This window comes from Danio aesculapii, chromosome 25, assembly GCF_903798145.1.
Source record: "Danio aesculapii chromosome 25, fDanAes4.1, whole genome shotgun sequence".
In the NCBI taxonomy this organism is placed as follows: domain Eukaryota; kingdom Metazoa; phylum Chordata; class Actinopteri; order Cypriniformes; family Danionidae; genus Danio; species Danio aesculapii.
Window position 1 is genome coordinate 1,183,111 of NC_079459.1, and position 72,089 is coordinate 1,255,199.

The following is a 72,089-nucleotide window of genomic DNA, read 5'->3' on the forward strand; positions in this document are numbered from 1 at the left end:
ATGAATGAATGAATAAAATATCCTTATAAATAAACTGCATAGTTGTAATTTAAACAACTACAGTCTCGCCTAAAAAAGCCTCAGAAGTACATTATGTTGTCCAACAGCTGCAATTTTTGTCAAACTGTAGTCATTTGTTTAGTGGCTCTTTAGTCCTAGTGTGGGCGGAGTAATACACAAGGGTGAAGAGGCTGTATGAGTGCTGATATTGCTTTAATATCTCAATATCAGCCAATCAGATTCAAGAACCAGACAGAACTGTTGTATAAAGACAGATATATCAGGATTCAATGTCCACTTATTACGCAAACAGAGCTCGAGTGAAAAGCTAACGCCTTGCTATGGAGATCTGAGATGGAGCGGTAAGCGATGAGGTCTGATTGTGGGTTTTTCTTCATCCTCAAGTGACCTCGTAAATCAGTGAACGTGGAGTGACCCGGGCCCATGCAGACTGCAGATCGGCTCTAATGTGACAGACATATGAAAGCACGCGTCTGCGGCTCCCCGGAGACCAATTTAAGAGGCGCACGCGTTCGCTGCCTCCTCCTCCTCCGTTCCTCATGCAGACCTGTGCTTAATGTCAAGCGTTGCCACGGTGACGCTGATGCCACCATCTGTCACGCAGCCCCGCACCGCTTCTCTTTAATGAACAGGCGATGTGCATTTATTAATTAAACATTAGAGCTCAACTGCAATGGAAGCCTGTGTCCACTATAGGATATATATAGCTTATATACAGTTGAAGTCAGAGTTATTAGCCCCCCTGTGTATTTCTATTTAACAGAGAGAGGATTTTTTCAACACATTTCTAAACGTAATAGTTTAAGGGTAATAGTTATCTGTGGGTCGGTTCATTTGGTCCGGTCCAAGGGCAACAAATGACGCATTATAGCATTTTTCTGCAGTTTTTGGCTCCTTTTCACACCACACGGATCGCTTTGGTCTGAACCAGTTGAAAAGAGCCAAAACGCAGTCATGTGACAAAATCCACATCACTCATTGGCCAAATGTATTTCCTAAACTGCTTTTCGATTGGTCAGAATTAACGTGTGGGAAATGCCAATGGAACTCTCGCAAGTAAACAAAGTGGCAGACGCAACATGTCGCTTTGTACTACGGAGGGTCGACTGCGCTGGCTGATTGTATCCCTGCTCATAGTATACTATATAGTTTGGATACATAACTTTAGACAAACTTTTCATTTTGAAAACAGTGTTTTAATGCATTGCAAATGGCGAAGGTGCATCGCAGGTCACTTCAGGAGGAGGCGTGAATTAGTTTAGCTAAACTCATCTTCCGGAAATATTACCAACGATCCATCAGGTAATGTTTTTCCTTCTCTCTTTCTGTTTAAAATTGATGGTGAAGTGCTGTTAACATATATTTTTCCTTGGACATCGGCCTACGGCAGCTGGATTAGTCCAAAAAGGCGCTGTACTTTTTGTGATTGGGTCTGTTCTAGTTCGGATCATGTTCTCACCATAAATGCACCGCTCCAGGGTTCGTTTGAAAGAGTACTGTGACCACCTCTTTAGGTAGGTTCCGGTACGCTTTTTTTGGTCCGCTTTTGGTGCGCACTCGAGTGCGATAGCTACATTCACATCAGCCCAAACTAACCGCACCAAGAGGGAAAACTAACTCTAGTGCGATTCAACCCAACTAAATAAGGCAGGTGTGAAAACACTCTTAATAACTCATTTCTAATAACTGATTTCTTTATCTGTGCCATGATGACAGCACATAATATTAGACTAGATATTCTTCTAGACACTAGTATTCAGCTTAATGTGACATTTAAAGGCTTAACTAGGTTAATTAGGGTAAAGTTAGGGTAATTAGGCAAGCCATTGTATAACAGTGGTTTGTTCTGGAGACAATCCAAAACTAATATTGCTGAAGGGGGCTAATAATATTGACCTTAAAATGAGTTTAAATAAATTAAAAACTGCTTTTATTCTAGCCAAAATAAAACAAATGAGACTTTCTCCAGAAGAAAAAAAAAGAATGTGTGATAATATTAATTTTTAGTTTTATTTCAGCTAGAATAAAAGCAGTTTTTAATTTATTTAAAGCCATTTTAAGGTCAATATTATTAGCCCCTTTAAGATTTTTTTTTTTTTGACTGTCTACAGCAGTTTCCCAACCCTGTTCCTGAAGGCACACCAACAGTACACATTTTCCACCTCTCCCTAATCAAACACACCTGAATCAACTCATCATAACATCAGAAGAGACTCCAACACCTGAAGTTAATGGGTCAGATAACGGAGACATCCAAAATATGTACTGTTGGTGTGCCTCCAGGAACAGGGTTGGGAAACTCTGGTCTACAGAACCATCGGTATACATTAACTTGCCTACTTACCCTAACCTGCCTAGTTAACCTAATTAACCTAGTCAAGCCTTTAAATGCCACTTTAAGCTGTATAGAAGTGTCTTGAAGAATATCTAGTCTAATATTATTTACTGTCATCATGACAAAGAGAAAATAAATCAGTTATTAGAGATGAGTTATTAACACTATTATGATTAGAGATGTGTTGAAAATATCTGCTCTCCTAACTGAAATTAGGGAAAAGGTAATGTGATGATAGGGGGGCTAATAATTCTGACACAGATAGATGGATGGATGGATGGATGGATGGATAGATAGATAAAAACAGTTGATAGATAGATAGATAGATAGATAGATAGATAGATAGATAGATAGATAGATAGATAGATAGATAGATAGATAGATAGATAGATAGATAGATAGATAGATAGATAGATAGATAGATGCTACAGTATGTACACATGCATTATATATATATATTAGGATTCTTAAGATGGCGTCTTTGGTATTGTCCACCTCAAGAAGAGTTGAGGTACAGAAGCACATCTGATCAACTTGGAATAAACTGCTTTCTTAAAGAAATAAAGCAAGTAAAGCAGAGAAACTTAAAGCATAATAACAAACAACACTAACAAAATCCGTTTAAAAGCTTTATTATTCAGTCCGCTTATATAAAACATGAATATCATGTAAAGCAGGAGGGCGTTGGTGAAAAGAGCGCTGGCGCCTCCTGTCGGCTGGGTGATGACAGTATATGACTTTCTCAGAATAACAATAAAAATATCAACAGGACTCTAATAACTTATAGTTATTATTATTATTTTTAAATAATAATAATAATAATATAAAACCTATTGACCTGTGGATTGATGAAGAAATCCTCTTAATAATGAAATAAAATATAAAGCATATTTTAAACATAAATAAAATAATTTAATTAACACAATTAATTACTAGGCATCTAACTAAACAGAATTCTTCACTCTGCTAGATTCACAGCTTCAGCTGAAGGCTTAGATCAGTCCACACACTGACGCCTTTAACACTGAAGTCTCCATCCTGCAGTGTGAGCGCTTTAAGCGCAGTCTCAGTCTCCTCCTTTAGTGTCGCTCCTGAATTTATTAAATCCCTCAATCGATCAGCCAGCACATCAAAGCTCACCGCTCCCTCTGACGTCACCCACACGCTCTCAGTGACGTCATACACCAAACACGACGCCCACTGTTTCAAAGCACCCCAGTAGAGCTTCCTAAAGTCAGGAGACCGTCGGGAAACGACTGCACACACCTCGGAGGAAATAAACGCGCAGAATGTATCCAAACCCCCATCCTTCTCTTTCAGCCAAGAGAGAATCGAGCGCTGAGATTCGTCACTACTGGACAGCAGCGCTCCAGCGATGACGTCATAAAAACAGTCCACTTTTCCCGCGCTGTCACGACAAACCGAATCCAGCAGGGATTTCGCGCGCTCCTCATTACCGGGACGAGTTACCACCGAGTTTAAAAGTTTCCCGAGGAGTTTGCCTCTCACTTCCGGTTCAGTCTGTAACCCAGGGTAACTACTAGTCCTGTTGAGAGTGCAGCACAACAGACTGAACGCGGATTTATATGTAACGAGGCTGCTCTGAGGTGTCAGGAGCTCCTGTGAGGGAGTGTTTTGACCAGGAAAAAGCATGTCTATGATAAAATGCGGCGCAGAAGGGTTTCTGAGCAAATGAACGATCAGCTTGTGTTGACACTGCGCTAGCTCGGTGAACTCCACCGGACTGTACGACGGAAATGTGTCCCGCAGGCGCCGGTTGGTGTCGTTCAGCCCGGACTCCAGCACGGAGCGCACCGTAGGGTTGAACTGGTACCGGGAGTGCAGCTGCTCGCAGTATTCAGCCCACTTAAACGCCCGGTGTGTGGTGGGACGGTCCCATTCGCGCACGCAGTCAGTTTGGGACACGGCCAGCAGCTCCAAAATGTTGTTCAGGTGCCTCAAAACTGCCTCCATCAGACGCTGCGCTACTGCTGCTCAGTGTGTAAGCAAGAGCGCATGCGCAGTTTACTTCTCAACAGTATTTCAAAATAAGAGTAGCGTTTGCGCTTCAATCTATTCATAGTTTAAAATGTGTATATTATAGTTTTTACGCAACACAAAGCGTATTATGTTTTACAAATATTCATTTTCATTGAAAGCGTGTTTTTAAACATTGTATCTATAGAAATGTTATTTTGTCTTTTAAAGTTTTATTACATTTTAAATAACATTTCCCCCCTCAGCGGGTCTCGTCTATATAACCTTAGTCGTTCACACAGACTAGTCGCGTCTCTGATTCTTATTTACAAATAAATATACTTTCATTCAATTTATTTGGCTTTTTATCTCGTTTAGAATGTACATTTTGGTCTCTTTAAAGTTTAATCACCTCTTAAATAACATTTCCCCCCTCAGTGGGTCTCGTCGTCTATATAACGTTAGTCGTTCACACAGACTAGTCGCTTCTCTGATTCTTATTTTACAAATAAATATACTTTCATTCAATTTATTTGGCTTTTTATCTCGTCTAAGAATATATATTTTGGTCTCTTTAAAGTTTAATCACCTCTTAAATAACATTTCCCCCTCAGTGGGTCTCGTCGTCTATATAACGTTAGTCGTTCACACAGACTAGTCGCGTCTCTGATTCTTATTTTACAAATAAATATACTTTCATTCAATTTATTTGGCTTTTTATCTCGTCTAGAATATATATTTTGGTCTCTTTAAAGTTTAATCACTTCTTAAATAACGCTTCCCCCTGAGGCTCGTCCCATTGAGGGAGGCGGTGAGTCTGTTTTGAACGGAGAGCCGCAATGACTGTCAGATACTCGAGGCTCAGTGTCACTGTAAACAGTCTGTGCTTGGCAAAAGCATGAATTCACTGCACACGAGAGTCTCCTGCTGAAGAACCGACTGCTTTCTGGAGGGTAAGTGTATATTTTATACGTGACAATGTTCGTTTGTATTTATATAAGTACATACTTAATAGTAACATATACTTTTATTGTATATAACATAAAAAAATCTGCATAATACCAAGCTAAATAATAATATTTTTTAAATGAATAGTTTTGAGGGATGTTTTTGAGTTTTATGATCTGTCTGCACAGTGCAGTCTGTCCTGTGGTTTCTCTTTAAGCGTTAAAAATAGCTCATGAAAGCTTTGAAATATTACTACAGTCATAAAATCTCAAGCCTGCCCTCTTGAACGCAGAAAACACTCGTTTTTCTCTTAATTTCTTTGGTCATCAGACTGAAAGTACGCCCGTTTTCTTTCATATAAGCTCCTGTTAAATGTAATAATGCATTAAAAGTGTGTAACAGCCTTGTAAATGCAATTAAAGCCAGTCTGAATCATCGATAATTAAGCAACTGTACTGTGCAGACAGCTGGACTGAACATATAGTGTTAACATAGCTTGTATTTTGATTTAAGATACTGTGATTTACCCTTCAGGACAGAATACAATGCGTGCTTGTTGAATATGACAGCACTGAAGATAACTGCTACTGAATCAGAGATGTGCAAGAGAGAATTATCATACAGTGCTCAGCATAATTGACTACATCCCATTTTGAAAATGAGTATCTGCATCCATTTCTCAGTGAATTTAAGTAATGTATTTTGGTGCATTTAAACAAAACAGATGTATTAAACAGATATATTCATTAAAATATATTTAATTCACCAAACTGATTTGGAAATTGAAAGATAATACGATTAAATTCGAGCTAAATATTGCGAAAATGACTCAATATTTGCATTTTGTTTGCTTCCCTTGATTTTCACTCTTTTTTTTAAATGTAAAATTGTATTTAATATTTTTCTCTAACATATAAATTTGGCTGTACTAGTTTTTGGAGCATTATCGTAAGCTATTTAGTTAGATTAGCTCCATATTTGGCTTCAGTACTGACTAATCTAATGTACATGCACTAATATAATATTGTAGAGCTTCCTATTAAACATATATATTTAAAAGAGAGATTTGTGAGGGGTGTACTTATATATGCCGAGCACTGTAATTCTCCTTTAATCAACGCTAGTGTAATTTAGACAACATACAGTATATGAAACGAATATAACTTCTACACAACAACCTAAATTTACAATCCAATTGTTTGCTAGAAATATATTGACTGTGAAAGAATATTAAACAATATTATATTCCCAGCTGTGTCACACTGTACACTGACCTTTGGTTTCAGCCGTATGTGGCCAATATGTTGTGTGTGTGTGTTGATGTTTTATGTGTGATAGTAAATGTACGGTAAATATCCTCTCCATCTGTGTGTTTGCTTAACATGTGTCAGCAAATGATGAGTGCTATTAGAGAAAGGCTTCAGTGAGAGGGTTAACTTATTCTTATCGCCTTAACGTAATGCATTATATTTTAACTTTTTGTGATGATTTTCTGTTAATGCAAATTGAATAAACAGTTAATAATAAGAGTGACTTTTATTAGGACAATCTGAGGGGTAGCTTTATGATAATGGTCTCTTTAAAATAAATAAATAATGAGTAGGCATGGGACGAAAATCGGTTTTCAAGGTATACCACGGTTTGGAAGTCACGGTATTAAAACCTGACAAGATATCTCTTATACTGTTTCTAAGGTATACGTAAAGGGTTTTTTAATGTGTTTTTTTTTTTTCATGTATTGTAAAGAAATCTGTTTTTGAAACTAATAAAGACACAAGTCAATGATTTATTTAAATTACTTAGCCTGTTCCAAAATATTATACATGCTTCCTAAAATGAAATATATTGTGCTCAAAGGGAGAAAATGTTGTTGTTTTTTACTGAGACTTTTACAAAGATCTTATTTTAAAGCAGTAATCACAATACCGTGATACCATGAAACAATGATGTTTTTATTTAAGGTTATCATAGTGTCAGAAACTTATACCGCCCCATTCCTATAAGTACAAAATGAAAGCGATCACGATAAAATAAGGATGGAAAAAATGCAGTCCAAAACACATGCCGAGAATGTTTCTTTGCAATATTATTATTGAGCTAGGGGCTGCACCGCTAGCACTTTCGCCTCACAGCAAGAAGGTCGCCGGTTCGAGCCTCGGCTTGGTCAGTTAGCGTTTCTGAGTGGAGTTTGCATGTTCTCCTAGTGTTGGCCTGGGTTTCCTTCGGGTGCTCCGGTTTCCCCCACAGTCTAAACACATGCGCTATATTTGGTAAGCTAAATTGGCCGTAGTGTATGTGTGTGAATGAGTGTGTATGGGTGTGGCATTATGGAATGGCATCCGCTGTGTAAACCATGTGCTGGTTGGCGGTTCATTCCGCTGTGGCGACCCCAGATTAATAAAGGGACTAAGCCGAAAACAAAATGAATGACACACACATGCACCAACATAGATAAACACAGACAAGACATAAGCGTGTGTGTGTTTTGTGAATATCTTCTGGTAGTTCATGCAGCTTGTGTCTGCTCACTGATGAAGTCAAAATATGACCTACTTCCCTGTACGTCTGCAGGATTTTCTCATCCGCTTTATCGTCCGCCAGATCTGATCTCCAGAAAAGCAATAGTGATGCAAACTCTGCTAATAAGGTCAATCTCACATTCTCGTATATACTCACCGGCCACTTTATTAGGTACACCTTACTAGTACCGGGTTGGACCTCCTTTTGCCTTCAGAACTGCCTTAATTCTTCATGTCAGAGATTCAACAAGCTACTGGAAATATTCCTCAGAGATTTTGCTCCATATTGACGTGATAGTATCACACAGTTGCTGCAGATTTGTCGGCTGCACATCCATGATGCCAATCTCCCGTTCCACCACATCCCAAAGGTGCTCTATTGGATTGAGCTCTGGTGACTGTGGAGGCCATTTGAGTACAGTGAACTCATTGTCATGTTCAAGAAACCAGTCTGAGATGATTGGCGCTTTATGACATGGTGCGTTATCCTGCTGGAAGTAGCCATCAGAAGATGGAGACACTGTGGTCATAAAGGGATGGACATGGTCAGCAGCAATACTCAGGTAGGCTGTGGCGTGTGACACGATGCTCAATTGGTACTAATGGACCCAAAGTGTCCCAAGAAAATCTCCCCCACACCATTACACCACCACCTAGCAGCCTGAACCGCTGATACAAGGCAGGATGGATCCATGCTTTCATGTCGTTGAGGCCAAATTCTGAGCTGAGCATCCGAATGTGGCAGCAGAAATGGAGACTCATCAGACCAGGCAACGTTTCTCCAATCTTCTATTGTCCAGTTTTGGTGAGCCTGTGTGAATTGTAGCCTCAGTTTCCTGTTCTTAGCTGACAGGAGCGGCACCCGGTGTGGTCTTCTGCTGCTGTAGCCCATGCGCCTCAAGGTTGGACGTGTTGTGTGTTCAGAGATGCTCTTCTGCAGACCTCGGTTGTAACGAGTGCTTATTTGAGTTACTGTTGCCTTTCTATCAGCTGGAACCAGTCTGGCCATTCTCCTCTGTCATCAACAAGGCACTTGCACCCACAAAACTGCCGCTCACTGGATATTTCCTCTCTTTGTCAGACCATTCTCTGTAAACCCTAGAGATGGTTGTGCGTGAAAATCCCAGTAGATCAGCAGTTTCTGAGTTTTTTTACTCAGACCATAACCCTAACCATGCCACATTCAAAGACACTTAAATCACCTTTCTTCCACATTCTGATGCAACTGCAGCAGACCATGTCTACATGCCAAAATGCATTGAGTTGCAGCCATGTGATTGGCTGATTAGAAATTTGTGTTAACAAGCAGTTGGACAGGTGTACCTAATAAAGTGGCCAGCAAGTGTATATCCGCTTTATTATATTCATCACTGAATCTGTCTGGGAAACATGCATTGATATTAACTGAACATCTCTCTAAAGGCGTCCTGCTTTTGTCTATTAGGGACAGCGTGTCCTCTTTTTATTGTTTAGATGGCCAACAACACCTTTTTGTTTAGTTTCTCTCAAACTTTTCCAGCACAGGAGCTCTTTCAGAAATAACAAGAAAGAGATTTAGCTTTATCTGATCGGCGCTTGGCAGGTAAAGTGTACTCTGGCGTACCGTTTTTGTGGAGCAAGGAAAATATACAGATTGACTTTCAGTTCACCTCCGTCTGCCAGCCATTCGGATCCACTGTAACAATGCGAGGATTGTTGGAGCCGAGTCTTCATTCCCAGGTTGTTTAGTGGGATCCCGGAGTCCCGTTCTGCATGGGCCGATGAGATTTACACTTCTCTGAAATCATAACTCTTATTTTTTTCCTCCTGTGCTTATGGAGTTTCTGTGCCGCACACATTTTCAGTGGCAGTGTTTTTTTTTTTTTCAGTGTCTCTTTTCTCCCAAAGAGATCTTTTTTATGGGTTAGTTCACCTAGACAAAAATGAAATTAAGCCCATGATTTGGTGGCATGGTGGCTCAGTGGTTATCACTGTTGCCTCTCAGCAAGAAGATCACTAGTTCGAGCCTCGGCTGGGTCAGTTGTCATTTCTGTGTAGAGTTTGCATGTTCTCCCTGCATTGGCGTGGGTTTCCTCCGGGTGCTCCGGTTTCCCCCACAGTCCAAACACATGCACTATAGGGGAATTGATTAACTAAACTGGCCTAAATGTATGAGTGTGTGTGAATGTGAGAGTGTATGGGTGTTTCCCAGTTCTGGGTTGTGGCCGGACCAAGCATGAAGACAAAGGAACTGTCTGTAGACCCCCGAGAGACCCCACTCTGTCTGAGCTCCAGCGTTCTTCTGTGGAGAGAGGAGAACCTTACAGAAGGACAACCATCTGTGCAGCAATCCACCAATCAGGCCTGTATGGTAGAGTGGCCAGACTGAAGCCACTCCCGCCTGGAATTAGCCAAAAGGCATCTGAAGGACTCTCAGACCATCAGAAACTAAACTCTCTGCTCTGATGAGACTCAAATTGAACTCTTTGGAGTGAATGCCAGGCGTTACGTTTGGAGAAAACCAGGCAGCGCTCATCACCAGGCTAATAGCATCCCTACAGTGAAGCATGGCGGTGGCAGCATCACACTGTGGGGATGTTTTCCAGCAGCAGGAACTGGAAGACTAGTCAGGATAGAGGGAAAGATGAATGCAGCGATGTACAGAGACATCCTGAATGAGCACACTGCCAAAATATGGAGTGGATGCACAACAACTCGGTGAATGTCGTTGAGTGGCCCAGCCAGAGCCCAGACCTAAATCCTATTGAACTCGAGGCTGTAATTGCTGCCAAAGGTCCATCAACAAAGTGAATGGTTTAAAAAATAACTTGAAATTATGATCAGGATTGATTAGTCACATCAAAATTCACATCAGATCTTGTAAAGGTTTTCCTTTGGAGACATGTTTTTTTTTTCCTTGCACATGTAATAAACCAAACCACTCCTGCTGCACTTAATCTCTAACGTCAAACATGTGAAGATGCAAGCTTTACTGAGAGATGCAAATAAACCAGATTAACCCGTTTGATCAGCAGGATTCACTAGAATTAAGAGAGAATGTCTTCATCCACGTGTTTGCCTAGATAACCAATACATATTAAACTGGATTGGTACACATTCTTCTGTAAATAGTAGTAGGTTGTTACAGGGAAATAAAACTGCCTCAGACAAACAAGGAAATGTTCCTGTTATTAGCTTTGACACAATCTTTTGACACAATGCTATTATGATTGCTACATTATTATGAATTAAACCAAACTCACTGTGCTCTCAATCATCAGTGTCAAAAATATAAACAAATATACATAATTTATAGATTTTATTTTAAGGATAAACATTATTAAAAAATTTTTTCTTAATATCATTGGTTTAACAATAGTTTTAAAAAATCCCCCAGTAATTACCAGGAATATTTAGAAAATAATAACTCGTATTGCAACATTAACAGACTCTATTTAAGACTTTATTTCTTTTTTGAAAAAAATTTAAGTATTAAAAACTTTACTTGCATTTATTACACTTAGTTTGTGTATAAAATCATTGTTTAAATGTGATGCAAACAAAATAGGATCTCTTTTCTTTGACCTTAAACGCTAATTGAAAAAATAATAATTATATATACGCTCACCAGACACTTTATTAGGTACACCTGTCCAACTGCTTGTTAACGCACATTTCTAATCAGCCAATCACATGGCTGCAACTCAATGCATTTAGTCATGTAGACATGGTCAAGACGATCTGCTGCAGTTCAAAGCGAGCATCAGAATAGGGAAGAAAGGGGATTTAAGTGACTTTGAACGTGGCATGGTTGTTGGTGCCAGACGGGCTGATCTGAGTATTTCAGAAACTGCTGATCTACTGGGATTTGCACGCACAACCATCTCTAGGGTTTACAGAGAATGGTCCGAACAAGAGGAAATATCTCTTAGTTCTGTGTACGCAAATGCCTTGTTGATGCCAGAGGTCAGAGGAGAATGGCCAGACTGGCTCCAGCTGATAGAAAGGCAACAGTAACTCAAATAAGCACTCGTTACAACCGAGGTCTGCAGAAGAGCATCTCTGAACACACAACACATCCAACCTTGAGGCGGATGGGCTACAGCAGCAGAAGACCACACCGGGTGCCACTCCTGTCAGCTAAGAACAGGAAACTGAGGCTACAATTCACACAGGCTCACCAAAACTGGACAATAGAAGATTGGAGAAACGTTGCCTGGTCTGATGAGTCTCCATTTCTGCTGCCACATTCGGATGCTCGGCTCAGAATTTGGTGTCAACAACATGAAAGCATGGATCCATCCTGCCTTGTATCAGCGGTTCAGGCTGGTGGTGGTGGTGTAATGGTGTGGGCGAGATTTTCTTGGCACACTTTGGGTCCATTAGTACCAATTGAGCATGGTGTCAACGCCACAGCCTACCTGAGTATTGTTGCTGACCATGTCCATCCCTTTATGAGCACAGTGTCTCCATCTTCTGATGGCTACTTCCAGCAGGATAACGCACCATGTCATAAAGCGTGAACCATCTCACACTGGTTTCTTGAACATGACAATGACTTCACTGTACTCAAATGGCCTCCACAGTCACCAGATCTCAATCCAATAGAGCACCTTTGGGATGTGGTGGAACGGGAGATTGGCATCATAGATGTGCAGCCGAACAGATCTGCAGCAACTGCGTGATGCTATCATGTCAATATGGAGCAAAATCTCTGAGGAATATTTCCAGTAGCTTGTTGAATCTCTGACATGAAGGATTAGTGCAGTTCTGAAGGCAAAAGAAGGTCCAACCCGGTACGAGTAAGGTGTACCTAATAAAGTGGCCGGTGAGTGTATATTTATTTATATCACTAAACAAGAAGAATTTCTTCTACTATTATTAATATTATTATTATTATTATTATTGATATTTGAAAAAGTTGTGCTGCTTCATATTTTTGTGGAAACAAAAAATCTTTTTTAGGATTCTGGGATGAATAAAAAGTTTAAAAACAGCATCAATTTGCATTTTGACATAATTCTCACATGTAGCAGATATAGCCAAAAATATAAAAGAGAAAAGACTCTTTTGATGTCTAACAACCACATAAAAGCCACCTTGTGATGTCCTCGCAACCACCAAGAACCCTCAGCCTGACAGCAAGCCAGAAAGCGAATCCTAGAAATATCCATGAATCCAGTCAGAAACACTTTGAAATGGATCAGCAAATATGCTCAAGATCAGCTCATGTGCTCAATCCTTCAGATTGAATCTAGTTACTATTATCCGACTGTGATCTTGCAGCCTATTCCAACATTTCACTGGGAAAAGCACGACTGTGTGAATACAAAAAAGAAAGTGTTTTCAGGTCAAAGAGAATCGCAGTAGGGCATGACCAGAGAGAAGCCACACAGTGTGTATCTGTTCTGTCAGTGAATATGATATCACAGGACAAAGAAGAGAGCCTGGAGCCGGACTGTGATGATAGGATCAGTATATGGAGGATAAGAGTACTGTGAATCTTCAGAAACGGGAGGAAGACGCCGTTTGTGCTGTGTGGGAAAGTGAAATGATTCGTTTGAGGGATTGTGTCTGAGCCAGATGATTGAGCTGTGTGTGCATGATGTGTGTTTCTTTTTCTGTCTTTGTGTAGCATGTGTAGTCCTCTGAGCAGCAAGCAGCAGCCGGCGGGTCCGGGTCTCACAGATCTGCAGCTCTACAGTCAGTGGCTGGCCAGCAGACATGAGGCCAGTCTGCTGCCCATGAAGGAGGATCTGGCGCTCTGGCTCTCCAGCATGCTGGGTAGGTCATGCTATTTCTTTACCTTAAAGGGGAGCTATTATGCAAAAATGACTTTTATAACGGGGTTAAACCCAGTTGTGTGGCAGCATCGTTCCACTTTTTTAGTTCTTCACAGAGATAACGTTAGTGCTGTTTTGATTCTGTCGCTATGGTGACGCGTAGGCATTTGTAGCTCCGCCCTTTCTTGAAAAGAGCATTTAATTTAAAGCAACAGTCACCTAAATGGCATGCTTTAGATCAAACACTGCATGATGGATCAATGACAGGAGGTTATACTTCATTTAAATAACTACATTTCACAATCCCAAATGCATGCACAAAGTCATAACTCCTCCCTGAACTTCCTGCTGCCCTGTATTCTGCTTTATCATTGGCTGTAAGTCAATAACTCCTCCCCCTTCTTGCTTACTCATTGGCTGTAGGTCTATAAGCTCATTCACACCAAACACATCTCTGCTTCTAAATACACAAGAAGCAACAGACAGGAATGGTTTGACTAAAATCTCAGCATAAAGCTCGAGGACATCCGGACACAGCCTCTGAGTGCCTGTAAATGGAAACTTGCTCGTTTTTTAACTTGACACAGCATCTAAAAAAATCCAGAGCTCATGTGTGTGAGGCTTCAAAAGATGCAAGACTCCAGCGTAACAGTCCCACATGTCCATCAAGCACATGTTTACATTAAAAAACCTTGGAAAAGTGCATTAGAATGGAAAATCATGTTCTCTGTGAATGACCCTTAACTTCCCCCAGAACTTCCCCCAGAACTTCTTGCTGCTATGTATCCTGCTCTCTCATTGGCTGTAGATAACAATGGATGCAAAAAGCTCTAGATTTTAGTGGAAATAAATAATGAAATGGAATTTATGGATCTTATGCATACATTTTCCTGAGATTACTGAAAGAAATTTTAATTATAAAAATAGTAACAAGAAAAAAACTCGCAATTTGTTAAAACGCGATTTGTGGTTTTCATACAAATGTAACCCCGCCAGTCCTACACTACCCAACCCGCTCTGAGCTGGGATCGTATCGGCGACTCTTCGCATTGGAGTCAGTGGCTTTAACAAGGAGGCTAAAGACCATGGCCTCTAATGTCTGTCGCTAGAGCACCTTTAGAGGTCGGAGGAGTGAGCTTCACCTGCATACTACTTCGCTAGCTGACCTCTGTTACACTCAACCCCCTAAACCCCACTCCCATCCCGGATGAGCCCCCACTTGTAACCAACCTGTCCTACTGCACCCAACCCAGTCTGAGCTGGGATCGAACCGGCGATTCTTTGTATGGGAGTCGGTTGCACTAACAAGGAGACTAAAGACCATGGCCTCTAGTGTCTGTAGTTAGAGCACCTTTAGAGGTCGGAGGAGTGAGCTTCACCTGCATACTACTTCGTCAGCTGACTTCTGTTACACTCACCCCCATAAACCCCACTCCCATCCCGGATGAGCCCCCACTTGTAACCAACCTGTCCTACTGCACCCAACCCGGTCTGAGCTGGGATCGAACCGGCGATTCTTTGTATGGGAGTCGGTTGCACTAACAAGGAGACTAAAGACCATGGCCTCTAGTGTCTGTCGCTAGAGCACCTTTAGAGGTCAGAGGTGTGAGGTTCACCTGCATAATACTTCAGTAGCTGACCTCTGTTACACTCAACCCCCTAAACCCCACTCCCATCCCGGATGAGCCCCCACTTGTAACCAGCCAGTCCTACTGCACCCAAACCGGTGTTAGCTGGGATCGAACCGGCGATTCTTTGTATGGGAGTCGGTTGCACTAACAAGGAGGCTAAAGATCTAGCGTCTTTCACTAGAACACCTTCAGAGGTCAGAGAGATGATGTTTACCTGCATAGCACTTCACTAGCTGGCCTTTGTTACACATAAGTGAGATTGACTAATGTGAAATGTGCACCAAGGCTCTGTCCTAGGGCCGTCTTCATTCTGCAGGTGTTTTCTGTTTGCGATTGTGAGGAAATGTTTAAATGCACGTTTCTTTATTTGCATACCTTGCTTGAGGCGCGCACATCTCTGCACTGTTTACATTCTTGTATATTATCCTTTCCTTTGTTTGATTTAATCTGCGGTCTGTTGGAATCCTTACAAGTGACGCATTCTTTATTACATCTCTCGCATTAGCCGAAGTTTTTGATTTCGGTTAATTGCTTTCTGATAGATGCAGTCTATTTATGTGCATAAGCAAGGCATGTGTACATGTTTTCATCATTACGAATACCGCTCACCATTTGAACCACGAGTGAACAGAAGAGAATGGTAGTGTGTCCTAGTCCTGGCTTCGTCTCTGAGTGTGTGTGTGTGTGTGTGTGTGTGCGGATAGAGGGGGATGTCTGTGGAATTTCTGGCAGTTTTCAGGCCATGAACAGCCAGCTGAAACCAGGGCTTTGTCTTTGGTCTGCCTGGAGCAAAAGGAAGCCAGGAGCCGCAGTGGGCCGCGCAGGGGCTTCATATGCAACCACACACCAACCACTAGATCCCTATCCAGATCATCCACACTCTTTAGTGGCTTGCGCCTGTCTCTGTGTTATTTATTTAGACAAATGACTGCTCAGATCTCTGAAACTGATCTGCGTAACAGGAACACAATTTGATTATTTGCAGGTCTTCCCGGGAGCCATTTTAGTATACATTTCTGCCTTTTTATTCGAACTTACTTGCATTCTCAACTATTAGTGCTATATATTAGTGGTGTTTCAAGATAAAGTCCACCTCAGAGAAAAGAAAAGTTCACATTCGTTCATTCATTTATTCATTTACCTTCAGCTTAGTCTTCATTTCGCCACATTGGAATGAACCACCAACTTATTCAGCATATGTTTTACACAACGGATGCCCTTCCAGCTGCAACCAAGTACTGAGAAACACCCATACACACTCATTCCCACACACTACGGCCAATTTAGTTAATCAATTCCTCTTTAGCGCGTGTGTTTGGACTATGGGGGAAATTGGAGCACCTGGAGGAAACCCACAATACAGGAAGAACATGCAAACTTCACATAGAAATGCCAGCTGACCAAGCCGAGACTCAAACTAGTGACCTTCTTGCTGTGCAGCGACAGCGCTAACCACTGAGCCACCGTGTTGTTGACTTTTTTTGTTCTAATTCATATGATTTACATCTGAAATTACTCTATAACTGCACTTAATCTTGCTAAAAATACACTTCGGATGCACAATCTGCACCAAACTCAATCTAAAGTCACAGATTTTACCGACGCACTAAACTCATACTCACACTGATAATAACGCAGCACTTGCCTCGAACTGATTCACAGATAAACACGTTTGAGTTCCACAAACAGACAAGTGCTCTGGAAGGAAACAGCTGATTTATTTAGCGATAGTACAATCCAGATGAAACACACACACACACACAAGCACAGACTCTATGCTACAGATCAACATGTGGCGCTGCGCTTTACTGACTTCCAGACGATCATTCTTTGGGGATGATGTCACTGTGAAACAGGAGGTGGCGGCGGGGGGTTGGGGATCTGTGGAAAGAGCACATTTTCTCATCTACTCGATGTATTTCTTCATAAAGAAGGGGGCGTCAGTGGTCGAGGGGTTCGGATGTTTTAATGAGTTCCAAATGTGGGTATCGAGCCCAGCGGAGAGCAAAGGAATACTTTCTGAGCACGCAGCTCAGCATCTTACACTTTGCATTGTAATATACACACTATATTCCCATATTTTGAATAAAGAACAATTAATATCACTGTCCCACCACCAGGACACTTAACTTTACATCACTTCTTTGTAGTTAAATCCTAATCCAATCATGACAACATCAAGCTATATGTCATTGGAAAGTTCCAAGAGTTCTGAATATGTATTTTGTTATGTAGGAAGAGGAATGGATCAAAAAACAACCACCCTACAGCCATTTGAGGGTAAATTTTTTTAGCCGTAATATTGTAATCTAAACATCAAGCATTCATGACAAACTATTTACCATTTGAAAGCTTAAAATGTCTACTTTCCATATCTGGTGACTGATTTTGATAGATATTATTGACCAACAGTTATTTATTAATTTGAAACAAGGATACTCTTCAGAGTCGTAAATAATTACTTCGCTACAGCAATCTACATGTCAAATTTAGTTTAGATGTTTTTCAGAGGGTAAAATCAACTCAAATACCTCCAAACTGGCCTTACTACTTTAGAAATGTCATGCCTACTATACAAATACTGTCAAAAGTAGGTAAAATATTGATCATATTCCTCAAAACACAGGGGGCGCCCTTTGTATGGTCACCAAATGAAAACTGGAGGTCATCTGGCGGTCATGTGGTCAAACAAAATCTCACTGAAAGTTTACTTTTGAAGATATCAACTTTAAATTTGGGTTATAATTTGTTCAGATACATAGCTTTGAGTTTTGAGCAACTCATCACTGGGAAACACCCACACACTCGCTCATTCACACGCTATGGCCAATTTTTGTTCAATTAAAGTGATCGTTCATCTCAAATTACAAATGTATCTAGCATTTATTCACTGTCAACTGGTTTCAAACCTTTATGAGCAGAACTCAATTTATTTTGAAGAGTGTTTGTACTGTGAATGGTAGATATGTGGCTTCTATAGACCATTTTGAGGGATGTAAACAAAAACAATGGTCCCAACAAATTTCCTGTTTTACATTTTAAATTTCTAGAGCTTTCGAGAATCCAAAAAGAGCCACATATTGATAAATAATGGTATGGGTAGCTGTTTTAACATTAAGTTATGATTGAATTGCCTCTTGTTACAGTTCTGAAATAGTTTGAAAACAAGCAGGAAATGTTCACGGACCAATGACATGACCATATTGAAATGGTCAATAGTAGGAAGCAAAAATACAATAAGTCATTGGGTCTCATTCACGCAAATATATTTATGTGAAGTGTTCGTAAATGGACGTTTACATGAATAAATCATGATTCATAAAAAACTTTCTTACTAAAATATATTCTAAATGTGTAAAAAAAAACGGTTAATTTTGAACTTTTCTATTGTTTGTCAATGTAAACACACTAGATAGACGTGCTTAACCATGACGTTTCAACAGGAGTTCATGATAATGTACATCTCAAGTAAAGTCATTACAGTTCATGTTAGATACATTTAGCTAAAAATAAAGTGTTAATTACAAACATGTACAAGCAGTTATTTAAGGAAGCCATTATTTACACATAAACTCATGGGGCTAATGTAAGTAGGGTTGGTTTTTTAATAGTGCATGCCCTCCTTATTAGTTCATAATAATGTTTAGTTTACATATTGGTACATCATTAATCATGTACAGTTATTGTAAAGTGTTGCCATTACTTCATATTCTCATCCAGTACCTCAGAGTTTGTCATGGGGGCATGAAGGAAATGTTCCTGAAAGAAACTGCTGAACTCAACTGAACAAATAAAACTACATGAAATTATATACCAGAAATAAATATAACTCTAGAAAGAAACATTGGATATTGGAGAGCAAAATGAAAATCCATCTGTGGACTATAGTAAGGAAAGTTCTAAAAGGGTCTAATATAAACACCTTAATCATGTTATTGCCATTTCGGATTAAGGTAAATAATCTGATTACTGATGTTTACTGATTACGCATTCAAATAGAGCAATTTTGACTTGGATTAATGCAGAAAAATAACATTTCTAATCAGAAATGAGAGCGAAAGCTGACTTATTAGTTGTTGTGAACTTCACGGTTCTCTTTCTGCCTCTTCCTCTCTCGCTCTCTCTCTCTCTCTCTCTCTCTCTCTCTCTCTCTCTCTCTCTCTCTCTCTCTCTCTCTCTCTCTCTCTCTCTCTCTCTCTCTCTCTCTCTCTCTCTCTCTCTCTCTCTCTCTCTCTCTCTCTCTCTCTCTCTCTCTCTCTCTCTCTCTCTCTCTCTCTCTCTCTCTCTCTCTCTCTCTGTGTTGTCCATCAGGTGTGGAGATCTCAGCCGAGAGCTTCATGGAGCGGCTGGATAATGGTTTTCTGTTGTGTCAGCTAGCAGAGACTCTTCAGGAGAAGTTCAGGGAAAACAGCTCAGACGTCACTTCACCAGGAAAGGTACCTGTTTACTCCTGTTTATGGCATTAAATTAGATAACATTGAGTTTGCAGAGATTTTTATTTGCTACAACATCTGTGAAAGACTGTATACTGTACCATATGACCATTAAAAATCCGCAGACATTTTAGCCCATCATTGAGTATCTATTTACTTATGCAAATGAGAGTAAATATATTTATATATTCCATTTTTAAATATTAATTTCACTAATATTATTGAATAATATGCACATTTATATCATTTTTATATACAATACAATTTGTAACATGAAATATTTTGTCTTTTGGTAGATATAATATGACAAATAAGGTATTATTTTTCATTCAATGTTTTATGTGTTTAGTTACTATACTCTCAAAATCATTTAGCATTCATTTATTCATATTCCTTCGGCTTAGTCCCTTATTTGTCAGAAGTCGCCACAGCGTAATGAACCGCCAAATATTCCAGCTAATGTTTTACACAGCAGATGCTTTTCCAGCTGCAACCCAGTACTAGCAAACATCTATACACACTCATTCACACATACACGCACACACACACACACACACACACACACACACACACACACAATTTGAATGTGTCGCCATCATTTAGCATAAATCTGCTTATTTTGTACAAAATTATAAGTCTTAATGGACAAATATTTAACTTACGCTCCATATTTGCACCAGGACATGCTATTACAAAAACAACTGATTTGGTCAATTTATTCAATTTGATGTGGATCACATAAAATATTAAAAAATTTAGTTTTACTGAGATTAACACAATACTAAAGATGTCTCTTAAAGGTGCAGTAGGTGATCTGCCAAAATGCTAACTGGTTAGCATATTATATTTGGACAGCAGGGGAGGGACTATGTTTCAAAGCCACGCCTCCTGAAATCGCGAACGTGCGCACCGCAACATGACAGCAGACACCCCACTAGTTCATGTCATTCCCCAGTTAGAAATGTAGCTAGTGGTTGGCCGGCGGATGCAGGAATTACACTTATTACTGAGCCACACTGACATTCTAATTCAGAGCGAATATTCAGAGTAGCGGTGAACAATATAGGGAGCGCGTCACAGGCTGTCATTGTTAAAAAATGTACCAATGTGAATATAAACGCAACTTCAGCTCAGTAAAGCAGGTGGAATAGCGCTATTTACTGATGTTTGTTGTTAAACTGAGTATAAATCGACATTATTGATGCTGTAAAAGGACCTTATGAAACTGAAAATAGTCACATCAAGCTTTCACCGGTGGATTTCTGTGGCTGAACAACACTTCTGTGCATATAACCCATTCATAACAACACAATCTACATCAGCTCTGCGTGACTAAAATGATGTTTTAAAATAAAACACTCCAGCTTGCAAAACTAACTTCAATATTAATTCAGGATTTTAACGAGTTTTGATTCAGCATTTGATTTTACCGTGACTGTGATGGCCTCGTGTGCACGTAAACGCGAGGCGCGCATGCAGGCGTGCACACACTAATGGCGGATATGCGTGAACAGAGATGCGCAGAAGCCCAAATCTACACAGTTTGGGCTATTATCAGAAATCTGGGAATTATTGGCACCAAATTTTAATTGGATGAACATTTTTTTAGTCTTCTGCCTTACAGAGAATATAAAATTACATATAAATACATTTAGATCATTTACTTTAATCATTACTATTGGAATGTGAAGAGACTTTCAACCAGGACAACAACACATATTATATATACTATATATTTCGATTGAAGTGGTATATGAGAGTTTTGTATATATTAATATAATAATATATATTTTGTATAATTGTATTTAATTATATATATATATATATATATATATAGCGAGAGAGAGAGAGAGAGAGACTATATATGTTCAGGTCTGTCATATGATCTAATTAAAAACTCATTATTGCCGTTTTGACTGCAAAAAGCAACCCAACAATATCAAATATTGCATATAATATTATATAATATCAAATAAATGAATATATATCTCTCTGAAACAAAAAATGTGACCAAGTTTCTAATAATAATAAATAAACTATAAACAATTACTTGAGATAAATTTGTGGTAATGTAAAAATATAAATTTATATAGTAAAATAACACACAGGGGCGGCGCAGTGGGTATCGCTGTGGCCTCACAGCGAGAAGGTCTCTGTTTCGAGCGTGGGTTTCCTCCGGGTGCTCCGGTTTCCCTCACAGTCCAAACACATGCGCTATAGGAGAATTGGGTGAGCTAAATTGTCTATAGTGTATGTGTATGAATGAGTGTGAATGGGTGTTTCCCATTGATGGGTTGCCTCTGGAAGGGCATCCGCTGCATAAAACATGTGCTGGATAAGTTGGCGGTTCATTCCGCTGTGGCGACCCCTGATAAATAAGGGACTAAGCCTAAGGAAAATGAATGAATATGTGAGCAATATGAGTTGACGTTTAACAATCACATATGAAACTTTAGCTAAAATTAAATGAAAATGGAAACAGCAAACACTAATTCAACATAATAATAAAGCTGTAATAATGTCTCAGCGACACTAAAGTAACACTGAATGTGGAAAGTCCGGAACGAGTCACCTGTCATTGAATAGATGTGATATTCAACACGAGTGGAATGTAAAGTTCAGACAACACATCGGCCTGCTAGACACATGAGCTCACCCAGACTGCAGATATTTTTATTAGTACAGAAACTTGTTAAAATATATCATAGCAGTATTAAACCCAATAACCAAATCCATTGTTCGCAGCAGATTTCTGACAGTAATAGTCTTGGAATGTGCTATTGAAGACAGTGAGTTTGCAGATATTAGGCTGTGGTGTCGGCGTTATCTTGTGTCTGTAGTTTTTCTTATTAGTTGGTATGTTTTTGTTTTAAATTCCTTTTTTTTTGTACATTTTTTTTGTTTAAGTAAGTGGCGGTTCATTCTGCTGTGTAAATAAAATTAATAAATGAATGTTTAAGTAATTTGATTGATTCTATTTGCCAGTTTACATTTGTTTTTTGTTTTAATTTTTAAATAAATAACTTGTGACGGCCATAACCACTGAGCCACCGTGCCACCCCTCTATTACAACATGAGCACTCTAATTTAATAGTTGCATTATTTACTGTAGCATGTACTGTTTTTCCACCACAGTAAATTAGTTCAGCATGGCTGCCAAATAGGCTTGCGTGTTTCAGAATGGCTTGCGGTTTATCGGTTTCAGGTGCTTGTATTGAATGCATCTTCAGTTTCTCTTTAACACAAAGACTTTTGTCTGGAGTCGGAGCCGCTCTCCGTTCCCTGCCAAACCTCGGCATTGTGGGACGATGAACTTTGGAGGAAAGAAAAGAAAATGGCTGAGCTATTTCAGCCTAATGAAAGCTGCGACTTGTTAAGTGTTCAGAAACTCCTCCAGATGGGAAAAGCATTAAGACCTTTTTTTTTTCAGTGGTAAATTAAGAAAATAGTTCTGTTTGTCTTGGCCAAAGCCCACCTCTTATAGATACTCCCAATGGGGTTTTCTGCTATTATGACAGAAATATTTGCTAAAGTGAACATATACAGTTGAAGACAGAATTATTAGCCCCCTTTGAATTTCTTTTTTATTTTCATAAATATTTCCCAATTAGATTTTACAGAGCAAGGAAATTTTCACAGTATTTGCTATAATATTTTTTCTTCTGGAGAAAATCTTATTTGTTTTATTTCGGCTAGAATAAAATCAGTATTTAATTTTTTATGAACCATTTATTTGGGGGTGGGGGGTTCACCTTTATTGGATAGGAAAGTAGAGAGAATTGACAGGAAAGCGAGGGGAGCAGAGAGAGGGGGAGGATCGGCATAGGACCGCGAGGCGGAATCTAACTCGGGTCGCCGTGAGCATGGAAGTGCATGTGTCGACGCACTAACCACTACACAACTGGCGCCGACATGAACCATTTTCAGGTCAAAATTATTAGCCCCTTTAAGCTAATTTTTTTTTCGACTGTCTAAAAACTCTGTCTAAAGCTCTGATGTTTGCTTACAAAGCGACCTCTGGCTTTGCTCCTTCTTATCTGCTCTCACTTCTGCAGATTTATGTGCCCTCCAGAAACTTGCGTTCTGTGAATGAACGTCGCCTCGTTGTTCCATCCCAAAGAGGGAAGAAATCCCTTTCCCGAACTCTCACATTCAATCTGCCCAGTTGGTGGAATGAACTCCCTAACTACATCAGAACAGCAGAGTCACTTGCTGTCTTCAAGAAACCACTAAAAACTCAACTGTTTAGTCTCCACTTTCCTTCCTAATCTGTAACTGCCTCTCTGGCTATACCACTAACTGTGCCCTCTCTCTCTCTTTCTCTCTCTCTCTCTCTCAAAAAAAAAACCAACAACATTTCTAATGCTTTGCTTCTTAGACTTTTACACACCTGAAACTTGTCTATAGCGCTTGTTCACTGCTGCTCTTATAGTTGTGTAAATTGCTTCCTTGTCCTCATTTGTAAGTCGCTTTGGATAAAAGCGTCTGCTAAATGACTAAATGTTAAATGTAAATGTAAATGTAAAATGTCTACAGATCAAACCATCGTTATGCTCGGTGGGCCATTTATATGGATACACCTTAATAAAATGGGAATGGTTGGTGATATTAATGTCCTGTTTGTGGCACATTAGTATATGTGAGGGGGCTTGTAAATAACTCATGTAAGAATAAAGATACGTTTAAAAGCAAGCACACCATTGCTTCTCTTGTGAAATTCCCAATACGTTTGTTAAGGTGTATCCATATAAATGGCTCACCCTGTACAATAACCTGCCTAATTACCCTAACCTGCCTAGTTAACCTAATTAACCTAATTAAGCCTATAAATGTCACTTTAAGTTGTATAGAAGTGTCTTGAAGAATATCTAGTCTAATATTATTTACTGTCATCATGACAAAGAGAAAATAAATCAGTTATTAGAGATGAGTTATTAAAACTATTATGATTAGAAATGTGTTGAAAAGTATCTGCATGCTGTTAAACAGAAATTAGGGAAAAAAATAACCAGGGGGGCTAATAATTCTGACTACAACTGTTTATGTTTTTTACATTATAAATGTCAATACTTTCACTCTTAAATGTCATTGAATAATTAAACATATTTTAATAGAATTAGACTGTGAAACTGAAGACAAACTGAACTACACTGTTCCTATTTACTGTGACCTTTTATGTGAAGCTGCTTTGACACAACCTACATTGTATAAGCTCTAGAGAAATAAAGGTGAATTGAATTGAATTGAAAGTTATTAGAAATGAGTTATTGAACTATTAGATTTAGTAATGTGTTGGAAAAATCTGCTCTCTGTTAAACAGAAATTGGTGGAAAAAATAAACAGGGGGGCTAATAATCCTGACTTCAACTGTGTATTAAGAATCTGTAAAATGCATGTGATGTGATCAAGAAAATATACATTAGAAATGAAATAATATAAAATATGTAAAATATGTGTCTGAATATTCGCAATGAAATGTTAAAGCACATTTTGGCAGCCTTGTACGCGTTACAGATGCTCTCTAGTTATGTACATCACACTAATTATGTAAATATGACTTAAAAAGTGCTTGTTCGACTGTATGTAGATCAGTATGCATGCACTAAACACAATAGTACCGCAAAACAGTGCTGTAGTGACTTAGCATGTTTCATTTAGTGAACTGCACACAGTTAACATATTAAAAACACATATTTATTTTAATTCCATTGCTGATGTTTTTGTGATTGGATGGTGTTTCGGACGGTGTGTTAGCATGTCTGCTGTAGTGTATGTGAAATGAGCGCATATGTTGGCTGACGCACAGATTTTCTTATGGCGTGGCATGTTTCATGCTAATCTAGAGCTCCTGTCAGAGTTTGCTTCTGGGAAACATAGCCCTTTTGGTCTCGCAGGACAGAGATTGGATTACGAAACTATTCACTGCACTTCAGTCAATATTTTACAGTTCCAATATGGATCTATTCACATCACCGATCCTGTGAATAATTAGTTTGGCCAACCTTGCTGTTAGTATTGCTCATGCTATCAAACCAAGAGAGTTGAGCTGTTTATAAAAAGCATAAAATAATTATAGCTAAAGGGGTAGTTCACCGCTAAATTAAAATTTACTCACTTTTTACTTTCCCTCGAGGGGTTTTTAAACCTTAAAAACTGTTGAACACTAAAGGAGATTTTTAAGAAGAAGGCCAGAAACCATTAGCTGCGTTTCCACTATCGCGCCTAAAGCGAGCGAGCCAGGGCGAGCCAAGGCCAGTCGCGTTTCCACTATCACTTCCGGGGCGTAATCGGGCCAAAGCGGGGCTTCCTTGGGGCCAGCGTCCGGCCTTTTTCGGCCCGCCGAATACCTTGGGCCAAGGAGGGCCAACTGGGGCTTCGGGGCGGGGTTATGTACAAAGGCGGAGTTTTCCTGTCAGGTAAAGAGGAGACAAGATGCTTTCTTCCCTTACATTTGTTTTGCTATCGTCGTTCTCGTCGCTCGGCTGCTCTTTTGCGCCTTGCAGCCAAAATCTGTGTTCGAAGTAAATGCCGCCGAACTCGAATGTCCTTATCCAGGGATCGCTGTCTGGCCTTACACCCACAGACCACAAACAGTAAAAAAGCAATCGCTTTGGTGTTCTCCATCTTCCAGCTCTCGTAGTGATGCCAGGTTGTGTTTGTGGTTATAATTTGAGTTTTTTGTTCCCGCTGAAGTGGGCGGGTTGTGTGACGTTTGATTTGGGGGACGTTCTGGGGGCGGGTGTTTGGGGGCAACTAGCGCGACAGTGGAAACGCGACATGATTTCGGCCTCATTTCACAACCTCCCGGGCTATTGCCCTGGCCTGGCCCGATTAAAGCCCTGGCTCGCACTGGCCCGATAGTGGAAATGCGGCTATTGACAACAATAGTAGAACCCCAAATATATGAAAATCAAAAAATGAGCTGATTTAACCAACGCTATCCGCTAACCTTTTTGATTTAGTGGCTAATTTGTATGATCTCATTCTTTAGTACAATTCGTTTATCCCCCAATGAGGGTTTGGTTTAGGGGTGGGGTTTAGTGCCACGCCTCCTTTTAAAAATCTCACATCCGCTTGTTAATTGTGACGTCAGGGGAAGTGGCTTCCGAGTTCATCAAACTGGCGACCCTTACAAATAAGGGACTAAGCCTAAAAAGAAAATGAATCAACGAATGTATTTAATCAAATGATGTATGAATTAATGTAACATGACTTTACTTTAATAATTGTTAACTTCAGGCTTTATTCTGCAATAACCACCCCCTTCTTTATTGTACTTCTTCCCGGCATTCCAGTGATCATGCATTGCTTCACAGGAGGAACTAATACTTTAAAAACTGCTCACTGGGGAAACTGGAGAATGTTCTGGAAAAGCGAGAGAACACAATACGTTCCAGCTACTAATACGTTCTTCCAGCATGACCTCACCTAACCTTTCTGTATGAAAACACACACTGGATATATCTCCTGCTGAGATTCCTGTGGGATATTTGCACACCGGCATCTATCCATCACTGTCACTCTCATCCGTATTGATTATTGATTAGAATGAGGGATTTGATATTAGTAGCCTGGAACGTGATCCGGACCCTTACTCAAGGCTAGGATGACGTCTGCTATAGTTAAAGGGTAAAACGGTAGAGATTGAGTGAGAAGGGAAATAAAGAGAGGTGAAATGGGAAAGGGGGATTTCTAAAACGTTCTCTAAAAACCCCCCAAATTCATGGCCAATAACGATCCATTCTGATTTATTAGTCCATTTCAGCCCCCCTAAAAATCCTGCCCTCGTATATAAACCTATATGAATGGATACTCAGGTTTGCAGTGCATTATTTTAAAAATAAAATACATATACAATGTGCTTTGCTTTAAGACTTTGTGCATAGTTTTTTCTCCAAAAGACTCTTATTCATGCCAAGTGAGATGGAGTTCATTCAGAAATGAGTTGCGTATTGAGTGGCATAAAGTACGTCCAAAGTGCATCGAGCTGTGGTGAAACACTGCATGAGAAATCGATTCTGAGATTTTCAAAATGCATTGCTAATTTCTCTTGAATCCAGTCTGTGCTTAGTTTTCAACTGCAGATGTTTGCTGTATGCTATACAGACAGCCATACTCTACTGTTAAACTTAAAGGGCTATTTGCTGGTAAAAAATCTTTTGAAAACAAAGCCAAAGAGAATCTCCCGCTGTTATAAACTAGCCTAGAGCACCATCTGCTGTTTAAACTAGCCTAGAGTGCCGTCAGCTGTTAAAAACTAGCCTAGAGCGCTGTCTGCTGTTAAAAACTAGCATAGAGTGCCATCTGCTGTTAAAAACTAGCCTATAGAGAGCCATCTGCTCTTAAAAACTAGCCTAGAGCGCTGTCTGCTGTTTAAAACTAGCATAGAGTGCCATCTGCTGTTAAAAACTAGCCTAGAGCGCCATCTGCTGTTATAAACTAGCCAAGAGCGCCATCTGCTGTTATAAACTAGCCTAGAGCGCCATCTGCTGTTATAAACTAGCCTAAAGTGGCGTCTGCTGTTAAAAACTTGCCTAGAGCACCGTCTGCTGTTAAAAACTAGCCTATAGAGCGCCGTCTGCTGTTAAAAACTAGCCTAGAGCGCTGTCTGCTGTTAAAAACTAGCCTATAGAGCCGTCTACTGGTTTAAACTAGCCTATAAGCGGCGTCTGCTGTTAAAAACTAGCCTAGAGCGCCGTCTGCTGTTAAAAACTAGCCTAGAGCGCCGTCTGCTGTTAAAAACTAGCCTAGAGCGCCGTCGGCTGTTAAAAACTAGCCTAGAGTGTCCTCTGCTGTTTAAAAACTAGCCTATAAGCGGCGTCTGCTGTTAAAAACTAGCCTAGAGCGCCGTCGGCTGTTAAAAACTAGCCTAGAGTGTCCTCTGCTGTTTAAAAACTAGTGTAGAGCGTCCTCTGCTCTTAAAAACTAGCCTAGAGCGCTGTCTGCTGTTAAAAACTAGCCTAGAGCGTCCCTTGCTCTTAAAAACTAGCCTAGAGCGCCGTCTGCTGTTAAAAACTAGCCTAGAGCACTGTCTGCTGTTAAAAACGAACCTAGAGTGTTGTCTGCTGTTAAACACTAGCATTGATATCCATCTTGCATCTGAGACGTTTAAAAATGTTATGCTAAAATGCTAGACGTTTAAAAATGCTAATGTTTTTTTCCTCTGTTTCAGTCGATCCCCTGTCGAAGGATTCCCTGTCGAGCCAGCGCCGCATCTGGCACCTTCTTCGCGCGGGACAACACCGCTAACTTTCTGTCATGGTGTCGAGAGCTGGGCGTTGGAGAAACCTGTCTGTTTGAGTCCGACGGCCTCGGTGAGTCTCTTCAACATACTATAAATCAGGTCTTTTATCCACATGGGGTTTCTTTCAGAGGTTTCTTTTACCATTTCTTCACACTCAAGTGGTTTGGATTTAAATGTATTCCTGGGGATGCTTTAAAATAGCGGTCCATTAGTAAATGTTGATTACTAACATTAACTAAGCATGAATAAGCGTTTATTAAACATAAATAAACAGGAGCTCGATTATTTTTATAGGTAAAGTTTTATAGGTAAGAAACAATATTTTATAATCAATGCGAAACTTAACAGGCAGCCAGTGTAAGGAGGATAAAATTAGGGTGATGTGAACAAATTATCTAGACCTGGTAAGAACTCTGGCAGCTGCATTTTGTACTAGCTGAAGTTTGTAGGATTAGTCTCTATATCAGAGGTCGCCACAGCGGAATGAACTATTCCAACTATTCCAGCAAGCATAAAACAAGCAGCCATTAACATCCATAGTAGGAATAAAAAATACCATGTCAATGGCAGATTTTCCAGTATCTTCCATTGTGGTCAACAGAACAGATCTGGAACTAGCGGAGGGTGAACTATCACTTTAAGTCTGATTTATTGCAACAACTGCAGTTCTGGGTTTCTAGATGACAGTAAATGCTCTGAGAGTGTGTGTTGGAGCATCATCAGACACAAAAACAACAGATGTCAGATTCTGCCTACTCTACATGGTGGATGGTTAAAAACATCCAGATTTTTTCAAGTAAATTAACAGACATAATAATGTGCTAAAAATCTGCAGGTTCTGTGTGGGTCTACCTATACCGCAAGTGTTTAGACTGTGGGGAAAACCCACAAGGACATGCAAACTCCACACAGAAATGCCAACAGACCCAGCCGGGATTCGAACCAGCGACCTTCCTGCTGTGAGGCCACACTAATAACCACTGAGCCACCGTGCCACCAAGATGCATTTCTTTGATAATAAAGCATTTCAGTTCTACTAGTGTGCTTTAAGGGAACTGCAGCATTTTTGGCTGATGTCAGTGTGACAGCTGACCGCCGGTAAATCCCGAATACACAAAACGAAAACAACCTATTTCTTCATTGTTACAGAATAACCAGATCTGAAGTGCTCGAAAAACAGCCATTTAAGAAGAAACATTTCATATTTATTCCAGATTGTTTGTCGGTCGTGTACAGACATTGTTTCACAGACGCAGTAAATAAGTGAAAGTATGGAAATGGGTAAATAAAACCCCTGTGAAGCATTTCTGCAATGTCACACGATCATCAGACTGTTTTTGGGTCAGTTCTCTTCTCTGCATTGCTCGAAACGATGGTGAACTCTAGAGATTCAACCTGTTTTGAAGGAGGAACGCGCGTGTGTATGTGTGTGTGTGTGTGTGTTCTGGTCCTGTGAACAGTGTAATGCTGCTGTGTATGAGGACTCCACGTCTGTCATGTGTCAGATCTGTTACTGAAGGCTCCAGGTTGAGTTCTGGAAAAGCGTCTTCATGCTTCGCTTTCGGCACATGTCTGAGAGAGCAGGAGAGAATAACGAGTGTGCTGAAAGATGGAGAGAAACAGAAAGATGGGATGGGGTCATTAGGGAGGACGGCGCAACTGAGCTTCTGAATGCAGAACCAAACGTTTCTCTTCCCACCAGACTTACACACATGCGCAGGTGTGAAATGCGTTGTGTTGACTTCCACACTCATACGAGATGCTTTTGTGTGAGCCTTCCTAGCATTCAGTATTGCGTTAGTGTTTTATCTTATATCACACACACTCCTATTCATTCATTCATTCATTCATCATTTTTTCCCTCTAGTCCAAATGTGAGATTATTAATCTTTTAGTAGAATCTTTTTGTCCAATTTAATGTTAGCAAGATTTTTCACATAAAAAAATCACGATTTACTGAATAATCTGCTATTTTCTCTGCTGTTTTTGACCCTCGTTGGAATTCAGCCAGTTTGAGTGGGCGTGACCTATTGTAGACTTAGTAGTCGACGCCCACTGCTCTGACTGGCTCACAGTTTTGCATATTAACAAGGCTAAACAGACAGTGAAGTAGAAGTGGGTGTCGATTTTATGAGGAGGAGGGGCTTATCGCCACTATTACATCACAATGTTAAACATTCCAGAACCTGCTGTTTTGCCTTCAATATGAGCTGATTTTAGAGGAACAAAGTTTCGAGTTTTGAAACTTGCAGGATTTTTTGTATAAATTGATCATATTTAAGTGGAGAAATAAAAAGACGCGTGTAAATGTGTTTATTTAATTTGTGTTTTAAATCTCATTTAATAAAGCAATAAAAATCATATTTAAATGTAGAAATAAATACACAATTTCACTGTTTAATAATATAAATAAATACACAATTTCACTGTTTAATAATATAAATAAATACACAATTTCACTGTTTAATAATATAAATAAATACACAATTTCACTGTTTAATAATATAAATAAATACACAATTTCACTGTTTAATAATATAAATAAATACACAATTTCACTGTTTAATAATATAAATAAAAATTCATTTTCCTTTATTAATCAGGGGTCGCCACAGCTGAATGAACCGCCAACTTCATATGTTTTACGCAGCAGATGCCCTTCCAGCTGCAACCCAGTACTGGGAAACACCCATACACACTCATTCACACACACTCATACACTACAGCCAATTTAGTTGATCAATTCCACTATAGCGCATGTGTTTGGACTGTTGGGGAAACCGGAGCACCCGGAGGAAACCCACGCCAACACGGGGAATATATGAATATGAAAATATACACAACTGTATTATTCTATATAAACAAGCACATGCACACACACCTACATAAAAGCTAATCACCAGATAACAGTTGCATCTTATTACACCATATTTTGCTCTTGATGATTTTTTAAAACATCATTTTTCTTCCTTTTCCCCCCTCAGAAATAGCTAAACGACCGATGGACCAGCACAATCTCACGGCAATTCGTAACTTTTTTTATTTAGTGGCTAATTCGTACAAATTCGTGCGATGTAATTCGTACAATTTAGTACGATTTGCTCATCCCCCAATGACAGTTGGGTTTAGGGGTGGGGTTAGGTGCCACGCCTCCTTTTTAAAATCGTACAATTTCGTCCGACTGAACTCGTACGAATTCGTACCAATTAGCCACTAAACTGACAAAACGAAAAATACTTACGTTTTCTCGTGAGATCAGGTTGGATGGACGCATTATATTCAGGTGGGATGTGTTGAGGTTTGATGTGGAGATTTTAATGCATGCGTGTTGTCACCATCGCTCCCCTGCACTGAATCATGGGAAATGTAGTTTGTGCGCCACACACTTCCAATAGAGAATCATGTGTTGTGATCATCAGTGAGTGCACTAGCGTAGTGAATTACTGCTTCATCGTCATCACCATCATGCTGTGTTTCACCAGTCAGCCATACTGATGCTTTCACTCGTTTTTCGTCAGATACAGTGCCTCATGTTTTTGTGTGTTTTTTATTTCTAGTTTTACACAAACAGCAAAGAGAGGTTTGTCTGTGCCTGCTGGAGCTGGGAAGAATAGCAGCCAGGTAATAATACCATAAAACATACATTATATAAAAGATAATAAGCATATGGGCATAATAAAAATGTCCTTTAATAAAGCAATGAAACAATGCATTTAAATGGAAAAATAAATACAGCATTTTACACAATTAATTTAATTCAATTTATGTTTTAAAATGTTGATAAATAAAAAAATAAAAAGTACATTAATAACGAATCACCTTTAAAATGGACAAATTAATAGACATATTTATATTTAATTAATTTACTTTTTAAATGTCATTTAATAATTATAATTATTTAATAAATTAATTCATTTAAATTAGTCAAAACATGAAAGTGTATATAAATAAATCACATTTAAGTGTGTGTTTTTAAACATTATTTAATAAAGCGTTTCTAAAGGCATTATTTTATTGCTTTTTGGATTTTTTTTATAAGAATTTTAATTAAATGTATTTTGCTCGAAATGTATATATTAAAAACTGTATAATTGTAAAGTTTTACTGCTAAAAAATAAATGTATTAATAAATGTCTCCTTAATAAATGTAGTTAAACACTTTATCTTAAATTTATTTATCTTCATTTAGTCTTCGGTTTCACAGTCTAATTCTATTAAAATATGTGTATTTTAATTATTCAATGATATTTAAGAGTGAAAGTATTGACATTTATAATGTAAAAAACATAAACAGTTGTAGTCAGAATTATTAGCCCCCTTGTTTACTTTCTCCCCAAATTCTGTTTATCAGAGAGCAGATTTCTTCAACACATTTCTCATCATAATAGTGTTAATAACTCATCTCTAATAACTGATTTATTTTCTCTTTGTCATGATGACAGTAAATAATATTAGACTAGATATTCTTCAAGACACTTCAAAACAGCTTAAAGTGACATTTAAAGGCTTAACTAGGTTAATTAGGTAGGTTAGAGTAATTAGGCAAGTCATTGTATAATGATGGTTTGTTCTGTAGAGACTATCGGAAAAATATAGCTTAAAGGGGCTAATAATATTGACCTTAAAATGGTGTTTAAAAAATGTATGACTGCTTTTGTTCTAGCCGAAATAAAACAAATAGAAGTGTCTTGAAGAATATCTAGTCTAATATTATTTACTGTCATCATGACAAAGAGAAAATAAATCAGTTATTAGAGATGAGTTATTAAAACTATTATGATTAGAAATGTGTTGAAGAAATTTCTCTTAAACGGAATTAGGGAAAAAAATAAACAGGGGGGCTAATAATTCTGACTTCAACTATATATATATATTATACTATGTATTTCATTTTTTAATTTAATATTTTGTACTTTAATATTTCACAATTTTTTACATTTAATTGATGCAGCATTAATGAGCAGAATTATATAAAAAATTACTTTCAAAACTTTCATCAAACTGATCCCAAACGTCAGATTCTGAGCGTCAGTGCACCCAATATCCTTTCTACAATACGTCTCATATTGCAGTAGTTTATTGACCAGTTGTATGTCAGGTATAAGGTAGAGCCACCGGGACTAATAAAGCTGGAGAAAGAGATCGAACAGGAAGAAGAGAAGTTACCCGAACCTCCGCTCTCACCTGTACCTCCTGCATCCAATTCACAATCTCCACCCATCTCTCCGTCCATCTCTCCGTCCATCTCTCCATTCAACAAGAGCAACTCCAGCAGGAAAAGCACAGGCAAGCTCCTGGATGAGGCTGTGAGGAACCGTTCCTTTCTTCTCAGATTTATTATGTTTTGTCGACGTTTCTGCAATGTTTTCTGTGGCTTTACTGTCACCTGTGTTCCAGGTGAAGCACATTTCTGAAGATCCTCCCTGTAAGTGTCCCAATAAGTTCTGCATAGAGCGACAGTCGCAGGGACGATATCGTGTTGGAGAGAAAATGCTTTTCATCAGAGTAAGTAAAAGTATTATTATTATTTATTTATTTTATTATTATTATTATTATTATTATTATTATTATTATTATTATTTTATATTATTATTATTATTATTATTATTTTATATTATTATTGTTATTGTTATTTATTATTATTATTATTATTATTATTATTATTATTTTATATTATTATTATTATTATTATTATTTTATATTATTATTGTTATTGTTATTTATTATTATTATTATTATTATTATTATTATTATTTTATATTATTATTATTATTATTGTTATTTTATTATTATTATTATTATTATTATTATTATTATTATTATTATTATTATTATTGTTATTTTATTATTATTATTATTACTATTGTTATTTTATTATTATTATTATTTTATTATTATTATTATTATTATTATTATTATTTTATATTATTATTATTATTATTGTTGTTTTATATTATTATTATTATTTTATTATTATTATTATTTTATATTATTATTATTATTATTTTATATTATTATTATTATTATTATTGTTTTATATTATTATTATTATTATTATTATTATTGTTATTTTATTACTATTATTATTATTATTATTATTATTAATATTATTATTGTTTTATATTATTATTATTATTGTTATTTTATTATTATTATTATTTTTTTATTATTATTGTTATTTTATTATTATTATTATTATTATTATTATTATTATTGTTATTTTATTATTATTATTATTATTTTATATTATTATTATTATTATTATTATTATTGTTATTTTATTATTATTATTTTTTATTATTTTATATTATTATTATTATTATTTTATATTATTATTATTATTATTTTATTATTATTATTTATTATTATTTTATATTATTATTATTATTGTTGTTGTTATTAATATTATTATTTTATTTTTTCAGGTACATTTTTGTCACACTTTTTAATTTTTTCCCTCTAGTCCAAATGTGAGATTATTAATCTTTTAGTAGAATCTTTTTGTCCAATTTAATGTTAGCAAGATTTTTCACATAAAAAAAAATCACGATTTACTGAATAATCTGCTATTTTCTCTGCTGTTTTTGACCCTCGTTAGAATTCAGCCAGTTTGAGTGGGCGTGACCTATTGTAGACTGAGTAGTAGACGCCCACTGCTCTGACTGGCTCACAGTTTTGCATATTAACAAGGCTAAACAGACGAAGTAGAAGTGGGCGTTGATCTTATGAGGAGGAGGGGCTTATCCCCACTATTACATCACAGTGTTAAACATTCCAGAACCTGCTGTTTTGCCTTCAATATGAGCTGATTTTAGAGGAACAAAGTTTCGAGTTTTGAAACTTGCAGGATTTTTTGTATAAATTGATCATATTTAAGTGGAGAAATAAAAAGACGCGTTTAAATGTGTTTATTTAATTTGTGTTTTAAATCTCATTTAATAAAGCAATAAAAATCATATTTAAATGTATAAATAAATACACAATTTCACTGTTAATAATATAAATAAATACACAATTTCACTGTTTAATAATATAAATAAATACACAATTTCACTGTTTAATAATATAAATAAATACACAATTTCACTGTTTAATAATATAAATAAATACACAATTTCACTGTTTAATAATATAAATAAATACACAATTTCACTCTTTAATAATATAAATAAATACACAATTTCACCGTTTAATAATATAAATAAATACACAATTTCACCGTTTAATAATATAAATAAATACACAATTTCACTGTTTAATAATATAAATAAATACACAATTTCACTGTTTAATAATATAAATAAATACACAATTTCACTGTTTAATAATATAAATAAATACACAATTTCACTGTTTAAACTCTTTATGTAGTTTATGTTTTAAAATTAGATTAATCAAATAATAAAATGTGAATTAAAATCAAATGACCCTTAAATGAACAAAGTTAATAGACGTGTTTATATATGTTAATTTAATTTGTGTTCTTAAATGTCATTTAATAAATCAGCAAAACAAAACAAATAATTAATAAATTAAAATAATATTTTAATATTATTATAAATATAAAGAATAAAATATTTTATTTATATTTTAAAATAAATAAAAATATTTGAAGTGTATATAATGTAATAAATATATACATTTAAATCACATTTAAATAAAAATAGTTCATTTGTTTTTAAATATCAATTAATAAAACTTTAAAACATTTTAAACTGTATTTTAAATATAATAAATAAATTCATATAAAACTCTTTAATTCATGTTTTAATACTCTGATTAATCAAACAATTAATAAACATTAATAAATTAATAAAAAATAATAAATTAATAAAATAAAAAAATGAATAAAAGCTTTTCAAAGCAATTTAAAATGATTTATTAATGTACTTTTTATCATTTGATTAATCGATGTGTTAAAACAAGAATTAAATAACTTTAAATTATATTTTTTATTTACACAATTAAAAGATGATTTCATTTATAAACATTTTTAATGTTTGAATTATTAAATTGATCGATTTTTCATTTTATTTTTTAAGTGTCACTCCACTTGTTTACTTCACAACGCTCCGCTAGCAGACGTTGAATTTCTTCTCAGTGTTGCTGCAGAGTTTTATGAGTGTTCGCTGTGCAGTAAAACACTGATAACTGTCCTCGTGAGGAGAGGATTCATGAGCTTCACCAAACCCTCATCAGTCACCGCTCATTACAAACGCTGGTAATGAGTCTCACACTCAATAAATAACACAAGTAGACAGGAATTATACAACACGGCTCTGGTAAATCTGTAATGAAACGCACATTGCCAGAGTTTTATAGAAGATACTGGGCGTGAACCAGAAGTTTCAGAGATAAAAAAAAGAAATTAATAATAATATGACTTATAATAATTAATCTTCTTCTTATTATTATTACTATGTTGCTTTAAGAAAATAAAGCAGTATATTAATAATAATAATAATAATTTTAATAATAATAATAATAACAGGAATAATATTATTATTATTATTATTATTATTATTATATTTCTTTAAATATATAAAGTTATCATATAATAATAATAAATAATAATAACAGGAATAATAATTATTAATATTCTGATATTGCTTCACATATGTGAAGCAGAATAATAATAATAATAAATATAATAATAATAATAATAATAATAATAATAATAATAATAATAATAATAATAATAATAATAATAATAACAGGAATATTATTATTATTATTATATTTCTTTAAATATATAAAGTTATCATATAATAATAAAAAATAATAATAACAGGAATAATAATTATAATTATTCTGATATTGCTTCAAATATGTAAAGCAGAATAATAATAATAATAGTAATAATAAATATAATAACATTAATAATAATAATAATAATAATAATTATTATTATTATTATTATATTTCTACAAAATACAAAAAGTTAAATAATATAATAACAGGATTAAAAACATAAATAATAATTAAAACATAATTATAATAATAATAATAATAATAATAATAGTAATAATAATAATAATAATAATAATAATAATAATAATAATAATAATAATAACAGGAATAATAATAATAATTTTATTATTATTATTATTATTATTATTATTCTGATATTGCTTCAAATAAGTAAAGCAGTATAATAATAATAATAATAATAATAATAATAATAATAATAACACATTTTTTCTTTAAATAAATAAAGTGAAATAGTAACAGGATTAAAAAAACATAAATAATAATTAAAATGTAATAATATAATAATAACAATAATAACAACAATAATAATAATAACATTGCTTTAAATATGTAAAGCAGTATAATAATAATAATAATAATAATAATAATAATAATAATAATAATAATAATAATAATAATAATAATAACAGGAGAAATAATAACAATAATAATTATTAGTAATATGTTTCTTCAAATAAAATAATATAATAACAGGAATAAAAAAGAAATGAAAAACAACATTAATCATTTAAAAACTTTAATAATGATATTATCATTGCTTTAAATAGAATTTAAAAACTGCTGTGTAAATGTCCACTGCAGCACAATCATAACAGACAGATGAAATCTCTCACTCTCCCACTGATTTGATTTGGATTACACCATCTCTCCTCTCGCTGTGGAGACCTTGTAATTACAGCAATAATGTGATTTCTCTTCTTCAGCTCTCATTTAAACCCCTGACTGCTGCGATTCATCACATTAAAGCGCTGCAGCCGATATTAATGCAGTCCCTCAGAGCATCACTGCTGCTCCCTATAGAGGAAACTCTGCATTTCAGCATCTCTTATGATGCAGTTAAAGTCAGAATTATAAACCCCCTGAATTATTAGCCCACCCATTAATTTTTTTCAAGAAATTTATCACAGTATTTCCTATAATATTTTTTCCTCTGGAGAAAGTCTTATTTGTTTTATTTCGGCAAGAATAAAAGCAGTTTTTAAATGTCTTAAAGCCATTTTAAGGTCAATATTATTAGCCCCCTTCAGCAATATTAGTTTTGGATTGTCTCCAGAACAAACCACTGTTATACAATGACTTGCCTAATTACCCTAACTTTACTCTAATTACCCTAGTTAAGCCTTTAAATGTCACTTTGAGCTGAATACTAGTAAAATATCTAGTCAAATATTATTTACTGAGAGTTTTAAAGAGTTATTAAAACTATTATGATTAGAAATGTGTTGAGGAAATCCCTCAGAAATTGAGGACAAAAATCTACAGGGGGGCTAATAATTCTGACTTCAATGGTAGCTGAAGTGCAGACTGCAATGTGTTTTGTGAATTACTGGCTGCCGAGAGCATGAAAAATTCAAGAGGCATTGATATTCAGCAGCAGCAAAATAAATATATATATAAAAACTGATGCAAACTGTCAGTCACACCTCTGCTGTTTAATGCCGTTCAGGGTTAGATCATGAAAATAAACACAGGCTGTAAATATACCAGAGATAAATGTGTTCATTTTTAGAAACGTTTACTAAATCAGCTCAGAGATCCATCTTATTTTAGGCCAAAACACATTTCATACACCTGACTATTTGAAGAGATTCATTCATTCATTTTAATTTCGGCTTACTCTCTTTATTAATCTGGGGTCTCCACAGTGCAATGAACCGCCAACTCATCCAGCACATGTTTTACACAGCGGATGCTCTTCCAGCTACAACGCATCACTGGGAAACACCCATACACACTCATTCACAAACATACACTACGGACAATTTTACCTGTAGCGCATGTCTTTGGACTTGTGGGGGAAACCGGAGCACCCGGACTAAACCCACGTCAACACGGGGAGAACATGCAAACTCCACACTGAAATGCCAACTGACCCAGCCGAGGCTCGAACCAGCGACCTTCTTGCTGTGAGGTGACAGCACTACCTAGCAACAGGTATTTACATCCTACTACGAATTCATAATCATCACGAATTATTCGTAGACGTTTTTATAACTCTATTCACCTTCAGTGTCTTTAAATAAATAAATAAATAAATAAATAAATAAATAAATAATCCCAGAAACGAATCCGAACGAAACGAATCCGACAGCCTTGAATCCTTGTTGCTCGGCAACCAAGGCCTAGTCATAGAGAATTCCTCAAAAAGCAAATCCTCCGCGTTCCTGTTGGTTTTCCAGTGAAGCGAGCGAAGCCTCCAAACAAAAAACACCTCAAGGACAGCTCCCTTCTGTGTTTGCCTTTGAGAAAGGCCTTGTTCTCACTGAAAAGACCCCCAGATGTTTTCTGAAAGCGCCAGTTTTCATTTAGTCCTCATTTTAAATGCGCCGTTTCCTTTTAGCCTGTCGAACTTCCGATGCTCCCGAGAGAAATCCATCCATACGTTCCCCATTTTACCCATAACCTTCAACACCACTGACCCCGACTGCTTTATTCACTGTACTTCTCCGTGCGCATGTGTGTGGGTGTGTTCCTTTCAGGTCCTGTGGACTTGTAGAGTGTGATTGCTAATTTATATCTGTGGCTGTAGTGCCCGAGGGCCACCAAACACCCATCTGCACGGCCTGACCTGTGAACGTCCCTCTTTATGAATCTTTAATATGGTTTCCCTGCAGGGTTAATATGAGCCGCAGCTCGCGGTGTGTTGTTGTTGATTGTGTAGCGTTGGTGTGTGTGTGTGTTTTTTGTTCAGTCCTCGCAGATCTGTTTTTGAGTGTGTGTCTGACGGCTCTTTATCCCACTAGGGAAGGTTACAGCTCTTTATCCAGAGTGACGTGTTGTCATTTCTCAGCCTTTGTGCGATTCTTGGCAGCGAGTGTGTGTGTGTGTGTGTGTGTGTGTGTGTGTGTGTGTGTTGAAGGCCGCAGAGATGAGGGTGTAATAAAAGGATGATTCACAGCAGAATTACTGCAATGCTGCCTTTTATTGGGACTGTGATTCTCTGTTATAATGCGATGGGATTTGAACCGCGCATTTGAGAAAATTAGGCTCAGACTGAGTGTTATTGGTTGCGAAATGGAAGACTGTGCAATTAATAAATAATAGATTGCGTATATGAATATATAAGCCCTGCTCACACTGCAATTTCAGCCCTGATTTGATCATGAGACACATTCGAAAAATCCTAAATGATTTTCACGTAGGCTAAAATCTGTGGTCTTGGATCGTTGATTTGACATGTTCACCGACAACCGAATGGTCGCTGCGATCAAATTTTCCTTCCGATGAAGTTCTGACAAAATCAAAAGATTTTAGCTACAATAAACATCAAACCGGGGCGGTACGGTCGCAAGAAGGTCATTAGTTCGAGTCCTAGCAGGGCTTGTTGGCATTTCTGTGTTGAGTTTGCATGCTCTGCCCGTGTTGGCGTGGGTTTCCTCCGGTTTCCCTCACAGTCCAAACACATTTACTATAGGTGAATCGAATAAACTAAATTGAAAGTAGTGTATGTGTTCAAATGGGTGTTTCCCAGTGATGGGTTGCAGCTCGAAGGGCATCTGTTGTGTAAAACATATGCTGAATAGGTTGGCATACTGCTGTGGCGACCCCTGATAAATAAGAGACTGTGTCGAAGGAAAAGAAATGAATGAATAAACATCAAACCAAGAACCAACCATGACGCAATCAGCACAACAGCTTAACGTTTCTTTTTAACGTCAAAATCCAGGTATTCTTGTGTGTGTTCATGTTTGGCGTGTTTTATTGTGGTTCCGATCGTGCAGTGTGTGACATGAGGATCATGTTCGTGCGGTCTGACATGCTACAATCGTAAAAATCGTATATACTTCTGTGCGGAGTTTAGATGTTGTCCCTGTGTTTGCCTGGGTTTTGCCCGGGCTCTCCAGTTTCCTCCCACAGGCCAAAAACATGTAAGATAAGTAAATTGACCAAACCAAATTGGCACCACAGATGAGCGATTTGCATTCACTATTAACAAGCAGGGGAGTTCTCCAGATCTACCTGAGCTCAAACTCCCCTCTCGGCCTTCAAACAGGAGAGAGCCCCGAGCTCGAGGATCTCATAAGCTTAGGGCTCTCTCCCGGGACAGCAATACCTAACAAGCTTTATATCAATCACCAGCTAAGTGTGAACTCTTGAAACGGTTGTGTTGATTTTAATGTGGACAACTTGCTTGTCGCTGGAATCTTGTTGTGTGTAGTTAGCACACGGTGTTCGAAGAAATTAGGCTTCTGTCCTGTATAAGTCTGAACAATTGGTTATGTTCTTGCCTGTATAGTCTGAGAAAATAAGAGGGATTGTGTCAAGGCAGTGGACTCCAGAATACAGACCTGAGTGGAATGTGCGCACCTGAACAAGCCTCTCGAGTCTCAGCATCTCACACAGATCTCTGCCTGAAGGGATTTCCGCAGTGGGATCCGCAGGTGACAGATAGCCAATAAAAGAGTGTGATTATGGCGCAGGAGGTGTTAAGGGGGTTTGATGGCTGAGACTCTTTTCTCCAAATGACTTCATGAACGCCAGGATTAGGTCTGAGACACGATTTGCAGACAAATGCTTTCTGCTTGGTTATAAACACACTACTGATGCCCTAAACACTTGTGTCTAGAGGAGTAAGGTACACAGCTAACTAGTATCAGTTGGCCTACTTTACCCTTAAAGTAGTAAGTCACCCAAAAACCTCAATGACGTTATTAATTACTCACTCTCATGTTGTACCTGCATTGTTTAGCTTCCACATCGGCCTGGAAGTTTCAAGTATACCTAGTAAGACCTTGGTTAGCTTGTTCAGGTGTCTTTGATTAGGGTTGGAACTAAACTCTGCAGGAACAAGTTTGGTAACCTCTGCCTTATACTGTAAGCTGATGTGTATCACGGCTATCTCTGTCTCCTCAGATGCTGCACAATAAACACGTGATGGTGCGTGTTGGTGGAGGCTGGGAGACGTTCGAGAGCTACCTGCTGAAGCACGACCCATGCCGCATGCTCCAGATCTCTCGAGTGGAAGGCAAGATCTCGCCAATCTCCGGCAAATCTCCCAATATTAAAGACCTGGCGCCCGACAGCTACCTGGTAGTGGCAGCCCACTACAAAAGCAAGAAGTAAAGAGGAAATGTACTGAGGAGACGGTGACTGAAGTCAGCACCACTGTAGGTGCCGCAAAGAATCTCAGTGGCTTCTAGAACTAATAGCGTTTAGGAGAAAATCATAACACTACAATGTGTGTAGATGGGCTAGTTTGACAATAATGTATACCCTGCTGAAAAAAACAGCTTAAACCAGCCTAGGATGGTTGGCTGGTTTTAGCTGGTCGACCAGCCTGGTTTTAGAGGGGTTTTGGCCATTTCCAGGCTGGTTTCAAGCCATTTCCAGCCTGGGCCTAGCTGGTCAGGCTGGGAGCCCAGGCAAAACCAGCAATGTCCAGCTTAAACCAGGCTGGTCAAGCTGGACTTAGATGGTTTTAGCTGGTCATTTTTTTAGCCTGACCAGCTAAGACCAGGCTGGAAATGGCCAAAACCCCTCTAAAACCAGGCTGGTCGACCAGCTAAAACCAGCCAACCAGCCTAGGCTGGTTTAAGCTGGATTTTTCAGCAGGGTAACAATGAAACTGGAACTGGAATCCAGAAGTAAGGATGTTTGTATTTGCATTTGTCTCAATGTCTTTTGTTTAGCCTTATACATTCAGTCTTAACTTTACGGAATGAAATCGCTGGAAGAATTCGAGTATTTCACTTGTACCCTGGTGGCTATTCCTATTAGTGTTATACTAACAATATTACTGGTCTGTTTTTATTCTGGAGCTTATGTTTTTTCTGACATTTATTATATTTTACTGTGATGGCCTTGCTCTTTTGGAAAATGGAAACTTTTCAGCCAATCATGTGGCTGAAAATACCCAAAATGGACATGATTAGGAGATCCAGGTGTTGTTCATCCAAACAGACATTGGGTCACAACAGCGTGAGGCAGGACAACACTTCTAAATGCACACTTGAAGTCATTGAAGAAGAGGAACTTCAAACGTGAGTTCACCTTTGGTGTGAGATTTATAGCATGAGTGTACAACTAATATTATGACTTGTTAACAAGAACCAAAAAGGCTAAACAACCTGGACCATCACCACATTACAATATGTCACTGTTCATACTCAGACTTTGCACAACTTGTCAATGTAGTTTGTTTAATGAGTAAAAATGAGCAGTAGCTCTTCTAGAAAATAACAGGAGAAACACTCTGATCCAACCAGACCAGAGAAAATGTGCTCTGCCAATGTTCATGGTTCCTAGAACTATTGGTGAAGTAGCCACTGTTTATTTTGTTCTCAACTTGGAATGGTTTTATTTGTAGGAACATTTTTTGGGGAGCTGATTTAGCTCCTAGTGTCCGGGTAAGGTCTGTCCCAGGGGTGTCATACTCATGCTCTGCGCAGTTTAGTTCCAACACTGATTAAACACACCTGACCAATCTAATATAGTCCTTCGGGCTTGTTAGAAACCTGCAGGTAAGTGTGTTGAAGCAGGTTTGGATCTAAATGGTGCAGGGATATGGTTTGAAACCCCTGGTCTAACCCAACATAATAGGAACTACACAATGTCACCTCACAGCAATTTCTTATATCTAAAATGTTCTTATATCTAAAATAGCTCCTATTTCAGAGTGTAACCCAACACAATAGGAACTACCCAATGTAACTAAACAGCAATTCATTGTTTTTAATTTTATTAGGAGGCTAATTCATATGGGTTACATTCTACTCTGACAAAGGAGCTAAATAATTCTTATGAATAGCTCTTATTTCAGAATGTAACCCAACACAATAAGAATTACCCAACATCTCACAGCAGTTCTTAATTTTTATATATTATTTAGTGGCTAATTCAAATTGTGTTGGGTTGACTTGAGATAGAACCCATTCAAAAGACGTTCCTATAACTAAAATAGCTCCCATTCTAACCCAAGTCTAACCCAACACAATAGGAACTATCCAATGTTACTTAACAGTAATTTGTTTGTTTTTTATTTACTGGCTAATTCATATCGTGTTGGGTTAGATTCTACTCTGACACGTGAGCTAATAATTTAACCCAATATCCGTTCCTATAACTAAAATAGCTCCACTTTCTGAGTCTAACCCAACACAATAGGAACTATCCAATGTTACTTAACAGTAATTTGTTTTGTTTTTTATTTACTGGCTAATTCATATCGTGTTGGGTTAGATTCTACTCTGACACATGAGCTAATAATTTAACCCAATATCTGTTCCTATAACTAAAATAGCTCCACTTTCTGAGTCTAACCCAACACAATAGGAACTATCTAATGTCACTTAACAGTAATTTGTTTTGTTTCTAATTTAGTGGCTAATTCATATTGTGTTGGGTTAGATTCTACTCTGACATGTGCGCTAATAATTTAACCCAATATCTGTTCCTATAACTAAAATAGCTCCGATTTCAGAGTCTAACCCAACACAATAGGAACTATCCAATGTCACTTAACAGTAATTTGTTTTGTTTTTTTATTTAGTAGCTAATTCATATTGTGTTGGGTTAGATTCTACTCTGACATGTGCGCTAATAATTTACCCCAATATCTGTTCCTATAACTAAAATAGCTCCAATGTCAGAGTCTAACCCAATACAATAAGAACTACCCAACACCATCCCACAGCAATTCATAATAATAATAAAACAAGATTATTTAGTGGCTAATTCAAATTGTGTTGGGTTGACTACTCTGACATAGTTCCTCCAAAAACATTCTTATAACACAAATAGCTCCTATTTAAGAGTTTAATCCAACACAATAGGAACTATCCAATGCCACTCAACAACCAATTCATTTTTTATGTTACGTCTAATTCACATGTTGTTGGGTTAGACTCTACTCTGACATTTAAGCTAATTATTTACCCCAAAATCTATTCCTATAACTAAAATAGCTCCTATTTAAGAGTGTAACCCGACTCAATAGGAACTATCCAATGTCACTTAACAGCCATTTGTAGTTTGATTTTAACGTAGTGGCTAAATCATATTATGTTGGGTTAGACTCTACTCTGACATATGAGCCAATTATATTCCCCAAAATGTGTTCCTATAACTAAAATCCTCCTATTTAAAAGCTCCTATTTCAGAGTCTATCTATACACAATGGGAACTACGCAATCCCATCTCACAGCAATTTGCTATTTAAAAAAAAGGTAAAATCTAGTTCATATTGTTTTGTTTCCTATTTCAGAGTCTTGCCCAACACAATAGGAAGTAGGAACAATCTCATTTTTGACATTTTCACAAGGTCTGTTCACACCCACAGGAACGTTTAGGGGTGGGGTGGGCTTTTTTTTATGTGTCAAGTGACATTGTATAATTTTGTGCAAATAAATGACCTTTGTTTGTTGATTTGGCCAAATGCATGTCATATACACATCTGCAAAGTGTTTTACAAGCCATAGATATCCTGAGAGAAAATCATAACACTACAATGTGTGTAGATGGGCTAGTTTGACAATAATGTATACCCTGCTGAAAAAAACAGCTTAAACCAGCCTAGGCTGGTTGGCTGGTTTTAGCTGGTTGACCAGTCTGGATTTAGAGGGGTTTTGGCCATTTCCAGGCTGTTTTCCAGCCATTACTATTTTGGTCAGGCTGGGAGATGACCAGCTAAAACCAGCTTGACCAGCCTAGTCAGGCTGGGAGCCCAGCCAAAACCAGCAATGTCCAGCTTAAACCAGGCTGGTCAAGCTGGATGGTTTTAGCTGGTCATTTTTCAGCCTGACCAGCTAACACCAGGCTGGAAATGGCTGGAAACCAGCCTGGAAATGGCCAAAACCCCTCTAAAACCAGGCTGGTCGACCAGCTAAAACCAGCCAACCAGCCTAGGCTGGTTTAAGCTGGATTTTTCAGCAGGGTAACAATGAAACTGGAACTGGAATCCAGAAGTAAGGATGTTTGTATTTGCATTTGTCTCAATGTCTTTTGTTTAGCCTTTTACATTCAGTCTTAACTTTACGGAATGAAATCGCTGGAAGAATTCGAGTATTTCACTTGTACCCTGGTGGCTATTCCTATTAGTGTAATACTAACAATATTACTGGTCTGTTTTTATTCTGGAGCTTATGTTTTTTGTCATGATTTGTATTTTCTGACATTTATTATATTTTACTGTGATGGCCTTGCTCTTTTGGAAGACTAATGTTCACAGCATTTGTCTGTGGCTGCTTGTTCTCAGCCTTTATAATAGGTTTAGCACTTGTACTGTTTCGTCTCTTAGTCCTCATCTCCAATCTATCTTAATTCACCTCAGTTTCTACTGACCAGGAAAATGGTCTCGGAGGGATTTAGTTCTTTGGGATCCAAGAATGTTGATTAGTTCCCATTAGGTGCAAAAGCCCTTATAACAAACCCAAGTCATTGGCATCCAGTTATGGAGATTAATGTATGCCAAAACAATCTGAAGTAGAATTTTTTTAATTCGAATTATTGTCAATTGTAATTTAATAAAGCTAAACATTATATGCCATCAGAAATTGTTGTGAGTTTGAATTTCTAAACTTGAATGTTGCACGTCTGAAATATAAGAGAACTCAATTTCTTCAAGGCAGACTTTTATGGACGCATTTTCAGCCTGATCTCACGAGGAAACGTTACTATTTTACGTTTTGTCAGTTTAGTGGCTAATTCGTACGAAAATATTCCCTTTTTTAAAAAAGGAGGCGTGGCACTAAACCCCTCCCCTTAACCCAATTATAATTGGGGGATGAGCTAATCGAACTAAATGGTACGAATGAGATCAGACAAATTTTGCCGTGTCTAGAGTTTGAGCATGTGAAATTCTGCTGTATAGTGCTGCGAAAAGGGGCGGGATTAAACAACAGTAATAGACATTAAAGAAGCAAGTGATTGGTCCATATTTTAAATTTCTGTACAGAGTGGGCATGTTTTGATCTTCGACCGAGCTTGAACTTTTAAACGCAGTGAACTGCGAAACTCGCATGAGCTTGTGTTTCCAGTTTGTTGCATTCGCTTGCATATGAATGGAAGTCTATGGGGGGAAAAAACTGCAGTGTGACCACGGCTTTAGCCACTGAATCAAAAAGTTATGAATTGACCCTTCGCTAAGCCCCGCCCTCCTTAGTTACTGTCGTAACGCCTGTCAAGCCTTCATGCCTGGCACATCTATTACAATATGTATGCGCCGGTGTCAGACATTCCTCTGGAGATTGGTCGTAGTATACGAGTGTGTGTGTGAATTTGAGTGTGCATGGGTGTTTTCCAGTATTGGGTTGCAGCTGGAAGGGCATCAGGTGGTTCATTCCGTGTGGCGACCCCTGATTAACAAACTAAGCTGAAAGAAAATAAATTACACGAGTTAACACGATTCAAATTCAGATTGTTTTGGCATGTTTGAACCTCCATAACAGCTCCTGAAATGTCCTGCAGAGTTCATCCTCAACCCTAAATACACACACATGAACCATCTAACCCAGCTCCTCATATAAAGTACAGCAGTTCTGTGTTCAAGTTAAAACTAAATGGATTTTCTTTTAATTTAGCAACAAATAGTAACAAAAAAAAAATCAGCGGTGCAATCCAACACACACTCTTTATTAAAGCAGAAACTGTGCGTCTGTGCTTCTACATCAGTTCCTGATCAGACAGTGCACCACTGCCCTCTACTGGTTAACACAGGCAACTGCGATACTTTCTCTGATTGATTACCTGTATTATTGTAATACAACATATGCTAATAACTCAATCTGAATGAAGATTTGTGCTGATTATTGATCCATGCGACTCCGTTTCCCTGTCAGGCATTGAAAAGGCAGCGGTCACGAGCATAACTTGTCCTAAAAAGAAATGCCTCAAAGGCATTACGCAGACTTTACTCAAGAGCTCCTATAGATAAAATACATTTCTTTGCAAATATATCTCAATGTGAGTTTGGTTCGGGTTCACAGCTGCATAATCCATACACAGAAATATGTGTCATTTTCTTAACGTATTACAACCACAGCCCTTAGGGAAAGGCTTTAAGGTCAGATAAAGTGATGCACATTCAAATCGCATCATGAGAACAGCAAATCGTACAACCAGCAGGCAGTGAAAGTGCAAACCCACATCATCTAGTACCTCACTCTTAAATATCACAGTCCAAACCACGAAACCCAAAACACAAGCGATGCATAAATATAAACGGCTCCAAACTCCAATATAAAACATGTTCAACTGTGGTATAAATGCGTAATAAATGACCTTCAAGTGTTCTTGATGTCAAAGCACATCGGTACAAAAGCTGCGCGTGTGAAAATGAGGCCTTAACCGAACGATTGTAAGAGAATACATCGTCGTCCTGGAAAATTCACTCTAACTAATCCTTCTTGGCGTTTAAATTGGGCGTGGCCTGGTGCACTCTGGCCAATCAGAAGGCCTGCAGTGTTAGGAGCTTTGATTGGCAAAATGTCTAGTCCCTACGCAAACTCCCCTGGCTAGTGTACACTTCAAAATAAGAAAGAAAGAGAAAAGTGTTTGAAAATCGGCAGATGAAGGTTGACCCCCAGTGAAGAAACGGCGGCGGTCTTCCCTGTAGTCTGTGTTAGCCAACCTGCCACTGAAGAGAGAGAGAGAGAGAATATTCAGCATAATATTCACTTTATTCATGAGTGTGAGAAAATAAATGTAAAAATACTGAACTAAATAATTCAAACTAAATAATACAGAAAATATTTCATATATATGTTTTTCCTTTTATTACTAGATTTTATTTTCTAGCTAATGGCTTGTTTCAATTTAAAGTTTATATATATATGGGTCATAATGACAAAAATAAAGCATATTTAATATATTTTCATGAGCAAATAAACAAATAAAATAAATTTAATAATAATTATAATATTATATATATATATATATATATATATATATATATATATATATATATATATATATATATATATATATATAAATAACACAGTTGAAGTCAGAGAATGAAGCTGTCATGAAGGCTGTTAAAAACCATTTGGGAGATATATGAATAAGAAAAAAAATTCAAAGGGGGCTAATAATTCTGGCCTCAACTTTATATATATATATATATATATATATATATATATATATATATATATATATATATATATATAGTAAATAAATAAATATTAGGGTTGTCACGATTCGGTACCAATTGATACTGAAGTTAGCGCTAACATTTGAGCGCGTTCTGAAACAGCTGATTGGCCATTGTGTTCACATGCTCAACAGAAATGACTTTGATTGGCAGTGAAGGTCATCGGTTCACTGAACTCATCGCTGTTTATTGAGTGTAAACATAGACAAAGGGACACTGGAGCGTTTCAAAGTCACTTCAATCAGCAGGTTTGTCTATAAGCTGACATAAGAGTGATCCAGTGATAAATCGCGGCTTTAAAACGCTCCAGTGTCCCTGTATCTGTGGTTACACTCAGTAAACAGCCATGAGAAATCGACCCCAAACTTCTAATATATATATAAAATTATATGGGTCAAAGACAAAAATATCTATTTTGAATATTTTATATATTTTAATAAAGGCAGATCAGAATATATTAAAAATGAAATGTTAACAAATATATCTTTTAAACTAAAATTACACTCATTATCTTGCGTTTTATTCCCATAAATTTGACTTGAAACCTTAAGGAAACCAATTTATAATATTAATGGCATTTAATATGTTTTCTATGAATATAAAAGTGACAAATATGTCATTTTTGTTCATTTATTTTGATGTAGACAAAAATGAGATGTCTCAGTTTTAAAGAAATCTCTTCTGCTTCCCAAATCTGCATTAATTTGATCCAAAAACGCAGTGAAACTCAGCCTACCTTAACTTTTTTTTTTCTTTTAATATTTTAAATTCAAATTAAAGGTCATGACCTCTGAAGTGGAACCTCTGATCAACTGACCATCTTTAGATTAACAAACACAAATCTTTCTCTACTACATGGACAGTATAATGAAATAATAAATAAAAGAGTTGCAGACTGACCTTCAGCCCTCCTCCTCCTGACGGCGCAGAGCTCATGGTCTGTTTCTCGCTCTCTTCCTGTTTCTTCTTTTTCCTTTCCAAGGCTTCCGGGTCTTTGATGCCTCGGTATGTCGTCTAATAACGATTAGACAAAACACAACTAATACACACACTCTCGACATAACAGTATCATGTGATATTAATGCGTGTTTGCATGCTGAAGATTTGTGCATCTTAAACAAGCTGGAATTATGAGTAGAGCGTGAGCAAGCCCTAAATATAAATCACATATATATGGAAAATATGAACTATAACTACACTAATGTTCTGCTCATAAACATTTTCACTGGCGAAACAGAACAAAATGGGACAATATTGTGTCTAAAAGAGGAGTTTTTATGCAAAAATCAGTTTAATAAGTGAATTAAACACAGTCGTGTGTCAGCAGTGTGTGAATATAACCAGCTTTCAATGGTAAACATGTATCACTTCTATTTTTTAAAATCAGAGTTGATATAGAGTCTGCAGAAACACTTTGATTGACATCCTCCCTTTGTCATGTCATTAGAGGGGGAAAGCATTACCACAAGGTGGCGGTATAAAGTTTTACAGAGTATATATATAGTGTAGTGTATATAGTATATATATAGTGTAGTGTGTATATAGTATATATATAGTGTAGTGTATATATAGTATATATATAGTGTAGTGTATATATAGTATATATATAGTGTAGTGTGTATATAGTATATATATATAGTGTAGTGTATATATAGTATATATATAGTGTAGTGTATATATAGTATATATATAGTGTAGTGTGTATATAGTATATATATATAGTGTAGTGTATATATAGTATATATATAGTGTAGTGTGTATATAGTATATATATATAGTGTAGTGTATATATAGTATATATATAGTGTAGTGTATATATAGTATATATATAGTGTAGTGTGTATATAGTATATATATAGTGTAGTGTATATATAGTATATATATAGTGTAGTGTATATATAGTATATATATAGTGTAGTGTATATATAGTATATATATAGTGTAGTGTATATATATATATATATATATATATATATATATATATATATATATATATATATATATATATATATATATATATATATATATACATCAGACCCCCTAGTTTTTCGCAAATCAGCGATCGCTGAATCCAAAATAAATTGTCGGTAATTTTTGAGATCCTGCAAAATTCTTAATTTAAATGCAAAATAATCACAAAAAATGAAAACATTCTCTTAAAACATCAAATTCCAACTCATATAATCAAATTCTATTGATTTCATTTTGCAATAAATTGTTTAACATGACTTATAGATGTTGCATACTCAGCGCACGTGATGTATTTGTGAAATATGACGTCTATGGGCAATGAAAAATATGAAAAATGACATCTTTTTTGAGTTTAAAGGCGCTTCAGACTGCAAAAGAAAGTTGGAGCAAACGAATAAATGGAACAGACAGATAAGAGATCGGTTCACGGATGACGGCTGCTGGAGGTGACCGGATTGAAGGACATTATTCCTGCTTTACATGTATGGCTGGTATTATGATGTGCATTAAACCGAAGTATTTCGTTTAACTCTTTCCCCGCAGTTAACGAGAGGAAACGCTTCCCATGTCCTGAGTGAGGTACATGATGTAAGATGTTCTGATGAGTCAAATCTGAGAGAAAGTAAGATTGTGGTTTTAAATAAGAGCTATACAAACTGCCTATGGCTTTTTTCTACTGCTTTTAGATCTTGACAAGATACCAAAATAAAGAAGCTTTATATATATATATATATATATTAGAAATATCTGGCCCACCCCTGTATTTTTGTATAACTGAGAAGATACTTTGAGGCGATCTGTTGTACAAGACGTGAATTAAAAGTGAAATGAAACAGAAGTAAGCATTACAGTGACAGCAGCCGTGAGTATGTGGTGATTTCAGAGATAATGACGTGAATATCAGCAGAAGTCTGTGCTGGTGTGTTTAGTGTGAAACAGCAGGATGAGGATGATTTTACTCACCGTGACGCTTTAGATGCTCTATGCTTTGTCTTAAACCTCTGAGAGACAGTAAAACGGCCCACACATCACACGCGGGGAACTAAAAGCACTGCACCATCTAACACTGGACGTCTATTGTTATTTTCTTATCATGAAGAGATTGCATCTTTATTTATTAATTAGTGCTGTCCAAAGATTAATCGTGACTAATTGCATACCGAATAAAATGTAGTATTTACATAATGTGTGTGTGTATTCACGGTGTATAAATATTATGTGTCAAATTTTATATATATATATATATATATATATATATATATATATATATATATATATATATATATATATATATATATATATATATATATATATATATATATAGGGTAACACTGGTGGCGCAATGGGTAGTGCTCTCGCCTCACAGCAGGTCGCTGGTTCGAGCCTCGGCTGAGTCAGTTGGCATTTCTGTGTGGAGTTTGCATGTTCTCCTCATGTGTGTGAATGTGTATGGGTGTTTCCCAGTGATGGGTTGCAGCTGGAACGGCATCCGCTGCGTAAAATATGTGCTGGATAACTTGCCGGTTCATTTCGCCGTAGCGACACCAGTTTAATAAAGAGACTAAGCCCAAAAGAAAATAAATTAATATATATATATATATTAAATTTGACACATAATATTTATACAATTCAATTCAATTCACCTTCATTTGTATATATATATATATATATTTTAAAAGAAAGTAATTATTAGCTTTATTTTGATGCGATTGCATCATTAATCATATTTAATCATTGGACAGCACTAGTATTAATCACTTTAAGCGCCAATATGTGAAGATCTTATAATGAAACTTTTAAAATGAGATCCAATAACACTCCTCAGAGTCTCTCTTTATTTTATGGCACATGAAACTAATTTTTATAATGCTGAACAAAATTCAGAAGAGTCTCTGTACTGTAACGTCAATACAAGGAAAAGGGATTGATTCAAACTATGGTCTCAGAGCCAGATCTCATCTATATATACTATATATATACATAACCCTGTGTTTACTCATTCTTGTTCCAAACCTGTTTGAGTTTTTATCTTCTGTTGCACATAAAAGTTAAAATAGTTTGATGACAGAATTTCAGGTTTTGCATAAACCTTGTGTCTGGCTGCACTTCAGAGAACGACCACCGGTGGCGTTAAAAACAAGAGATTCTGAATAGAGCCCCTTCATTACTTATTGAAAGGTTTAGGAATGAGTGAATAAAAGCAGAAAGATGAAGAGCATGGGGTATAATGAGAGCATGAATGGAACTAAAAAGTAGGGATGCACCGAAGTGAAAATTCTGAGCCAAAACCAAATATTCAGGATCCACTTGGTCGAATGCTGAAACTGATTTTAATTATTCATTTATATATATATATTTATATTAAATGTTAAAACTTTTAAAAGTTACCTCAAAAATTTTAATTATACTGATAAAAAAAAAAAAAAACAAGATCAGAGAACAAGTCGAGAGGCATCATTTTACCAGTGTTGCAATGACAGCGCAGTAGCTCTATTGCAAGCAGCACTTGCAATGTCCTGTTAGGACGTTATTTGAGTGGACTTTGCTTTTTTCGATGAGCATGTGTGGTTTACGCATAGATAAATATACAGCAGAATAGCCACTGAGTGTAATATTGAACTGTTTGAACTTTGTCCACGGCGCTTGTGCAAGCCATTGAAACGAATGGGTTTCATAGCACAACGCTCTCTGTGTCCAGTGTGAAAGCCGATTCACACTGCATAGAAACTTCTCTGGAGGGAGAGTGAAACCAGGATACTGAACTCAGCCGGACACTGTGGTGCAGCACAGCTTATATTTTGTCATTTGGCTAAAAACTAAAAGAAATTTCCATTTTTCGACTGACAATGGCAGGCGAAAATCCGGTGCATCCCTACTAAACAGTTACTAAAAAGTGATCCAGGTGGATTATTGTAATGAACATATGCGGAGTCTGGTCCTGATGGGTAAATAATGTTAATGAAGATGATAATGGAATTGATGATAATTGATCAATCAGATTTTATATCTGTTGTTGTGGATATGTTGGATGAGATAATTATGTATGTAAGTACGTTCTATAGTATGAACGCGAGTTGTAAATAAATTTCGGATGTACTACATCTGACATGTTGTCGTCACATGACCTACCCATGTCAGTTGCATTGCTTCATTCATAAATGATCTCCCGTGGCCTGATGGGATAGTGAAGTGTCTATTGGATGCGCACTTTGAGATAGTAGGTCATCCACCCATATATACAGCATACATAACTTTTTTTTGGCATACTGTTTTTCAAATACTATGAAATCGGACAAACTACTCACCTCACATACTGTTTTCACATAAAGTAGGGAAGTAAGCAATTTTGTAATGCCAGGCCAAATCTCCAACAGTATTGTGTTTTGACCCAGACTGTGGTCATTTTATTTTTTTGGGGTCAATCTGAATAATGCATCAATCTAACAAACATCTTTTACTAAGATCTTCTGAATGCTCGGCTGTGTTTATCAGTCAGTATTTGTTTGTTAACATTTGACTTACGTACTTGTAACTGTTTTATCTGTCAGATGCACATTCGTGTATGTAATATCAATGTTAAAGCTTTTTTTAGAGTAGATTTACCTCTTTCTGTCTCTTCTCTGCAGCCTCTGCTAGCTGTTTTCTCCTCGTCTCCTGTGAGGGGAAAATAATTAAATGATCAATTGTCAATCTGCAAAAATTATATTTATTCTAAATATGCATCATTTATCATGTTTTACTCATTTTAATCAATTAATAAAAATTTCACTTATAAAAAAAAAACATCAACTACTTTAATTTGTAGTAGGTCATTGTTATTATACTTTCATTTTAAGGACCAGTAGTGATAAAGCATTATGTTCTCATTCCTAATTTTCTTTTCTTTCTTTATTTAATTAACAAATCAGGAAAAAGTCTGTGTTGATGCAAAAAAAATACAAAAGAAAGTAAATAAAATCCACGTAGGAGCAAATAGAATTAAATAAAATAGATATGAGTGTGATAATATATGATATTGGACATGATAATAATTTGACATTTTTAAAAAAACTAATATTTAAAAATAAGCAAACCCGAAAACTTTAGTTTATGGTTAAAATAAATAAATAAATAAAGAAACTTTTACTAACAAATAATTTATAATAAATAAAATAAATAGGCAGCAGCAATACCAATAATTACTAATTATTTATTACTAATAATAATAATAATGAATAATTATTTTCCAATAATTATTATTAATTTAATAATTCTTTACTAATAAATAATTTATAATAAATAAAATAAATGGGCAGCAGAATTACTAATAATTGCTAATTATTTCTTACTAATAATTAATAATTATTTACTAATAATTATCGATAATTAAATAAGTATTTACTAATAAATAATTTATAATAAATAAAATAAATGGGCAGCAACAATACTAATAATGGCTCATGATTTATCACTACTACTAATAATAATAATTACTAATTATTCACTAATAATGAATAATAATTAACTAATAATAGTTAACTAACAAATACTTCATGATAAATAAAACAAATGGGCAGCAGCAATACTAATAATAACTAACTATTTACAACTAATAATAATAATAACAATTACAAATAATTTCCTAATAATTTTATAAATGGTTTACTAACAAATAAATTATAATAAAATAAATGGTCTAATAATTGCTAATTATTAATTACTACTACTAATAATAAATACAAATAATTTACTAATTCTTTACTAATAAATAATTTATAATAATTAAAATAAATGGGCAGCAACTATACTAATAGTTACTACTACTACTACTACTACTAATAATAATAATAATTTACTAATATTTAATAATAATTTACTAATAATAGTTTACTAACAAATAATTCATAATAAATTAAATAAATGGGCTGCAGCATGTCTAATAATTACTAATTATTTATTACCACTAATAATAATTAATAATTACTAATAAATTAATAATAATTTACTAATAATTTTATAATTCTTTACTAATTAATTTTTTATAATAAATAAAATAAATGGGCATCAGAAATACAAATAATTACTAATAATAATAATTACTAATTATTCACTAATAATTAATAATAATTTACTAATAATTTAATAATAGTTTACTTTAAAAATATTTATAATAAATAAAATAAATGGCCAGCAGCAATACTAATAATTTCTAATTATTTATTACTAATAATAATAATTAGTAATGACTAATTATTTACTAATAATTTAATAATAGTTCACTAACAAATAATTTATAATAAATAAAATATTGAGCAGCAGAAATACTAATAATTTCTAATTATTTATTACTAATAATAATTAATAATTACTAATTATTTACTAATAATTTAATAATAGTTTACTAATAAATAATTTATAATAAATAAAATAAATGGACAGCAACATGGAGTTTAAATAGGTAAACGCATTTATATATTTAAACTCCGTTTCGATTATTTTTTTTATTATAAATGATCTGTTATTAGACAAATTAAATATTAATATTATATAAGCAGTAAATAAATAATATTTCATCCTCGCGATCACAAAACGTCAATGTTTTAAATCGTTAAGTCACTAAATTACTTCAAAACACGCAGTTGTCGTTCTTTTAAAGCTGTTATTAAGTTTTAGCACTCATGAAATGAACACAGTGGAACAATTAAACGTAAATAAATGCATGAAATAAATGTACTAAAGTACTCACAGGGTCTGGCGTGACCACAACATCATCCTCAGCTCCACTCAAACAGGGCAAACACATCCCCATACTGAGGGTTTAGAGAAGCACAGGCAAAAACACAACACTTTCAAGACAAATCTGCGATGATTTGAACAGCCCCGAAGCTTTTCTATACTGTAGTCAACTCCCTGCTGGATCTGGACTAGCAATGTAAACAAAGCTACTTCAACAAGCTAGCGCGACTACAGATAATACCATCTAGAGCGCTAACTGATGATATAACCTTCAGCAAACCTCTTTCTCACGCCCCGAGACATCTGCTTTTGATTTTGTGGCGTAAATATACGGAGTATTAGTTCAGCTGGAGGTGTGAGCTGTCAGAATGACAGCAGCGCCGTTAGATAAAGGAAGTGAAGCTCAACAGCGCCCCGACACGGAACGGAAGTGAAAGTGGAGTCACAACAAGGTCAATTTTTTTGTCGTTTGTCTTTTATTATGCATTTATTTACATTTTAACGCTCTAAATAATATACATAAGACAAATAAATATAAGATAACATATTAAACAGATAAATTAACATACTATCATCTATTTTTTTATTTATTTATTTGTATTTTATTGCACTCATTCAACAGAAAATGCAAGAGCAATAATAGACGAAACCTGCAAAAACAATCAATAAATAAATAAATAAATACGCCAAATAAATGAATATATATATATATATATATATATATATATATATATATATATATATATATATATATATATATATATATATATATATATATATATATACAAATTCCTGCATAAATAATTATATAATTAACTAATAATGCGGTGTGAAAGACAGAAGAATCTTCTTTCAGTTTAACATTTTCTTATTCACCCAACATCTGTGTAATTAATAAAATTTTTTATCTGCCTATTTCTATATTTATGCAGGAATTTGTGGATTTATTCATTAATTTAGATGTTTATTTGCATATTTATTTCTTTATATATGGTTTTTGCAGGTTTCATCCTCCATAGGGCTACACTAATAAAATGAATTAAATACGAAAAAGTGATAAAATAATCAAATATGACGAATGCGTTTTACAGTTTAGGTGCAAATACTAATAAATTTATTCTAAACAAATACATTTAAGCCAGTAAAGTAACTTACTGGTTTTTCCCCTTTCATCAATACTAGTGTCAAATTTAAATCTTAAAATTAGTAAAACTCGGGCTTTTACTGTTCATTTACACTTCTGAATAAAGCATTTTTCATAAATAAGGAGAAACTTCACAATATAACAAAGCTTACTTATCTTTGAGTTACTGTTCATGATCTTGATACGTTTATATTAATAGAATATTTCATATTGTATAGATGCACTAATAATCCATTAAATATCCAGAGCGGTACTTTTATTTTGAATCTACAATAAATATGCAATTGTTTTTAGTATGTTGTTTTAATCAAATGTATATTATTACATACTTTCAGAAACTGTTTTGTGTTTAAAGTAATTTAATAAACATGTCGATTTTATTCTCAAATAATACAATTATTATTAACAGGACTATAAAAATATAGCCTATGGCGTTCGTCGACTGAAACACGTGACGCAAGCTGCTGGCTGATCTGAATGTGGCGCGCTTGTTGTAAAATGGCGGAAAACACGTGGAGCGAAGTATGAAGAGGTATGTTTATGTAGTAAATGCATACGAGACAAGATGTTTCTTCAATTAAGGTCATAATAACACATAAGAGCTCCACAATTAGCCATGTGTTAATGTAACCTGTAAGCAAGGAGCAGTGGTGTATAAAGTACTAATTATAAATACTCAAATTACTGTAATTGAGTAGTTATTCTCAATAATTGTAATTTACTAAGTTGTTTTAAAAATCTGTACTTTTACTTTGCCTTGAGTACATTTTCAGTGCTGTATCGGTACTTTTACTCCTCTACTTTCCTTCAACCTGTTGGCAAGGTTGGCAAGGCAATTATAAATCGCCTTGAGGTAGTTCATTATGAGGCGATTTACTTACTTTTACTTGTGCAATTTGATTGGACAGGAATCACAGGACTGATTTCTCTAATCCACATAGACAAGAATAAAGTAGTGACTGCAGGATGAAGGAAAGTAGAGGAGTAAAAATACCGATACAGCACTGAAAATGTACTCAAGGGAAAGTAAAAGTACAGATTTTTAAAACTACTTAGTAAAGTAACTACAGTAATTTGAGTATTTGTGATTATTACTCCACACCACTGCCTATCAGCATCACTATTGTCCTTCTAAATAATCAGCCATTGATATTATCAGAGAAATCCAGCATTGGAGCGTTCAGTAATCTGCAAATATAGGAGTCATGATCACTGCAACTTGGAGACTCACGTGTGCACTCAGAAAAGTAGCACTCAGTAAACAGTAACACACAACTATATGACCTATTATATTATTCATAGGAGGTTGTTGTTATAGCTTTTTGGCCTCACATCCGGCGTGCTGTGATACATTATCTGCTACTGTAAGTTTTTCGCAAATGTGTTTTAAACTCACACACCCATCTGTGGTGGAACTGGTCACGGCACAGATTTAATAAACATCACAACCCGGCGCCTGCGTTTCTGCTGAAAACCACTCTTTCTCCCATCTAAACGTCACAGTCGATGAACGTCAGCGCTGATCCTTTTTTTGCAATAGAGATGCAGTTTCAGCCAAACCTCTCACAGCGATCGGACATTTATGATGAATCAGAAAGCTTTGAGTTGAAGAAATGGACAGGACGTTCGTTATCGTCGTTATCAGAAGAGTCTGGTAATTAACTTTATTTTGATCATTTTCATATTGACGTTCTGTGAGAAGATCATTGTAGCTGGTGTGATTGTGGGATCTCTGAACAGATTTGTAAAGTTGTTCCTAGTGTGTTGTATTGTTATTTGCAGTAGTCTTCACTGTAAATGAGCAGTTTTCAATATTTTGTAATTCATGTTTTTACTTTCACCCTTTTATTTATGCTTTTGAATTGCATTATGGGAGCTTGATCTTTCTTTCACCAACTTTTAACCTTGGAAAGTTTGAAAAAGTGACTTTATGAGCATTTTTAATAGTGTAAATTGCTATATTGTCTGGTTTTGGTGTTGTATATTATGCTACACATCATTTTCAGTGCATTTTCTGTTATTTTACAGAATTCTCTCTATAAGTTATTTCTTATACATTTTATATCATCTCAAATGACTAAAGTGTCAATAAAAGTCACCTTGTTAAACTGCAGAGGTGAATTTTCTGATTTCAAAGTGAATGGTCTATTCCAGAACAATTATTACACATTATAAATATAAATTATAATAAATTACAGAACGTCCGTGCCTGTGAGAACAGAGCTTTCTTGAATTTACCGGTAAAGTTGTTCTGTAAATTTTCCGGATATTCACCAGTATCACTTTGTGAAAGGGGCTAATGTAACTTAAATCTTTCAAAAAAGAATTTACGTATTCATAACGTATTAACAACATCAGGCTAACGTTCAACTAACATGTTCCCATTAACAAACGCTTGTGCAGAATGTCTTAATGATGTTATGCAAATGCCAGGTAACATTGAGTCAACATTATACTAATAAAAACAAATCAAATAGATTAAAAAAATAACCTTGCTTTGCGATTTAATGTCTTGTTAATGTTTCTGGAAGAATGTTTGTAAATAATTATCAACAAATAGATCATATAATTGGATATATCATGGATATATACAGTATAATAATCATGATGATATTACAAATATCAATTAAATTGATTAGATTAGAATAATATCAACTAACAAACTGTTTCCGTTCTGTTATGAAAGGCCTTTTTAACGCAAGGGAAGTTTATTTATATAGCGCATTTTCTACACAATGGTAATTCAAAGTGCGTCACATAAACAAGAATAAAAGAAACAAGAAAATTAAAACAATTTAAATAAATGGATTAAAATGTGTTAAAACTGTTTTTAAAGGAATGAAAAGAAAATACCTAATTTATTAATATATTATAATAAATATAATTAATCAACATACATTTATTCATGAATTAGTTGCATCGTTTTGCTTGTAGAAATATTACATCTTTATTCCTTTTCATTTTGGGGCGATTGATTGATTGATTGATTGATTGATCTGATTGATTGGTGATTAATTGTCTGAGGCGATCAGCTCATATGTTCACTTCATCAGTGTTTCTCTGCAGCCTGGAGAGCGTTTATGAGTCTAATTTGCTATTGTAATAATCAATATGGCAGGAAGTCTGAGAGAGATTATTGATCATGTTAAAGTGGAGGAGGAAAGAGCTTCAGGAAGTACAGCAGTTTCACTATCAGAAAATATTTTGCATATTTTACTATGGCTAAACCATTTTGTGTGGCGACCCCCAGGGGCGTTGCTAGACATAAAGCTCTACTGGGGAACGTCCCCCCTCAAAAAAACAAAAAAAAAAAAAAAAAAAAAAAAAAAATATATATATATATATATATATATATATATATATATATATATATACAAAAACTATTTATTATAAATAAATAAAAGTATTTTTGTTACTATACAATTATTATTCTGAATAATTAAACCTAAATTAACTGGAAAATAATCATTTAAAAAATCTTTTGCATGAATATTAATTTAATTTGAATGAAATTATATAGACAATTCTATTGAATACAAAAAAAAGATGTTTTATAGAATTATCTGTTGTTTTAGACTTGACATGTGGCAGAGAGTTAGCTTTATTATGTTTTACCTCCCGGACTCGTCACTTGCTTCATACAAAAAAATCTATGAGAAAGCATGCATAGTTATAAAATAGAACATTTATTTCTCCATTTGACTACATATTTCCAAAAAGAAGTTGTATATAATAAACACAGTTCAACTTTTGTTTTATATTAGACTCTTATTTAAAAAAAAAACAACTACTAAATTATAACTACACCGCTGCATGGTGGCTCAGTGGGTAGCACAATCGCCTCACAGCAAGAAGGTTGCTGGTTCGAGCCTTGGCTGGGTCAGTGGACGTTTCTGTGTGGAGTTTGCATGTTCTCCACATGTTGGCGTGGGTTTCCTTTGGGTGCAACGGTTTCCCTCACAGTCCAAACACATGCGCTATAGGGGAATTGGGTAAGCAAAATGTCCATAGTGTATGTGTGTGAGTCTATGTATATGTGTGTGTGTGTGTGTGTGTGTGTATATATATGAATCTTAAAAGGACTGATCTGATAATTATGATGAACTGCTGGTGCAGATGAGCTGTTGTTTTTCTCCAGCAGGGGGCAGCATCAGCTCTCAGCCAATGACATGCGGCACTGCAGCAAAGTCATTTGACCAGAGATCAAAACAAGAGCAACACTGTAATCCTCAGAAACACCTCCATCATCCAAATCTCACACAGTATTTCTGCATGTGAAGCACACACACACACACACACAGAAGCACAGTGATGCACGTGAAGTGTCATGTTTGCGTGTTTGTTTGTCACACATCTCGCATTAAACACAAACACCATTGACACATGCAGAATCATGTTAGAATAGCTGGTTTATTGTCATTTATTACAGTCATTTAGGAATCAATACTTGTTTAGCTGGAATTAGGCAAGAGCAAAACACAAAGGGCTCATTCTGATAACTCTGTTTTTATGGATCATTTGCTTTTTTTATTGACAATGTTTGAATCGTTTGTAGAAAAGCCAGAAAATGAAAATATGACATATATACTCCTGAAATCAGTGTTAAGATGATGCAGAAAGAGTAATAATTATCAAAATATAGCGAGCGGCCACCGGTGTAGCTAATACCCTCTGTCTGAGTTCTACACCGAGAACGTTCCATTTTAGAATTTAGCAAACGCCAATGGAACATTAGTGTGGAATGTTCCCTATACATTCAATAAGTAGTGACATTTTAAAAGTGTTCGATGAATATTCATCTAAAATTATTTCTAAAATGAAAAAAAAGTTAAGTATGTCTAAAAATATCAGTGTGTTGATGTTTTTAAGATTATTATTAATAATAGAGATTATGCTTATTATTATTATTATTTGTAGTTGTAGTCATCGTAGTAGTAGTATTATATCAATAATAATAATAGTAGTAGACATTGTAGTAGTAGTCTTCATTATCTTAGTAGTATAAATAATAATATTAGTAAAATAGTCGTCGTAGTAGTTGTTGTCATGGTAGTTGTTGTCGTCGTGGTAGTAGTTGTTGTCGTAGTAGTAATAGTAGTAGTAGTAGTAGTAGTAGTTGTCATCGTAGTAGTAGTCGTCATAATAATAATAGTAGTTGTCGTAGTAGTAGTTGTCATCATAGTAGTAGTCATCGTCATAGTAGTAATAATAGTGGTAGTAATAGTCGTGGTTGGAGTAGCAGTAATAATATTAGTCGTAGTAGTAGTCGTCATCGTCGTAGTAGTAATAGCAGTAGCAGTAGTAGTCTTTGTTGTCGTAGTAGTAGTAGTAGTTGTCGTCATAGTAGTAATAATAATACTAGTAATAGTCGTCATAGTAGTAGTTGTCGTCATAGTAATAGCAGCAGCAGTAGTAGTAGTTGTCATCGTAGTAGTAGTAATAATAATACTAGTAATAATAGTCATAGTAGTCGTCTTCGTTATAGAAGTAGTTGTCGTCATAGTAATAATAGTAGTAGTCGTGGTCGTCATAGTAATAATAGTAGTTGTCGTGGTCGTCAAAGTAATAATAGTAGTTGTTGTCGTAGAAGTAGTAATAATAGTAGTAGTAGTTGTAGTAATTATGTAAGTCTGAATAAACCTTCCATTAATGTTACTGGAAGGACGTTTTAAAAACCGATGATTAAAAAATAACTTTGACAAATTTGTCCTTAAATTCGTTCTAATTTTTCATTTAATTTAGTGCGTGTGATTATTCTGAATGCATAAATCATGCATCTCCATTTAAGGTAGCTAGATTATCTGCTTAATTATAGGAAATTGTTAATTGGTGTATAATTCTACAACGTGTATATATATATATATATATATATATATATATATATATATATATATATATATATATATATATATATATACATACACCAAAAAAAAACAAATATTAAGTTTTATTTATCTTTTTTAAGCTTTATAAATCCATTAAAATCTACTAATAAGTTCACAATCTTTTGTACTTTTTTGCTTATTTTTTTCGTCTTCGTCAGACTTTTTAATGTTCCAGTTAAACTCTGCATTGAAGTAAACCTTTTTACACCTTCTATTTCTAATTGAGAGGAAAAAACTCCTTCTGGAACTAACGCTGTTGAAAAAGTGGACAGGCACTAATGCACTCTCTATAAGGCAATTAACACTTCCTCCTTTCTTTTTTCCAGAACAAACTGTACTCCATACTACACACGCACTGGAAAGCAACCATCGCCTTTACTGTTGCATTCTCATATTGATTTTGTGCCATCTCTAGAGGACAAACCAGTTAATGTGCCGCTAACTCAAAACTAATGATTTGAGAGCTAGTTAGTGCATTCGCTTCTGTTGCCAGGGAATATATTTACTACAGGTTGTTGACACTGTTATTAAGGCTGTTGCTACAGTAGATGATTTCTGTTTGGTAATATCAGCTTCCAAATGTCTTATATTGTTCTGCTCTGTATAAATGTTCTGTCTAGAGTGAAATTTACACTGTTAGTCCATCTCCATAAAACATTAATAGAATATCTCTCCTCTGCATAATTCGAGGCATCACTCATCTCATATCCATCGCACAGATTCTGTGAGAGACGAGACGTGCTTGGATACTTAGCATCATTATGAGTAGTTCAAATCCCTGGTGTGTTAAATATTATGAGCAGCAGTAATAGTGATGTGTTAATTATGCCTTGAAAACAGATAGAAGCAAATAAAGTGTTTTTTCCAAACCAGGCTCATTCTGAAAATGTACCCCTATATATATATTTCTGGAGAGCGCCAAATACATCCCAGGAGCTACGTTTTTTTTTTTTTTTTTGGCAGTTTTTGTTTTCACAAATCCACCAGAGGGCGCTGTGTACGCTTTTACAGATCTCAAATTTCTCTTGCAAGTGCCATTCACGCCTGCTCTTATGTAAATACACCAGAGGCCGCTGTCGACTGACTGATTGATTGACCAACTGACCGATCCCCATCACCCACTGCGTTCCCTAAACCCAACCAATAGTGTTGTCAAATTCACCAATTGACTAGCGTCCATGGTCTTCCCTAAACCCAACCAATAGTGTTGTCAAATTCACCAATTGACTAGCATCCATGGTCTTCCCCAAACCCAACCGATAGTGTTGTGAAAAGCCCCAATTGACTAGCGCCCACTGCCTTCCCTAAACCCGACCAATAGTGAAGCACCAATTGACTAGCGCCCACCGCCTTCCCCAAACCCAACCAATAGTGTTGTCAAAAGCACCAATTGACTAGCGCCCACCGCCTTCCCTAAACCCAATCGAGTGTTTTCAAAAGCACCAATTGACTAGCGCCCACTGCCTTCCCTAAACCCAACCAATAGTGTTGTCAAAAGCACCAACTGACTAGCGCCCACCGCCTTCCCTAAACCCAACCGATAGTGTTGTCAAAAGCACCAACTGACTAGCGCCCACCGCCTTCCCTAAACCCAAATCGACAGTGTTTTCAAAAGCACCAATTGACTAGCGCCCACTGCCTTCCCTAAACCCAACCAATAGTGTTGTCAAAAGCACCAACTGACAAGAGCCCACCGCCTTCCCTAAACCCAAATCGACAGTGTTTTCAAAAGCAATCCAGAAAAATATTTTTTAAGGTCTATCAGGGTTGTGCTCTCTTAATGAGTTCTGGGTTTGTTTTGAGAATAAACCACTCATCTCTCATTCCCTTTAAGAGTCAGTTGCGTTGCGCAATGGCACATTTGCTATTTACATGGTGACTTTGTAAGTGTAAAAACTGAACGCTTCACTAAATAAAGACTGAGCCTCCTCCATTCAACCTTTCCTTTCACTTTCACTCTTTCGTGGATAAGGAAATGGTGTTGTACGCACAGACATCCATTAGCCTACATAATTAATTTTGTTTGTTAAGCGCAAAGATTTGTGTCAAAACTATTTCTAAATTCAGTTCTAATCTCCAGCAAAGGAATAAATGAACAATAATAATGAAGTGTGGTTATATCCAAACACACATGCTATGACCCAATATGGTCCAAAACCTGACAGGTGGACAAATATAAGCTTGTTTTTAATAAAACAAATATAAATATGCATTTAATGAATAATACTGCTAATAATAATAACATTAAACTAAAGCAAATTGTAGTGAATAAACTAAAAAAGCCCCCATGGTGAAGAAGGCATGGGGAGGCAGTGCTGTTTATATTTATGTAGAAAGTAATTATTTAAAATAATATTTTAATCCTTTAATTTTTGTTCATGTGTAAAGATATTTGTGTGTTGCTGTACATCCTGTGTGTTTTAAGCAATGTTTAAGCGAGGTGCATGACTAACATGCTCTGCGCTGGACTTTAGAGCTGATTTCAGCACAGTCTATTTCAGTTGCTCAAAATACGGTCCAACAATGCGCCTTAACACACCTCTTTTCTAGAGCGAAACACCCAAGAGTCCACAAAGTGGCGCAAATAGATTTCCTAATTGAACAATGTGGCGGAAAACGGGAAAATTGCTGTTGCGTTGATCTGAAAATAGCAACACGCCATGGAAACACGTCTTGCGCTTTATTACGCCGGGTGTATAATAGGGCCCCAAGGGTTAAATGACCAAAACAAAGGCAGACGTTCCGGCACGTAACGCCCATTTTCAGAGCAGAATATCTGACTTCAGCATTGTTTATCTGATAAACAAGAATGTTCACTCAGCATGTTTCTGAATTATCTGCTAACATATTATGGTATTTTTATGCTTTAAGCATACAGCAGCTTTAACAACTGATATCGTAGTTATAGATCGTTATTGTTCAATATGGAAAATAATTAATTGAGATTGCAGTTTTGCCATATCGCCCCAGCCTAGTTCTTCAGGATGATGAACTATTACCATGTGCTAAAACTCTTTAAAGAACCATCCTTTTTGTAGAGTCTATCATATTAATATGAGTGTAAATAATCATCAGTGCTGCTCTGTGTGCCCGAAATCCTCCATCTTCATTCAACCGCAGCTGAATTTCAGTGAAATCTTGTATGATTGCCTGTGTTTTTGCGTCTCTCAGCAGATGTCTCTGTCATTTGTCACTCATGGTTGAGGTGTCAGCACTAACCTGAATGGATATTGATTTCTTACACTTTTTTTTTGACCCAGCGCTGTCTGGCTGTTTTTCAGCGTGCGATCCTGCATCGGATGTTCGACGTTTGCATTGAGAAAATCTGCGTCTCTAAGGTTTTGCCTTTCACTGTCTGCACATCCAACACTTGCATGCGCTCGCTTCTGAACCCAAACCCGGGTCTGAAATAACATGTCAGTTTCAGACAGCTTCATTGTGTTCACGGCGCTCATGGGCTTTGAGGGAACAGCGGCTTGAGTGAATGACTTTTAATGAGAGCAGCTGTCTTTTGGACTGAGCGTTGCACTGAAACACTGCTGAGCCCAGGCTGACAATCATCCATCTTTAACCACTGCAGTTCTGATATAGCACTTGCAGCACACAGGGAAGGAGAAAATCAGGTTGAAGTACAGTTGAAGTCACTATTATTAATATTTTTTCTTCTTTAAATATTTCCCCAAAAATAATTAACAGAGCAAGGAATATTCACAGTATTTCCCATAATATTTTTTCTTCTGGAGAAAGTCTTCGTCCATTCATTCATTTTCTTTTTGACTAATCAGGGGTCACCACAGCGGAATGAACCGCCAACTTATCCAGCATATGTTTTACACAACGGATGCCCTTCCAGCTGCAACCTATCACTGGGAAACACCCAAACACACTCTTTCACAGACACACTCATACACTACGGACAATTTAGCTTACCCAATTCACCTATACCACATGTCTTGGACTTGTGGGGGAAACCGGAGCACCCGGAGGAAACCCAAACCAACACTGGGAGAACAACAAGGACAACGCTACCCACTGTGCCACCGCACCGCCCTGGAGAAAGACTTGCCTAATTACCCTAACTTTACCCTAATTGACCTAGTTAAGCCTTTAAATGTCACTTTAAGCTGAACACTAGTGTCTTAAAGAATATCTAGTCTAATATTATTTACTGTCATCATGGCAAAGAGAAAATAAATGAGTTATTAAAAATGACCTAACTTAATCTTCTTTTAATTAAACAAAAATTGGGGGGAAATAGGGGGCTATATTTCTTCAACTATCCTCTGAAAACCAGCCCTGTCTCTTGAGGAAAAATAAATTGAATATTGGACAGCTACAATACTTTTGTGCTCACATAAATCAAAGATAAGGACTTTATTCAACAGGTCTTTTTTTCTCTGTGCAGTCATTATAGTGCTCACATTCACATGTTTTAAGTTAACTCTTTAACCCAACTGTTGGGTTGTCCATATTTTGCATCCCAGTGATGGCTACTTTTACATTAAAAGGTATAGTTTTGTACCCTGCCTAGGCATGGGACGATAACCGTTTTCAAGGTTTAATGAGGTTTGGAAAAGTCAAGGTTTTAAAACCGCCAGCATTTTCCGCTGTCCTGCTCCCATGTACGATTTTTTAACGTTTTTTTTTTTTTGTTTGTTTTTTAGGACGACAGTATCTCCAGCAGAAAAAAATATCTAAAGATGCTGTTTTAAATAGTAAAGAAATCAGTGTTTTAAGACTAATGAAGACGGCAGAAATCAATGATTCATTTTCATTATTCAGCCTGACATGTTTACTGCTCCAAAATATTCTAAATGTTTCTTAAAATAAAATATATTGTGTTCAAAAGGGGGAAAACGTTTTTGTTTTTGATCCAGGCATTTAAAAGGAGCATATTTTAGGGCAGCGATCACAATACCGTGATATTTTTATGCAAAGTTATGTTTATGCAAAGTTAAATTTTTATGCGCGTGTCAAACATACATACACATATATATATATATATATATATATATATATATATATATATATATATATATAAGGGGGGGCTGTGTGCCCCAGTAGAGCTTTATGTAGCAATGCCCCTGATATTGACTCTAATAAAAAATACTTATTATGCTGCAGAAATGGTTTCTCCTGTGTTTCTTATCCAAATTTTACTGATCTTTTTCAATAATTGGCAGGAAGACGTTTGCCGACACTGTAGTAAAATCCTTGAAAGCATGCCATGGTTAACCCTAAGCAAATACCTTAAAACTCTGTTACATTATACCCTGCGTTACTTTGTGCCCCGCGCTCCCTTTGGGCTGCATCTGAAATGGCATAGTACGTTAAAAAACGGTATGTAAGCGGAGTAGTGTGTCCAAATTTAAAAACGGGATGCGAAAAGTACTGTATGCGTGCAGAATAACGTCAATGTAGAACATACTCCTATTGTGATTTAGTCATGATGTAAATTGAAATGTAGTTCATTCTCGATAAGCGATTTTAAAAGCAGCATTTGTTGATGTACTTCAATGGAATATTGAGTAGGGGGCGTGGCTTTAAAGGCGTGACTAGGAATATAGTGGCTGAATTCTCAAGTGAGGGTTGCCGCTCCAAACGCAGATGCTCAGGCTTTGATTGAAGATTACCAAAACAAACTTTTATTTTCTCCGAAGCTTAACTTGATTATAAAATGTATAACAATGCAAAATAAACATCGCAAATTTAGATTTCATGGAGACTTTAATCGCTGAGCAGAGCTGAGAATAAACAGCCTCTCTGACGCATGTGTAGTGCGCGTGTCCAACAATTAAACGAGCGCAAGGACGCGCGTTCCGCGAGCAAACGCGCCTCAAACGCGTCGAGCTCCTCAACGGTGTCGGTACGTCCTCTTCGCGCCCGTCACCATGACTACAGCCCCGGCCGTTGGCGCGCGCGGGTAGACCGGAGCGGGGCTGCGGAGGAGAAACAGCGGCGCCATCGCTCCGCGCTTCCCCATGTCTCCTGCCTTCATCTTCTGCTGGACGCCTGGATCTCTGTCGGGAATCATCATGGTGCATCACTCCGGGTCCATACAGTCCTTCAAGCAGCAGAAGGGTCAGTGTGTGTGAGTGCGTGTGTGTTTCTCATCTGCTCAACTTCACCGTCAAGTCTTTGGCGCATTTCAGACTGGAATATCGTGTCGTTTTTATTAATCCATCACTACTGTTATATGGATACTGGCGATGATTTGGATGTCTGTGGCGCAGGAGAAGTTTTCAGTGCTTTTAAATGTAGCCTGTGCTTGTTTAATGTCATTGTCGTGAAGAAATGATGGGGTTTCTGACATTATTTGGTGTCAATAGAGTAATGAGATCGCAGAGGAGTTTCTGTGTAAGATCTCAATGAGGAAACTGGAATTGCTGTATATTTTAATAGTCGATCTTGATTAGGGATATCCCTCTAATTATATATATATATATATATATATATATATATATATATATATATATATATATATATATATATATATATATATATATATATATATATATATATATAATTACATAGATTCTTATTATATTCGTTGTTTCTATCTATCTATCTATCTATCTATCTATCTATCTATCTGTCTGTTCATATCACTATATATAATTAGCAGATATAAAAGCTTGATTGGAACTAATATGCTGGATTTAATTTTTCTTTTAATATAGATGTAATTATATTTTATGTAGCTACAATTATATTTACTAGGTTGATATTTTATGTAATTATACTATATTTACTTGGTTGATATTTTATTTAATTATACTATATTTACTTGGTTGATATTTTATTTAATTATACTATATTTACTTGGTTGAAATTTTATTTAATTATACTATATTTACTTGGTTGATATTTTATTTAATTACCCTTATATTTACTTAGTTGATATTAAATTATGTTACAGTAGCCTACTTTTAATTTGATTTTTTTATTTGGTTATTATTATTATTATTATTATTATTATTATTATTATTATTATTGTTGTTGTTTATTTATATATTTTTTGTAATTACTAGAGCCTATACAGTTCTGTTTTTTTTTTTCTTATTTGTTACCAGATTTAATTTATTTATAATTGCTAGATGACTATATATAATTACTAGGTTTCAAAATAAGATTAAAACTAATGTCACTAATCTGGATTTTGTTTAATCAAGTAGTTTTAATTATTTATTTTTTATGTTTTATTTCATGCATGCATGCTTTTATGACCACTATATATGATTTTAATATTTTTAAAAAGCTTATTTTCTGAATTTTGTTTTATGACCACTATATAATTGCCAAGTTAGAGATAAGATTAAACCCAGTGTTACTGATCTGGATTTTATTTAATTAATCAGTTTTTATACTTTATTTTATGCATGTATGATTTTTATTCTATGACCACTATATACTCACCGGCCACTTTAT

At 35.9% G+C, this 72,089-nt stretch overlaps 4 protein-coding genes across 4 annotated transcripts in view; 2 read left to right on the top strand and 2 right to left on the bottom strand.

The window, feature by feature from the left end:
* Positions 1 to 2,981: 2,981 nt before the first annotated feature.
* Positions 2,982 to 4,351, bottom strand: fancf (FA complementation group F). The gene has a single exon (XM_056451963.1). It carries the CDS (start codon positions 4,328 to 4,330, stop codon positions 3,329 to 3,331), a length of 1,002 nt encoding a protein of 333 aa, XP_056307938.1. The 5' UTR covers positions 4,331 to 4,351; the 3' UTR covers positions 2,982 to 3,328.
* An 815-nt stretch (positions 4,352 to 5,166) lies between these two features.
* On the top strand, positions 5,167 to 46,225 carry LOC130219293 (growth arrest-specific protein 2). Its single transcript, XM_056451638.1, has 8 exons — positions 5,167 to 5,286; positions 13,415 to 13,563; positions 19,505 to 19,629; positions 28,799 to 28,940; positions 32,428 to 32,491; positions 33,969 to 34,176; positions 34,268 to 34,375; positions 42,716 to 46,225. The coding sequence occupies exons 2-8, from the start codon at positions 13,416 to 13,418 to the stop codon at positions 42,923 to 42,925; spliced, it is 1,005 nt and encodes a 334-aa protein (XP_056307613.1). The 5' UTR covers positions 5,167 to 5,286; position 13,415; the 3' UTR covers positions 42,926 to 46,225.
* Positions 46,226 to 48,409: 2,184 nt separating this feature from the next.
* svip (small VCP interacting protein) lies at positions 48,410 to 58,033 on the bottom strand. Its single transcript, XM_056452221.1, has 4 exons — positions 57,643 to 58,033; positions 55,521 to 55,571; positions 50,847 to 50,960; positions 48,410 to 49,433 (listed from the first exon to the last, which is right to left on the bottom strand). Exons 1-4 carry the CDS (start codon positions 57,703 to 57,705, stop codon positions 49,419 to 49,421), a joined length of 243 nt encoding a protein of 80 aa, XP_056308196.1. The 5' UTR covers positions 57,706 to 58,033; the 3' UTR covers positions 48,410 to 49,418.
* A 12,481-nt stretch (positions 58,034 to 70,514) lies between these two features.
* Positions 70,515 to 72,089, top strand: part of ano3 (anoctamin 3) — a 97,304-nt gene continuing 95,729 nt past the window's right edge. The window contains 1 exon segment of the mRNA XM_056452092.1: positions 70,515 to 70,742. Coding sequence (XP_056308067.1) covers positions 70,643 to 70,742 — 100 coding nt within the window. The 5' untranslated portion in view covers positions 70,515 to 70,642.

What these genes read in the sequence shown, in the direction of transcription:
- fancf (XM_056451963.1), bottom strand. Translation starts at nt 4,330, where the DNA reads ATGGAGGCAGTTTTGAGGCACCTGAACAACATTTTGGAGCTGCTGGCC.
- LOC130219293 (XM_056451638.1), top strand. Translation starts at nt 13,416, where the DNA reads ATGTGTAGTCCTCTGAGCAGCAAGCAGCAGCCGGCGGGTCCGGGTCTC. An exon ending in ACGTCACTTCACCAGGAAAG is followed by an intron (nt 19,630 to 28,798) that starts GTACCTGTTTAC and finishes CCTCTGTTTCAG; the next exon opens with TCGATCCCCTGTCGAAGGAT. An exon ending in GCAAGCTCCTGGATGAGGCT is followed by an intron (nt 34,177 to 34,267) that starts GTGAGGAACCGT and finishes CCTGTGTTCCAG; the next exon opens with GTGAAGCACATTTCTGAAGA.
- svip (XM_056452221.1), bottom strand. Translation starts at nt 57,705, where the DNA reads ATGGGGATGTGTTTGCCCTGTTTGAGTGGAGCTGAGGATGATGTTGTG. An exon ending in TTGTGGTCACGCCAGACCCT is followed by an intron (nt 55,572 to 57,642) that starts GTGAGTACTTTA and finishes TTCCCCTCACAG; the next exon opens with GAGACGAGGAGAAAACAGCT. An exon ending in CAGAGAAGAGACAGAAAGAG is followed by an intron (nt 50,961 to 55,520) that starts GTAAATCTACTC and finishes AATCGTTATTAG; the next exon opens with ACGACATACCGAGGCATCAA.